The sequence below is a fragment of the Poecile atricapillus genome, chromosome 1 (genome assembly GCF_030490865.1).
Source record: "Poecile atricapillus isolate bPoeAtr1 chromosome 1, bPoeAtr1.hap1, whole genome shotgun sequence".
NCBI lineage: Eukaryota > Metazoa > Chordata > Aves > Passeriformes > Paridae > Poecile > Poecile atricapillus.
This window is the reverse complement of record NC_081249.1, coordinates 141,439,349-141,511,437: the sequence shown is the minus strand read 5'-3', so window position 1 is coordinate 141,511,437 and position 72,089 is coordinate 141,439,349.

Sequence of the window (72,089 nt, the reverse complement as noted above, 5' to 3'; positions counted from 1 at the left end):
ATTTGGAAATCAGGTATCCATCATCAATTTCATTCTCATCAACTAGATCACTTCAGGACACTCTCTGAATATTAAGATAAGTGAAAAGTACACATTAACAGAGTTTTCTAAAATTTCCCAAGTCAGTGAACATTTCACACTCAACCATGATGGGCAACACAGAGTACATGTCTCTGAGAAAATATTTTTAGGAAAGACCATAGCCAAATAAGACTAAAAGAACAGAATTAGCATCCACAGGACTTATCAATACACTAATGTGCAAAATTAAAACTGAACAGCTCCTGAGCCAAAGCTGTCATACGTTCATGTATGTATGAAACTGGCATGCATGATCTTCACTTTCCTTGGATTAAAATATTTTGATACTCAAGAACCACTGAGCACTAATCAGACTGTAGTAAATATTTGCTAGAAAGCAACAACAATGTCTAGCATTTTTGATTTTATTGAGGACAATCCAAAGATCTCTTACAGTTAACTGTTGTACTGCTGAACTAAATGAAGCTCTTAATTCCTTGAAAAGGCCAAAATGCTTCTTCCATATTTTGCAGGGTGCCTGATTGGCTTCACGAAAAGGAGGCTCACATCCTAAAAATATCATTATAGGCATGTTCACTTTTTATTTTTTCAGAAAATACTGGATATGGAGAAGATAGGAGATATTCCACTATGGGAAATCTGGTACTTCTATTATACAATATGGATTTGCCTGTTAGTAGTAACTCAGGGCTAAATCTTTACAGGGACAGTGGCTCTTTGAACTCATATAATTATTTTCATTCCACTTTCTTCTTGATACTCTTTGCTGACTTCTCTCCCAACTACAACTGAAACAGAATATTGAAAGTACCTCTGGAATTCTAAAGGAAAAGAATAATGATTCCTTTTCAATGATAATGACAGAACTTTTTATTCTTGTCTTTAAAGTTTCAGATTTGCCGACTTAGAATTCGCGGTTTTGACAGGTGGTTCAGGCCAGGTGCCAGAATGATTCAAAGCAGTTGACACACAAAGAGGTGCTCCCTCCTGTGTATCTATTTCACTCACAGGAAATAACTGCAAGTTTGTATAGAAGCAGTAACTAGATTAGCTTTGGTGGCTCAAGAGCTCAAAACCCAGTTATCCCAGCCTTGTGCTGTGCTCCACATCAGTGAGCTCTCAAACAACTATCTTGGAAAGAGCAAGTATACTCCTTTGCAAAGGTAAGTGGGTTTAGTAAATACAGTATAACCAGAAAATAATACTTGGCATTATTTAGATTGACTTGGAGACCTACTCATCATGTTTCCTAAGTGCTGTTGTTTGTGTACACCTATGCAGGCCACACATAAATAGCAGAGCTCCAAGAGAAATGGATAAGATGAAGATTTCATGCCTACAGTGTCTGTAAACCAGTGACAGAAAACCAGGAGAGGGGGAAAAAAAGCTTAGACAAGATAAACAGATAAAATAGCAAGAAATAAGAAAATAGTAAATATATTCCAAAAGTTGTAAAAAAGAATCAGGAAACACCAAAGGCCACTTCAGTAAATCGGAAATGTACATTCACATGTAAAGGTGTGAGTCGAGTAAGGTACAGCTGAAAGAACAGATTTGGTAATAGCTCAGGTGGAAGGGGAAAGGGAGAAGTAATACATGACTAACACAAAAATAGGATGCATATTTTGTCTTTGGACTGAGTGAAAGGTAGGAATGGTAATTAGAAATGGCTTGAGACATGCTGGGTAAGCTGAGCAATGGGAAGTAGCAGAAGAGATTAGTTTCTCCAGGGAACACAGAATGTGCACTGGTCTGGCTAGACAGCCTTGTTTCTGCATCTCCTTTGTTTATAGTGCAGCTGCTCCCAGCTGTCAAAGAAAACTCTGATAATCTCTAGGCATACTACTATTATTACTTTCTTTGCACATATTGAGGAAAGTATGAACTGACAACCTACTCCCTGCTTAAGCAGGCAAGAGAAAAGATTTCATATTCAGCTTAAAAGACATTTTTGCTACTGTAGCTAATGTTCAGTCCAGAATTAGTATGTTGATAGGGACTTCAAATGGCATTTTCTCTGAATATAAAGAAAGTACTTGTCCCATTGTATTATCTGAAGGTAAGCAGTGATCCAAGAGAGGCAATAATGTCTACTTTTTTTGTAGTTATATCATGTAGCTTAAAATATAGGCTAAACTTTGAATTTATCCCTTTTGTAGGAAAGAAAAATCATTGATATCTGAGGATGGAGAGCAAATTGATACCAGTGGAAGCTACAGTGTTTTTCACTGTAGCATTCTGTGCTACCATTTCATACTGTAGCTAAAAAGATTAAGGAAAAAGACAAAGATGCTAGTTTCAGGGTGATGTGATTGGGCTTTTTTTGTTTGTTTGTTTTTTAGCTGAGTGTTGAATTCCCTCAGTTAATGATCCTTTGTAAGGGTTATTTTTTCCTTAAATCACCAGTATAATTGACAGGGATTGGCTATTATGATGGCAGACTGTGCTCACTGAATTCCCATTCTACACAATCCAGAGAGGCCCTGCTGGGAACACAAAGATGCTTGGTAGACAAAACAGCCAAAGAGGTCCTCAGCCAAGGGAGAACAGGTAGAGAACTTTAATTTCCATGGCTTTAACTTCTTTTCTTCTACTGACTGCTCAGTTTCAACAGATTTCCTTAAACCCTCAACCTTTTGTTCTTCTCTTCATTATTTCCTGAAGAACTTTTAAGTAGAACTCCCTCGGGATTATAATGTCTGAACTCTTTTTAAAGTAAGAGCTTTTGTTTAAATAAACTTTCCCCTTTTCATTAAAATCACTTTGCTCTTGTAAATTAAAACTAACCTTTGGAATATAATGGTGATTATAACCCGATCTTCTGCTCCACACACTGAACTGTGGCACCTGATCTAGTTCAGAGTGCTATAAAGAATTTTATCCTTTAACTACAGTTTAAACATGATCAGAAGTCCTTTTGAAATGAGGTGAACTAAACAGGCTTATTTGGAAGCACAACTTACTAAACATTTTGAAGTCATTTGCATGAAATATCTGAGATATCATGCTCCAAAGAACTGGAATTAAATGTGAAACTGGTTGTAAAATCAGTGAGATGGCCCTGGAGGCAAATTTTGTCTCTTAATAAATGTTTTTGCCATAAAAATACATTAGTTTCCTATGTCAAGAGATTAACTGTTTTCTAGCTAATATTGTTTCCATGCAAAACCAAATTGCATAGTCTTTGTGAAATGAGAATACTTTTAGTCAGGAAAAACTTTTATGTCATATATAGCCAAATTTATAATAGACAGTCCTCTTTCTAAATATGAAGACAAGATGTAACTCATGCTTTAATACAAAACCTTGCTCCTTACTTTCATTAAGGCACATATCCCAAGTCTTAGAATGCATGGAGAAAGGGAGAAAAAAAATGCCAAGGATTCCGCAGAAATACTTATGACCAGCCCTTACTTATACTGACACAAATAACAGGACGACCTTTCATATTTTAGCTGTGTGTTCAGACTCACCCTGCATATAATCAGGCTCATTTTACCCCTAGCTGAGCTCTAGGGATTTGAATCAGCAGAATAAAAACACTGAAAGTGGAAACTTGGTTTTGTACGCTTAACAGTTTTGGAGCACAAAGAAAGACACTTGTCTAAGGGGAAAGGCTGGGACAGCAGGGTATTTCTTAGTAGAGAGCATCTAAATATCATAGGTCATCAGCTGGTAGTGTAAGTCCAGTCAGTGCAGCTGCTGCCAATTTAGCTAAGTCAAGGATGCTGCCTACAGTCCTGTATTCTTCTCTCCCACCTGCCCTTCCCAAGGGTCTGAAGCAACTGATGGCTGTGGTGCAGGTGCAGAATGGGGAGGTGCAAGTCCTGGATCCCACTGACAAACTGAGCAGCCTTGAGCAAACGGCCTTGGGAGGTCTCCAAAACAGTCTCACTGTGCTTGTCCCTCTAATTAAACACAAATTATAGAAACAAAAACCACCTATGTTTCCAGGGTAGAAAAACTAGGAAAAACATGTCAAAATGAGCTGGGCTACATCTGCAAGTGTCAGTTTTAGGCTTCTACATTTTATGCTGAGGAAAAGACTTATGTGTTCAGCCCTGCATTTTTGGAGAGGAATTTTTAAGTAAGAGGCTAGCAGAGAAGAAAAAAGGCATGGACATAGGGTCAGAAGGTAAAAGGAAAAGCTGCTTAAGGTGAGGTGGCTATTTTAAATTCTGTTAAAAAAGTTAAGCAAGAGCAAAAAACCCACCAAACCAAAATTTCTACCCCGCAAAATGCCAGCCTAAATCCCACCAAACTAGCAAAAAGAAAAGAAACAAACCACCCATCAAAAACCCCACAACACAAAGCATACAAATACCCCCTTTACATGCAAGAAAAAATGCAGCACATGCAAAAAACCCAGCCAAACCACAGAAGACAACCAAACAACAGAGACCAAACGAACATAACCCCAAACCCCCCACCTTACATCTGTCACCCAGTGACCATATTACTCTGTTTTAAGGGTGGGGTGCTAAATCCTGCTGTAGTGGAGTCAAACCTGCTTCTGCTCTCACATTTATAATAGAGGCCAAATGCTACACAGGTACCAGAACTTGTCTGCAGCTGTGAAAATAACTAAAGAGCAGATTGCCTAATTGACTTACTCTACAGCAACCTAAGGCAGAGTCAGGTAACTTCCCCCTGCTACCCTCCCCTAAGTTATTAGAGTTGAGACATACATGTCAAAATTACTGACTGGTTTAAGAATCATGATTTCTGAATGATAGGAATTGATCCTGTTGCTAAATCTGTGGTTGGAGCAAGCATCTTGCTGCAATTCTAACAATTCAAAACACCTCTCCTGGCTAATACCATGTGACCTATTTAAAGTGCCTCTATAATAATTTGCCATTCAAAATGCTCTCCACTTCCTATTTTTTAGTAGCTGCATTTTCAAAGATAGCTTTGTGCAACTAAATAATTCAACATTTTTTAGTATAAGATAGTACTTTTAAGAATACAGATACAGGGGAAGTGGTGGTGTACTTTACACCCTAAAAGTGTGTTTGCAAGACATTCATATTCTTCACTGGGACTTACCAGAAAGTGCAAATACAGACCCATTTATCACACTCTCAAATTGTACATGTTTCTTTAAATGCTGATTTTTATTGCCAAGACTTTAATTCCCCAAATGGAAGCACTAAGCACCAGCCCATTTTGTTTCTGGCAAAACTGGAGGAAAGCTTATTTCAAATTTCTAATTAAAATTCTTTCTTGCTGCGTAAGGAGCCCTGATGGGATTCCTCAGGGTAGCTGGATGGGTTTCTGATTGAATTACAACCGGCCCAATTGCGTGAATATTTCATTTAAATGTTGTGAACTGAAAACAGCAATTAACGACAGCCTGAATAATAAAAAAGCACTACTTTACCTTCAATCCTCTCCTCTCCCACAGTTCATTCAATTTAAATGCTTAGTCACTAGGAAAAAAAACCAAAAACAACAACCCAAAACAAAACAAACAAAACCTTTGAACAAATCCAGAAACAAAAAAGCTAAGCAAGGGTCACTGGGGAAGAGAAGTCCTCAGTCCTCATCCTAAAAATCAGACACACTTTGCCTGGAGTTGATGACTGTGTGTGACACTGTTACAGAACCACCCTCACTGTGCCTCTGACCTGCCATTTATTCAGTGTTTTACACTGTGGTTTCTGCCCAATCTCACTGAAGGTAGTTTCCGTCTATTGTCTCACCTTTATCACTACCAGCAGCAATTTTTTTTTACTAGAGATCCACACTGCCCATAGATTTGCTGGAGAATATCTGCTAATCTGGTTAAAAATTCTGAAACAATCAGATTGGACAAACCCTCCCAGCCTTGGAGGGTTGACCTTTGGAGTGAATTGCCCACATTTACAAATTAACTTTTAGGCCAGGGCAATTAGGAATGATCCAGCTGTGCCTAATTGCCTGGCTGGATTATACATATCTCCTAAAGAATACAGTAATATGAGCTGATACTTAGGATGAAAATAAGAGCATTTGGGGAGAATGATAGTAAAACTAAATGCTGGGATGACATGCAATTTCATCTGATATGTTCTAGAAAGCCACTATTGTATGCACCCTGCTTTCAGAGAATCTGTATCTTCTTGCATTTTGTAACACTGTTGAATCTGAAAATTCAAAAGCTCATGAGACTTGGTCTAAATCTGGCCCAAGATCCACTGTTTCAAAAATATTCTTAGGAGCTGATGACTGATTGGACTTTGACAACCGGAAGAAAATAAGTTGATTAATTATAATTTTTACTGTTATTTATTAGTGATCCACGGTGTTTAAATTGCTGACTTGATTATCATAATTGCAACAGCATAGTGACTAAATCAGAAGTTATTACTAAGACAAACGTGTTCCCATAATAGAGTTTCTATGACTGTATCAATATCCATAGTTCATAATAAAACCCCTCCTTTTCTTCCCATTTTAGGAGCTGCTCAAGTTAAGCTGGCACAGATATACTGGGGAAAAAAAAACCCAAACCAAAACCAATTAAAACCAAAACCATTGAAAAAGACAGGAAAGAAATCCACGACTTAATTAGTCTTCTGGAGCAGCCATGATAATTTCATATGTGAAATGGAGTCAGCACAAAGCACAACACGAGGATCAGTGTGACAAGCCTCAGATGCAATGATATGGCTTTATTCTGGCAGCTGCAAACTATTCTGGCTCTGTCTGTCCCTTGTCAGTGCAGAAGAAGGTCTTTCACTTTGTCTTATTAGTGTGGTATTATCTCAGGGGCTGATTCTTCCACAGAAAAAATGAGCCACTCCATTTCAGAATTCCTCAAATTGCTTTGCAGTTGGAAATACATCAACATTGCATTTACTTGCTTAATGATGTTATTTTTCTAGATTTTGAGGGTTTCTTCTTGGTAGCAAAAATCTGTAGATGATAGCAAATTTTAATAATGTAACTTAATGTCTATATTTATATAGATAATAATAGGTATAATAATATTATATTTCAAATACAATTTGAATAATGTTTTGCATATTACTTATTTGCAGTTTATTGTTCTTTTTCTACAGACTAATCTTGATACTTAAAAGACATTCCCCCCCATCACCCTGTGCAGTTCTTCCTTTGTTTTTGAGGTACTGTTCTCATACTAGGAGCACTTCTCTGTACTCTGCCTGGATTTCACATTCTACTCTTTATTCCAAACAAATCCAAATCTGAAAGCAAAACTCAGCTGAAAGCAATATGGCTCGGATTTCAGGAAAGGTCCTCACAATAAACCATAAGGTCTTATATTTTTGGTGCAAGTTTGTGACTCAGCTTTGGTACTGTTATAGTAAGCCACAGTCTTAGATGATGAAAAAAAATCAATTTGTATGCTGGAAGCTGGCTCAGACCAAAATCTCCACAAGTTAGGTCCATGCATCAGTGAGCTAAATTGCATTTCAAATCAGCTCTAACAGTGAGCTCAAAATTCCACCATCAAAAACATTCACATGGGATTGGGATACTATACCTATGAACAATCAGAACAATCCTGAGGAAATGTTTAACAATGGATCCATTTTTATTTCATGCCATTTGCATTTAAAAAATGTACCTGGAAATCAGGTACAAACTTGAACCAAGTTTGGTTCAAAGCAGACTTTGGGTTCTAGAGAAAAGAGAGGAAATATAGATGGGCAGGCAGGAGGACAAATTTTAAGTTTAATTCTAGAACCAAAAATAGCAAACTAATTTTTTTCTCTATTCTGAAATGTAAAATAATAAAGTCCCAATCTGACTGTGCATTCAGATTTTGTGACTGGTAGGTTAACTGATTTTTTTTTCTTTTTGTGTGTGTGTGTGTGTGTGTGTTGTTTTCAATTTTGAAGAAGGGGTATTTTTATGGTACTAAAAGAATCATTACCTTAAGTGTGATTTTGTCTAAGTATCTTTTCCCTAGACAAGGTGGAGGGGTGGAGCCAAATCTCAGTGTAAACTACATGTTCCAGGAGTTCAAGGAAGGAGGTTGAAACTATGTTTTTCATCAGCAGAGCTGATCTGAGAGAGAGACTGATCTGTTTAAGAGGAAGGGCATCCACTCCAAGACATTTGTCAGAACCGTGTGGGCTTCAGTCATTCAACCTGGCACAATTTAGCTCTAACCAGATACAATATGTAATATATAATATATAATATATAATATATAATATATAATATATAATATATAATATATAATATATAATATATAATATATAATATATAATATATAATATATAATATATAAGCTGTGTTCAGGCAGGTGAGCCTTCATTTCTCCTTAGCACTGGTGAGGCCACAGCCTGAGTGATATCTCTAGTTTTGGGTGCCCTAAAATGAGAAAGACACTGATTCCTTGAAAGAAAGGTACTGGAACCACTGTCATGCAAGGAGAGCCTGAGAGAACTGAGAATGCTTATCCTAGAGAAGTCTCAGTGGGGATCCTATTAAATGTGTATAAATACCTGATGAGAATGTGTTAAGATGACAGACCCAGAATCTTTGTGGTGCCTAGTGGGAGCAGGAGGGGCAATGGGAACAAACTGAAAACAGGAAAGCACTTGTTTAGCTGTGATGGTGGTTAAATACTGAGCAGTGTTTCCAGTACAAGAAAGATGTGGGATGTTGAAGTGGGTCCAGGGCAGGGCCACAAAAATGATCAGAGGGCTGGAGCACCTCTCCTGTGAGGACAGGCTGAGAGACTTAGGGTCTTTCAGCCTGGAGAAGAGAAGGCTCCAGGGAGCCCTGATTGTTGCTTTTCAATGCTAAAAGGGGGCCTACAAGAAAGATGGGAACAGAATTTTTAGTAGGCCTTCTTATGGTAGGACAAGTGGCAAAGATTTTAAATTAGAAGAGGGTAGATTCAGACTAGAAAGAAGGAAGAATTTTTTTGATTTTAAATTTTTTCAAGAAGAAGGCAGTGAGGTATGGTAACAGGCTGCCCAGAGTGGTGGTGGATGCTCCATCCCTGGAAACACTCCAGGTTAGGCTGGACTATCTCTGAGCAACCTGATCTAGTAGATGTCCCTGCTTACTGCAAGGGTTTGGACTGGATGACCTCTGAAGGTTCCTGCCAACCAAACCATTTCAGGATTCTGTGATTCTATAACAGCTTCTCTTGAGAGATTGTGGAGCCTCCATCCTTGGAAATATTCAAAACCCACAGAAATGGTCCTTGGCAGCCTATTTTAACTGGCCCTGATTTTGTCAGGAATGGTTGAGCTAGATGATCTCCAGAAGTTCCTTCCATCCACACTAACTCTGTGCTGCCTGTCAAGGGAAGGCAAGATGTGCATGGGCTTATGCCAACAGCTCATATGGTTATCCTTGGGATGGAAATCCTACTGGGATTACAAATATGGCAGGGATGTAGACAGGGCAGAGAGGGTAGAAAGATGCTTACCTCCCATTCCCAGATATCATCCTGCCATCACTGTCAAACTGAGGTTTTCTAGCTGTAGTAGATGGGCTCATGTACAAAGAGACAAAATTATTTTTTGCCTAGGTGGTGAAAAGCTTGGAAAATGCACTCTCACACATTACAAGAAGCTCTCTGAAGTGCACCACAGGTTTTATTTTTACTGTGGAACTGTTTTACTAAGTCTGAATTCCCAACCCCCACATTATTTTTTGTTCCCTATGGTATTAGATATGACCTTAAGAATGTGCTGAAGAATAGTGTAAGGATAAAGCCTTATTTCTAAAGAGAACTGGTTTAAAGATTTGCCAGTTTTGTTTTTCCTATGAAAAACATTTTCATCAATCTTTACATTTAAGCTTTTTCAAAGAAATTTCATTTTGGAAATGCAGGTGAAACATTTAAAGCATCTTGTTTGACATTTTTGAGAATAGAGCATTTTGATTTTGGTACAAAGCCACATGTCTAAATTGAACGAATTTTAAAAATTTCATGAAATTCATAAGAGGTCAAATTAGGGTGCCAGGTTTTGATTTTAATCAAAGCCAAAATAATTTAGTTTTCCCAAGAACTCAGAGCTTTTATGCATGAATTCCACTTTACAGCAAACCTAAAAGGTCTTCTTTTGTTTGAAAATATAAGAAAATATATTATTTAGAGATCACAAACCTTTTCACTGAACAAAAAGACTGTACTTAATTCCCATTTCTTTCATAACAAAAGATACTGCATTTATGTCATTAGATTGCTGTTTCAAAAACCAGCTGTCACAAATATAAATTATTATAAATCATCATTATTGTAACAATTCACCAGAAGTATCCCATAATTGAGTACATACGGGTATATATTTTTAAAATCTACACTTCTTGCATCCTTCCAGGTGTTGAATAATCTAATTATTTTCTAGCTGAATTTAGAATTCTTGGAATTGCAGAATATAAAGACCCACGATTACTCCTGAATATCTCTCCAATTCTACATGGCTGCAGTCCTTTATCTATTCAGATTAACTATATTCCTGCAAGCTAGGAAAATCTGTTTGCAAAAAAAGCTGCAGGTTAAAAATACAAAAAATTGCAAGATGAGCAACCCCCTCTGTCTTACAAGCAGCAGGAACATATCTTATTAGACTTCAGATTTTAGCATTTTTATTTGTTGAAGTGAGTCAGAGCCAGCTGCAATTCCAGAGCCCAGTTGGAAGTTCTAGTGACAATACTTAATCTCTCCTTTCACTGTATAAATAGAAAACTAGGCAAACTAAATGCAAAACTCACATAGTGATTATCGTAACTTATAAAAATAGATTACACCATGCTTTTGTTCAATTTTTATAAATAAGAGAATAACAGAGGAGTTAATTTAAGGGGGAAAAAAAGGTCACCACACGTTATTTATTTTGCTGCTTCCCTAGCATATAAAAGTAGCTCAGTTAGAAGAAAAAATTATGTCAAATGCTGAACTATCAAGGCTGTAATGTGAACATTTCCAAAGTCTGTAATGTACTATCAGCTAGGTTCATGCAGGGACCCAACTATTTAAGTATCACTTTAAAGACATAAATCCATAGCTGAGATCTTCAACACCGCTGTCCAGCTGTCACTCTGGAGATAACTAAATCACGTGCCACTTTCTGTTTTCCACTAAACAGGCACAATGAGTCCTGGTGCTGATTAAGCTGCTCTTGTATAGTTCCTGGGTGTGCTTCACCTGACACATTTCTCTTCCTGGCATGAAAAAAATGACCCAATTAGACATTTGCGGTTTCATTACTCCACCTGCCTTTGACTCCCCAGAAAACAGGCTGTATGGGTTGTACTCTTATGCATTATCACCATCACTGAAGTATTTGCATGATTTGGTAAACAGAACTACTCACCTTTCTGTCAAAAAAAGGTGTCAAGCAGTAGCCTTCAGATTTTCTCCCACTGTGGTCAGTAACTATGAATGTCAGTGTGCTTCACCTATGTCCCATTCTCAAGACCACTTCTATTCATACCCTCGTCATACTTAGCCCTCCTCAAGGTGTACAATTGCAGAAACATGCAAGATTGTTTCTGCCCCTGAACAGCTCCTAAACTGAGGTGTCAGTGAGAACTATGTTTTGCTGCTGTACCATGTATCTCCTCTCCTGTCCCATGGCCTTTCAACAGCACAGCTGATTTGTGTGTTTTATACACAAAACAATTTTTGACAAGATGGAGACGCTGGATGAGGAAAGTCTCCTGCATCTCAGTCACATGAAGACAGTCCATACAGCATCTACTTCAAACCCCATTGTCTTCAGTCTGCCAGCTGCAAAACACTCCTGAACAGCCTAACACTACAGACAAACCCCAAAACTGCTCCAGGACCACTTTCACCAAAAGGGTGGTCGGGCATTGGAGCAGGTTGCCCAGGGAAGTGGGAGAGACCCATCCCTGGATGTGTTCAAAAGGCATATGGATGTGGCACTTGGCACATGGTTTAGTGGTGAATGCAATGATGCTACATTAATAGTTGGACTCTCAATGATCTTTGACATTCTTTCCAACCTTAATGATTCTATGAGTTTATGATTCCTAGCCACTTGCTGTCGGCAGTGCATCAGCTGACAATATCCAGACAACTCAAGGAAAATATACCCCACTGTTATCTGTTACGATGTAAATCACTAAGCAAGCTTAGCTATATTTCTGTTTTTCCTTATTGTCATTAAATATGCACATCACTATATTCTATTTAAAGTGTCTATCAGGCATATCATAGCTCTAATGCAGTTGACACAATTTATTTTATAAATGAAATTTGGAATTTCCCCAGGTAAGGATTGTGTTTCCTTCTAATTAGTTTTGGAACCATTTGTACAGGTTAAATTGTACTTACATAGATTTCATTGTTTTAAAAAGGAAAGCTATTCAATTTTAACTTGAATAACAGTATTTAATTTCATAGATTCTTGCTTAGAAGTCTAAGAGGTGAAAGGAAGATAAAACCTGTTTATATGCTAGCATCTTTCCCAAAGCTACAGGTTTGATAATGCTTTTAGACAAGAGTTGTGAGTTTATATCCCAAGGGTATGCAAACTACTTTTCAGTGTTTTCTTGACTTTTAGAAGAGGCAGAATAGAGTGGATCACAATGCACAACACTTTTTGATTTATCTTGGGGTTTAGATTATATGGATTCTGTATGAGAAGTTATCATGTACCTTACATGCTGCAAATCAACTGCTGTGTGAAGAGTATTTCAGAGGAAATAGCTCACAACCTGGAGTCTATTCAACAAAGTCCAATCAACTCCCCTCCTGCCCCAGTCCTAATCAAAAGGACCCAAACCTACTGAAAACACACTGACAATCTGAAACAGAGCGACCTGCCCCTCTGACTTCGAATAAATTGCTTTCTTAGTATGCTGTGCTGTGGTTTGCACTTCAAAAAAAGATTGGAGTATTCCCAAATAGCTTTTCAATTATAAAAGAATTCTTGGTCTAGCAGCTGGGAGATTTGGAGGTTGGAGGTTAAGAAAACACATCTATTACAGAAGACCCGAGTATGCAGTAATTAAGTGCCACAACTGAATCATAACTAGATGAAATCTCAACTCAGGTTGCATACGCACAACTGTATTCCTGCTCCTATAACACAATACACACCTTTGTCAAAACTGAGTAATTTTGCTCCATGCCAGAGAAGTTCTCATTAAGAATGCTTGCAGAGAAATTATCTGGGAAACCAAAATGAACGTGTACACTGATCATGGATTTTCCTCTTTTTTCTTTTTTTCATTTGCTTTCCGTTTAAAAGTTGGATATCTTGCCAAGTATGCCCACAAGGACCATCACACATGAAACACTGTTGGAACTGGGAAAGGAGTATGAACTTCTGATTAGGAGTCAGATATCTACTATTGCTCTTTTATTATCATAGAATCATAGAATGACTTGGGTTGGATGGGACTTTAAAGATCACCCAGTTCCAAACTCACTGCCATGGGCAGAGACATCTTTCTCTAGACCATTCAGCCTTCAACAGTTCTAGGGTTGGGGCATCCACAAGTTTTTTAGGCAACCTGTTCCACTGTCTCACCACACTTACAGTGAAGAAATTCTTTCTAACATCCAATCTAAACCCACCTTCTTTCAGTTTAAGGCCATTCTTCCTTGTCCTGTCACTATGGGCCCTTGTAAAAATCCAGCTTTCATTAATTCTCCACCTTCACAATTAATTTTATTTATTACAGTACTTGTCTTGGAGCTGTCCAGAAACAGGACACCTGTTTTTGCTGAACACTTTAACAAATAACAATTGAGGTAATTTCTTTATGGGGAAGCTCAGGAGAGAGCCAAGCTGAATTTCCAAACTTTTCATTTATTTCATACTGGACATTCATGTAAGCAACCATTTAGAAATAAACTTCTTTTTATTCGATTGAATTAACTCAGACTAAGTGTAATATTGAAGTATCTGCCAGTTTGTTATAGCCACAAAAATCTCTAATTAAAGTACAGCATTCATAACCAAGTTTATCCCAAAACCAGCCTTTTTTTATAGCCCTGGAACTCCTACAATATTTAAAGTGATGGACAAGTAATAGGAACTTGTGGTCTACTCTTTTTTTTTTCCAAATAAGGAGCAGAAGTATTAGGCTTTTGTTGCTAACATAGCTCTCAGTTATGTACCATATGGCCAGCTTTAGATAACAAAACACCATGCTAGCAAGAGTTTACAGTACAGCGGGGGTCTCGTAATTTAAAATCCAACACAAAATTCCCCTTTTAGATATGCTCAGAAAAAGAAGAGAACAGAGGAAAGGTACACAGGTTGCAAATGGCAAAGCTTTTATGTTATGTACTACTACAGATTTCCTTTTCACTGGCCCTGTATGTCCCTATGTCCCTCATTTTCTTCCTTTTTGATAGTGGCCACACAGCATGACCCAAACTGAGAGCCTCTCATCTTGCTGCTAAGTCCTGGTAGGAGTGTGCAATGTGTCACAGTCCTCTGCAATTTTTGGCATTCTCAGAGCACATCTTCCCCTCACAGGCAGCAGAGAAATATAGTGCCCCACCTTAAACTTAGTATTGAAATAGAATGTTCTCCTTCTCCACACAGGAGACATGAGTACAAGCCTGCCCAGCCCCAGGTAAAGATGTGAGGCTGGTTCACCAGTGTACTCTGAGTTTCAGGATATTCAGTTGGGATCTCAACACCTTCTGTAGAAGTTCTTTCACTTGCCATAAAGTAGTGAAATAGGGCCTGATAAGCAATGGGATCTTCAAAACAAATCTTGGATCAGTTGTACTGGAGTGAAATACTCTTGACTTGTTGTATCTTGTCAAATCAAACTAGAGACAGACTTAGCCAGAAATAAGATATTTTGGGGCAGGGTACTGTCTCCTGGGTAATGCATCTAACTTTGTATCAAATTAAGGAGAGAAAAAAATTAATTTTTGTCTCTCATCAAAAATACATATGTTTTATGTGCAAGCTGTTAAGTCTAAGTGTGGCACTGTTGTGTATCTCTCTTTTCTTGTTGATGAAAGGGCTATGAAGTTGGGTGGGATTTTTCTTTGAACCCTGAGGTTAGATGCCTGGGCCTGGAAAATGTGGTTCAAGAAAACATGATTAGAAAGGTTCCTGGGGAATTTTCTAGTTCTTGTGAATCCTATCAGTATGCTGCCTTCCTATACGACACCCTGAAAAGTTACCCTGAGCTCTTAATAGGCTTACATTAAAAATGAAGCTCCCACAGTCACTGTAAAATGACATGCCTGCATGACTAAGTAGCATTATTCTAATGATAAAGCTGTGCAAACCAAGTGTTCCTCATAATTTGCATAAATACATAAATAAATAAAACAATCAAAATCTTGATGTTGTTTTCCACATTGCAGAGCACAATCTTGATTTGTAGCTATTTCGTCTGGCTCAAGTTTGGTTGCTTTTGTTATTCAAGATTGCTAGGCGAGCTCAGCAGCAAAAGGATATGGGTAAAAGTTAGTTCTGTAGTTCTTTTTTGACCTGAAGAAAAACAGGACATGACATCTGATGGAGAATATTCATCTTAAAGAAAAGTTTTTTAATGCACAAAATCCTCAGTGAGTGTAAGGCAGCCACAGCCCCTCTGCAGCCAATGCTCATTTGCCATCTGAGACTACAGAGCACTTTTCTCCCATGCTGTACCTCCCCACCTCCTGTCATGAAGACTGCATTGCTACAAGCATCAGTTGAGAACCCAGGAGATTTTGGATGCCTTAGTATGTTTAAAATCCAGTTTAATCTTGGAATGTAGATGGAGGATAAACACAAAGCTTTGTTTGATTCTTTTAAAATCTCTGGGGACTGTGTAATTCCACCAACATTTGAACAATACTAATCTGTAGAAAATAATCGGGGGAGGGGGGGAAACTCACTTTAATTCCTCCACTTCTGAGCATTGTGTTGAGAACAAGGCTTAAAGTCAGAGGCACACATCCAATTTATTTGAATTTCAATTACACTCTGTCTTTCCCATCTCAAATCTGACAAAGCTGAGGGCATGTGAGGAGCAATGTTTCACAGAAAAAAGAGTTTCATACTAAATACTTGTAGCTTCACAAATACATGAGCGACCCTGAGGAACTCTAAATAACTAGAGCTTATTTAGCTCATGGAGAAAGAAAGTCAGCAATTCTGCTCAGATATGGTGTGTATTTTTCCTCAGCCTCCAAAAATGCACCCACTTTAATAAGATCTTTGCTCCTCACTCTAACAGAAAGAATGTTTTTGTTACCTCTTCAATATGCAGCTATTACATACTCTGTATCCCACTCCCCTCTTAAAAGCAATGTTAGTTCTATGTCTCAATGAAATTATAAAATCAATCTGTCTGTCCTAACAAGCAAAGAAAATAATGGAAGCTCTTTGCTTTCAAACTAATTTGCACTAGCAAAGCCAACTATTCCTTTCTCTGATGTCTTAACTAAATGTATGCATCCAATTTCACTCTAGAAAAATGAGGAATGTGGCAGTGGGACATGAGCATATTTTATTTTACATAGGCACATATGACTTAGAAAGTAGAATTTACATGCTACCAGCATTAGTGGCATATGTTCCTGCTAATAATAATTCCAGCCCTTTTCTGGAATATTCAGCCATATTCAACCACAGTTTTATATAGAGAACCCTGCCCAGACACATTGGTTTGGGCTGTGATGAACTGTAGTCTAATTTTGTGGCTAAAAACAATGTTGATACCTTAACCACTTTAACAAATCCATATGTGACAGAACTGAACTGCACATATTGTCTATCACTGGCAGGCTTCCATAATCATCTCCCTTAAAGACAAGATTTCTCAAAATGAGACAGAAGAGAAATTTTGTCAGATGCTTACTACCTTTCAACAGAGTAATGCTGCTTATCTGTACCATGCTGTTTATTCTAACATGAATAAAATTATGTTATACCCAGTGTCTGAACATAAAATGTTTCCCATTGCAAGACTTTATGAATGGTTTTAATCTCATTACTAAATAATTCAACCCCAGCTAGAGAGACATTTAGAGAACCGCCCTAGTGAAAAGTCTTTGTAGTCTTCTGCAGCATTACATCTATTAGATTCCCTTACTTGAAACTGTGATTACAGTTCTGTGGAGTAAGGAGCAGATGCTTCTGTCCCAGCAAGACTCTGCTCAACCTTAAGAACATGCTAGTGTACACTGATTTATAGACAGATCAAAATGTGCTAGGTGAGATCACCTGACAATTAGGTCACAGCATGAAATAAATATAACAAAATTTAAAGGACACTATTTTCTGCCTATAAGAATGCTATATAAATCAGTCATCTCAAATGAAAATGGGAGGAAGAAAGAAAAGAAAAAAATCTCTAACTACATGTGAATTATTAAATTAATTATTATATGAATATATTACTATATATGCCAGAACATTTTGTGAACCAGAGAACCTGTCATAAAACCCTCTTCATTTGGAACCTTTTCCTGGTTTCTCCAGTCACTGCAATTACGGGGAAGAAAACCATGCTTAATATACTAATTAATATATTAGTATAATATAGTAACTAATAATAGGTATCAGTATTAGTATAATATATATTAGCTCATATATTATATTATATACTTCTGTAGTGCACACAACATTGTCGTGTTAGCATTTTTGAGATTATGGCCTTAGGCATGCAGGATCACCACTTCCAACAGCTTTTGTGGAGTGTTCTCTTCTTCAAGACATTTGGTGACAACAGGCTCGTTGTAGTGGAAGCTGGAAGTGGTGCTGGAACCAAGGAGGGCTCCTTTATCCCTTTGCTAGGGGCAGTCAGTATTCACCAGGCATACACCCATTTTCAGAATTTGCTCATTAAGACCACTTCATGCCTGAATTCAGAGACTAAAAGCTAGTACAAACTTATTAGAAGTTCTCCATAAACTGCTGCAACAATTGAATGCTACTTGAGGGCTTATATAGATGTATACTTCTAAAAATAAAGAACAGAGTTAAATGAAGAGCAGAAGAGATATGAATTCGGTTCATTTAGAAACAAAATGTTGAACACAGCTACTAAATGAACCTGCTTAATGCAGCTAAGTAATGCAGATGCCTAGAAAATATATTAGCAGACACCCCTATCACTGACTTCTTTCTGCAAGTTCACAATGTCATCCTCCCTTTGCCAAGCCAGAAGTTGCTGTATAAAACAGCATCTAAATGAAACACTCTATAAGAAATGTCATTAATAGCTTTTAAATATAAAATGCGTGGGAAACATCTGAGTTGATTCTCATGTTGAGAAGTGGGGAGAGAAAGAGACTGGGGTAGGAATCAAAAAGAGCTTTAAGCACTGATGTATTTCTTCAGGGATTCGAGCTGCATTCACTCTAAGAAAATTTACAGCACTTGGAAGCTCTTCCAGTATCCAATATTACTGTCAGAAATAATCTGAAGAAGATTTAATGAAGCTGCTGTGGCAATCAAGGTCTACAGAAAGCAATTCATTCTGGTTGTGAAGACCAAGATAAAAATCCTGTTTAGGAATATATACAAACTTTCATATGGTAAACATAAAATTTATCAATATTTTGAGACAGAGGAGATAATGCCACTAACTTTCATGTGTATTTTTTAGAACAATTAACCATAAAATCTCAAATGCATAATTTTGGAGATGTATTTGCTTAGATTTCCTAAACTTCATGGGTCAAGAAGTTGGAACATTTTATCAAGCTCATATTTTCTGATAGTGTTTTGTATTTCTGGTCCCAGAAGAATCAAGCTTGGCATTTTTTAGGTACAAGTAAGAGAAGTCATTGTGATGGTTGTTGTCACAGAAGACAGAAGCAGGGGACCACATACCTCAAACTAAAATCAGTCCAGATTTGTTTTGCAAATTTGAGCAAGAGGTCTACCTCTTTGCCTGAATGGGCTATTCAGTTTCAACTACATTTTTTGCAAGATTCTGCAAAAAAAAAAAAAAATTAATATCCCCCAAAGAGCCTGGTTTTTGAACTGGTTCCCCAAAACCAAATGTTTTTTAATTCCCTCAGCTTTTTGTTTGATATAGGAGAATAGAAGTGTGACTCAGTAGTTATATCCTAGGCAAATGAAAATAGGATTTTACGTAGGTGTTTTTAAACTACCAAATCAAAGCAAGTAGTCAGCAAAATGCAGCACACAGTAAATGAAAGAGTTTTCTCATTTGCCAATTAATAGGAAGACTGAATAGTGAGAGCACTTTCAAGTTATCTAGCAATATTTGTAACTATTTAAAGCACAAAAGAAAGGCAGGTGAAGCATGCTTGAGACAGAGGTTATAAAAATTAGAGCTGTTCTTCATCCAATTAAGCACATAAACTGGTGCTGCAAATTTCATCTGAAAAAGTTAGCTCACTTAATATAAAGGGATCAAAAGGAATTTAATTCTAAAGCAGTTCTCCACCTGCCCTCCCCACCCCCTCCCCCAACCAAAATGACCTCTCTGCAAAATTAAGCAGCCTTGTCTACATTTCTTAGCTGCAGTTTCAGCTCAGAAGGAATGAGCTTTCTCTCTCACTTCTGACACACCCCTAGCAGGATTCAGAAAAGATCCAGATTAAATCAACTCAAGCAGACACGAAGTGCAAACAAAACACTGCACCCAGTCTTAGTTCCATAAAGAAGTATACTCCAGGATCTGCCCTCCCAAACATCTGCCCTAAATAGTTTTGTCAGAAACAGCTTAATATTGCCCACTGCCCAAAACCAAAAAAAAAAAAAAAAAAAAAATCCTTCAAAAACTTGTTCTGTTTGACCTCCTTGAATAATCTCTTGTACTACCTGCTGCCTCTTGCAAAATTATTTGGCCTATCTTGCATTGGTCACTTAGCGTTTTCTCCTTATGGTATTTTTGATAAAGATTTCCTCCCTCAGTCTTGGAAATGAATTAATAAAAACCGTGACCAAGTTCCATTCCTAATCTATTAAATCCTTCCTTCCTTTTCAGGGACTTATATACAGGCAGCAACTCTATTCTGTCTGGAGTTTAACACTTATACATACTCTCCAGGAGATTTTTTTCCTTACAGTTCTTCAATGCACTACTCAAATATTTTATTTCCAGCATCAGTTTTAATTCAGATTGACAATAACAATCTTTCCTGAGTTCTTTGACCTTTCCCTCCAGGACCTTATCCCAGTTATCCCCAAGGCAATCCAAGGGACAGGCCATTACAGAGCTGGGACAAAGTGCTTCGTTAGAGTTCAGTGCCTGAATCAGCAGTATGCCAGCTTAACGAGCTGACACAAATTATTGTGCCTTTCCGGAAACAAGTGGCCTTCTTGTCTCAGGAGACCAATGTGAAGTGACATATTGAGGCAATACTGGCATTTCCATCACTGCAATTCCCAGGGCTTGAGCCTAAGGACAAGGCTACCACTCATCTAAACACTGTGCAGCATCAGTACATAAAGACATGCAAAATTTTGCCAATTCATAGTAATAAGATATCACTTTGACTCTTTTTGAGCCATGGGTTAAAGTAACTGAAGGAAGCTGTAAAATGAAATCATGTTTGTTACATCAGTTTTTACAAGAGGCTCTGTGTCTTCTTGCACAGGCCTGGAAACATGAATAAAGCCAGGGAAAAAAAAGAGCAGAAACCAAAAAAGGAAATTCAGCCATTTTCCTCATTTCCACTCCTGTTTGCCTTAATCTCATCCTTTCCAGGTACTTTGGCACATATCTTAGTCCAGGTAGAACGATGGTAACAGAGAAAGAGACGTGTTTGTGGGCTAACAGTCCAGTTTTCAGTCAGTTCATGCCAGTGTCAGTGTCTAACGCTTCCTGACCTACAAGATGCTGAGCATCTGCTACTGCATCCTGTGGGTACCCCAGGGAACACAAACTGTTGTAGTATCAGGCCTAATATGTAAAATAAATCTCCTTCAGTGTGAGAGCAGTAGGAGATATCAATGAGCTGCAGGTATTCAGGTTGTATTGAGGGACAAATGGGCAAGAATCAGTCTCCTCACGACAAAATCTCAATTTAAGGCAAAGAAACTTTGCATAAAAGTAGGAAAACCTCAGTTTAATCTACTTTGGGTTTAAGCCAGTGTGCCTCCACTAGTAGACAGAACTCAGGAGAAATGGAAAGAAGGAATAGAAGGAAAATGTGTCAAATTAAGACCTTTATTTTTAACATTACCTTCCAATTAATTGCTTTTAAGGTTATTTTTCCAGTACCCCATTCTTCCCACGTTACTTCACAAAGAGCAACACAAAACACCAGAACACAGAGGTTTTGCCAGACAACTTGCTATGTCTGGGCAGAAGGTATTTGGCATCACAGTGTAACAAAAAGACCACCCCAACTTAAAAAAATCCCTGTAGTCACAAACATCAGTCAGATAAGGTGGAGCACGCTTGCTGCAGAGAAACAGACATTAGTGATAGCTTTGAGTAATGTCTCTGTGCCTTCCAAAAGCACATTCCCTGCTCTACCATGCTCAGACCCTGGGAGTATCTTCAGTATCTTGCCTTCCTCACTTCTGGTCATTTGGTGAAATATGAGCAAGGAGGCTGCTGATCCACTGAGCAATGGACAACTGAACAATTTTTATTAATCATCTTCCTCTTTAGCCATTTCAGCCTTTTCAGCTCTCAATAGGTGCTGCCAGCAGACAAGAAGGCAATTTAAAAAGCTTCAGTCTGTCTTGGATAAATACAGGAAAATAATGCTACATTTTAGTAGTCCAGTCAGAATTCAACTCCCAGCAAAAATGTATTTCACTGCAGTCTGCTGCAGCTCTTTCTGACACTGCAAACCCTACAGAAAATGGCCCCTGTCCTCCTGGTGTACTCCAGCCCTCCAAGGACCCAGTGCTGACAGGTACCTCTGCATGATTTTTGTTCTGTACTGAGTGCAGAATTAGTCTTTGGTATTTGCTAAATAACAATTATTCTGTTCTGTTCTGCTTGGTCCCGGCTGCCTCCAAGGTGGAGGTTCCCCAGCACTTCTCTCAAAGCGTGAGACAGTAGTTCTTCATTTAAAATCATGTTTGACTCAGTCTGTTGAGCATGGTTTTTACTGTACTGTGAGCCTACATAATACCTGGCAGAACAGGGAAACAGAACTGTTTATTCTGTCTGACACATAACAAGAAATTCAAAGTGTGCTAAAGCAGAATGCCTGTTGAAATGTGGGAAACCAGAGCTGTACTTGATTTCAGTTCAGACTTTCCTCATACCTGTGACCCTACAAAGCTGTGATTCAGCTGTGTTCCACTACACAAAGAAAGGATTTACTGACACTGAACAACTGAGTATCCAGTGTCTGCACATCACCTGGTTTTAAATAAGCCAGCTGGGGTATCAGGAGCAGCCTCCCTCTGTTATCTTGGCATTCTACCCAGACACTGTTCACTGAGCTCAACAGGCAGAGATCAGCTCAGCTCCACTCAGGGCTAGCACAGCTCTGCTGCTCTTTCTGGACCAGCACAGGCAGTTCTGCTTGGCCTCTCATGAGCTGCATCAATGCACCCAATGTGGTTCATCCATTGAGTTTGATGCAGAATGGAATTAATCAGGCATAGCTGAAGCGATACGGTTATACTGGTCCAGGATTAGCATCACAGGAGAAAGTGAGGAAAGCTAAAGTTTCATAATGCTGGTCAGAAAGTGTTTCCATTAAATGCTTCATGAAAATCCTCTGATTTTCAGATTTTTTTTGTGAGTATTGTTTCGTTGTTGGGTTTTTTGTCGGTTTTTATTTATATATGCATCTTGAAAGCATTTCAAAGTAATCTAAACACTTTTGACCTTTTTGAAAATGAAGAATTCTCTTTTGTTTACAGTGATTGCTTTAAAACTGAAGCAGTTAAAGGTTAAATGAAATATTTTGCTTCAGCTGATACTTTGCTTTAGATTTTTTTTATTCAAAAACTTCAAACAGGTCTCAGTTTGATACAGGAATATCTGATAAAGGAATATCTGCAATCTCTGGCTTTCTCATCCTATCCTATTCAAACCAGTTCTGCTTGTCAAGAAAGAAATCAGATGCAGAGAGTTTGCTGAATCACTGTGCTGTGTAGAAGGATCCAGAAGGATCAGACAGAGGGTGAACTGCAGCAAGAGTTCTGAGGCTCTGAGGCAATTGCTGGTTCAAGGGAAAATTGCCCAGGCTTAAAGTGTCATAAGGATTGAAAAGTAGGTGGTTGGGTGAAAAACTGCAAGGAAGGAAAGGAGTGAATACATATTGGGGAGGGGGTGGGTGGGTGTTGAAAGTGGGGAGGAATACATGAAAGTTCAGGCTGAAACTCCATGTCATTGCACAAGGTAAGAGCAATTCCAGCCTGTGCACTCGTTCAGAAAGGAAGACATTATACCACAGGACAGTGCTTGACATGCTGCAGGATTACGTCTTCATTTAACTTATTTCCTAGTCAATGATATTCAAAGAGAACATGTCTTACAAGAAAGACTTCATAAATCCAAATATTATGGTTAGAAACTTCCTTCAACCTTCAGTAAATTTAGCACTGGCTAAGAAGTTGCCAAATTGATAGCCCTGAGAAATGAAGCCCTAAATTTGTCAAAGAGGAAGATATGCCAGAGATGGTGTAATTTCAGACCTTCTGCGTTTCTCTGAAGGTCCTGATGGAGGATATTTAAGGCTGAAGAAGGAATTCAAGGTCTCTATCTTTGCAGTATCTGTGAACAAATGATCTCTTCGAAATTCTACTTTCTTCTTCTGCTAGAAGTTGAACTGAATTGTCATCACTGTGGCACTCACAGAGCTGCAATGAAGGTTGTGGGGAATAGGTGACCCTGCTCTGGCATCAAACCACAGAGTTGCTGCCTTCAATCCAGTAATAGATTTTTAAGTCAAATCGCAGAATATGAGACATGCTCCTGCAAACTGTAGATCATCAGTACATTAAATGAATGGAAATCCTTCCTCTACCTTGCCCTATTTTCTGAGCCCTCAAGGAAATTTTTGGTGATACCCATATTCTGCAGCATTGAAGAGATTATATCTCTCTTTTTAAGGTGGAAGTAGCATATACAATGAGATCAGCAGAGCTCTCACAAGCCCTCTGGCCAGCCAAGGGTCACTGAAGGGCACAGGCAGAAGAGATGTGTGTCCTCTCTGCCCTTGAGAAGTACACAACAATTCCTTGCATGAACAGCTAATGCTACTCAGAACTGATAGCAGCCTTTTGGACAGTTCTCTTCTGTTTTTCCCTCAGTGTTTCTCAACTTGGTAGTGTCTTGATTATAAAATATTTACTAATTTCAAGTTCTTGATCATCTAGATACCATTCTTCTTTTATTTACATTTAGGAACACCTTTCAACTTGCTTACTCCCAATTGTAGCCTGACCAATGGCAAAAGTTGCAGAAGTCGGTGCCTGATTTTTACTGGGCCTCATACAAATCTCTGCCTACAATGCCTTCTAGATACTTCCACTCTGAGAAGCCTGCCCTGGAAATGCATCCTAAAACCAGGCTCTTTACATCTAATGAAATTCTGCATTAATCTTGCTGTGCCTTGTTTCCCCAGATAAACAGAGGAGCACTATCTCCCTTCTACAGATAGAATTTATGAAAATAAATATCCCATTTTTTAAAACTATTTTGATTCTGTAGGGATCAGAGAATGCAAAATGAACCTAGCTTAAGTTGAACCTAGCCTTGATTTCCTATCTCTTCCCTTCTCACTTTCTTACAACATTTTATTCTTTACTTATGGTGGCAACACTGACATAAAAATCCATCACAGTGTGCTACTGGGGTCCAAACACCTGTAAGAAGTAGGAGTTTGAGCAGTAAATATCTTGCTAATACAGCTTTAGGAAAGCACTTTCTCTCCCCTGCAAACAGGTAATGACAGGCATTGGCTGTGATGCAGACAGCAAAGTTTGTGGAGAGCAGCTGCAAACAAAACAGCTTTTAGATTCCACTTCCTTCATCTTTCACTTATATCACACACATATATATATATATAAAACTTGTATTTTCTAGGAGTACCTTAAAAGAAAACATGTGACAGATGAAAATAAAGCTATGAGTTACCTGAAATTTGACTTCCAGAGCTCTTCTATGATCTATGAGGGCAAAGAATCTCACACCAATGTTTCAGCTGCAACTGGCCATCTTGAACTTGATAACAAGGCTTCATGAAAGCTCAGGTCCTCCTCCCTTCAAGACTTTCAGATTCTGTTTCTGAGATCCATAAATTTCATTCACAAGCCATCATTGGTTTAGAACTTCTCCCCCTTATAGTTCACCTGGTAGGAAAAAGGGGATCTTACAGCAGAACCATTAGTAGAACCACCGATGACCAAAGTTATTTGCTGCACCCTTTATTTCTCATCCCTACTGTAAACCTTTTATGCATGTGTGCCACCACAGCTTCGAATCACACAGTATGAAGTGGACATATCTCTTTGATCATTTATTATATTTGGGAAGAATTTCCACTTCTTTGCCAAATGCCATCATTAAGAACTTTTTTCAGATTATCCTGCAGTTCTGTGAGGCTTTTATCTTCTAAGTGTTTTTTTTGCCACAATAAGCTAAGTTCTCCCATTGGAGCACAGAACCTGTCTTTCCTATCGGAACAAAACAATGTGATACTGTGAAATGATTCTGTCATTGAATGACTGCACAGTCACAGGGGAATTATAAGCAGTCATTAAGATGCTAAACCAAGAGAAAGATATCAAAAAGAATTCACACTAGTATGGATTTTTTACACAGTATTTGAAATAGATCTTACTGCTTAATCCCAGTTAAGCATACCACTATATTGCCAGGGAGTATATTTTTTTCTACTTTTGGACTTTCTACTGTTTCTGCAATTTGGTTAGATTCTCTTCTGTTAAGCCATGCTGGCTAAGGTCAGTGCTTTTATAAGAGATCTTGGCAGGGAATGTGGAAGTCAAAAGTCAACGAGGTACAAATGATGACAGCATATCTGATCACAGCATTCTTTCTCTGTTTCTTATTTCTGAACCAACGACACCCAAGAACATTATTCATTTAAACACTTTACTAAGGTCTTATGTCATTGAAGACCCCATGATGTACCTCAAGATTTGAAGACTTGCAATTTTCCACACAGAGCTGTTATAATCATATAGGCTGAGAATTCTAAGCAGTAACTATACAGGAAGTTTAAATCATGTTTTTTACCTAAATTTTTGTAATACTGCTATACTCCTGTATAATCTGGCTGTATTTTCCAACTGCTGTATTTTGGTGACTACAGAAGCAATCTCTCTAGGGCTGTTGCTGAAGAACTCTATTCGTAATATTTAGCTAACTCTACTTGCCTTCCAAACCATGATTCTCAAGTGCCTCACTATCTTTCGTGCATCTTCCCCTTCATATTACTGCAATGATTAGGGAGCTATCATTATGCAGATATATAAATGAGGACCTGAGGTACAGAAAATAGTGGCTCATCCGTAGTCGCACAGACAGAGAGAGCTTGAATCAATATGTTTTATTTCCTAGAAAAACACCTCAACAATTCTTCACTGATTCAGTAATAGTCCACTAAGGATTTACTGACAAAGCTTGGAGCTAAAGTACTTGCATGCTGTTTCCAGTGGTAGGGAACTTGGAGGTCTCTGCTGCAGTGACTTCTGTGTGTAACAACCCAGCATGTCACGTGTGCTGAAGAATTTTCATTTCTTCCCCAAATGGTTCAGGTTTCCTAGAGTTGAGCATTAGGGTGATTCAACAGACACTTTCCAAGTCTGAGCAGCCACAACTAGACTCAGGACACAGCTGAGCCCAGGCTGTGCAGTGGAGTGGAGCAGACTAGATTTGTTAGGCCAGGAGCATCGTGCTTTCCCTGTGCCATGCCGCCTTTAAGTCCCTTGTCTTGAACATGCCACTGTCTCCATCACAGTGAAACAGAAATGAAATTAATGCATTCATCCTAAACGGATTTACATAATTTGTTTTAGACATAGTATGTCATCTCCAGATGAAGGGAATAATGTAGAGGATACATTGTCTATTCTTCTTTCCTGACAAAAGAGCCAAACCAGAAATACAAAAGGAAGAGTAGACAGAGCAAACTGGAGCATACAAGTGAAAGAGACTTATCTAATAGTCTCTTCATTATTCTGAAAGCAAGCATCTAGTGCAGGCTTCTGGCACAAGCTGGATACCTGCTGAGAGTGGGCATGTTGAATTATTCATGATTTTTGGTTATAAATAATGCACTGCCTGCATATATCTAATTTAAATAGACCCATAAAGCCCAGTGGATTAGTGACTGCATGCTGCCTAAAAGTAACAGATCAACTAGCCAAAGTCTCTTGGCTATTACCTGCTCTCAGCAAGGCTCTTCTGGAGGATAACATTTTAAAGAACTTTTTTCTGATCTTTTTGTTGATGCAGGGATAATATTCTGTATGTAAGAGCTTAAGAAACTCAAATAGGAGTGCTGCACTCTACCAGGACACCATCTGTTTGGTAGTGCTCTTGCATAATTTTGCTGTTTGGCCATCTCATAATGATGGTACTGCTCTAACAGTTAAGGAGACTTTGCATCTCATACCGCAGACAGAGTAAAAGGGTTGTCAGTCCTAACAAGAAAGGACAACTGTACCTTGTGACAGTGGTTCTTAAGCCTCATTTAAGCAATGAAAAGAAAGAATGCACTCAAACTTTACATACTACATTGCTGAGGAGTGCAGTGTGAGGTGCAGTGCCAGCTGCAGGTTGAGCTTTGAGTGGTGGCAGCCTGAGGCAAGGGGTCATGAACTGGTGCTGACCCTTTAAACAACAATGGGGACCTGTGGCCCAGCCAGATAGAAGGGAAGTTTCCCTAACAGTGTTTCCTAAAAACATACAGAACATATCCCTCACTTCTCCATACTTGAATTTTGTCCACCAGTACCCACCTCCTGAGTCTTCACTGTGACTGGCAGGTGTAATGGGACTGCACTGGCCTGAGAACCCTCCTGTTCTCTAGATGAGTCTCATAGCAGGCTAGGATCAAAGGAAGTTAGGGCGATTTCAATTCTGTGGTATCCCACAAGGAATGAAAGGAGGATTTGTACTTCAGAGATAACAAAGACTTTGTAGGCTGACTGCCAGTTTTACCAGCCTCTCTGGGAGGGGTTTTTAAATTCTGCCTGATGAAAAATGTCCTGTCTTACATGAGCTCCTTTTGTGATATCCTCAGAAGCGCTGTCTATCTGAGCTTATGGATGCCCAATGCAAGCTCGGTTCTGGGATGGACAATCACAAGTTTTAATACTCCATATTGCCCCTTGCCCTTCCCTCAGATCCACTCCCCCATTTCTAAAATCCCAGCACTCAGATGCAGTACATTTTCACAGAGCACCCGTTTTCACCCCTGCTTCTAAAAGGATGCAGCAAGTGCACATCTCATACATCTCTTCAACTAGTGGACCAGGTCTATATAAACACAGATCTTGCTCTTGGTTTGTAAATAGTGAGTGCTGAAGGTCTCACCTTGGTGTTTTTCCTGTCATAAGAGGAATATTTTGATGAAATCAAAGCTCTGGTTTTCATAAAATCAAATATGTTCAGACAAAAATCCTCAATATTCCCTCCCTCCACAAATTATTTTTTTTCTTATTAGCTTGAAAGATGAAGGGGAAGGGGAGAAAGGGAGAGGAAACACCATTTTAGCTTATTTTGTCACAATTTTTCTTTTACCAAATGATTTCAGCAGAAAATAGGACATTACAAGGAGTCATGATGTCTCATTAAGCATTACTGACATGGTGATTAGATAGAAACTTGAATATTCTCTCTTAATCCATAGTGTTAAGTGCTGTTTAGTGGTTGTCATTTATTTTTTTTTCTTCATTTTTACATTTATGCATTCCCTGTTTATAAGATTAGAAATTAGAATTGTTAGCTAAGAGATAAAAAAAATATCCTGACCTGCATTAGGAAAAACATTGTCAGCAGGTTGAGAAAAGTGATGTTCTCTCTGCCCAGTGCTAGTGAGGCCTCATCTGGAGGGTTGGTTCTCAGTTCTGGGTGCCCCAGCTCCCAGACATGGACTTTCTGGGGCAAGTCCAGGAAAGGGCCACTAAGACAGCAAAGGGACTGCAGCACCTCACATGAGGAAAGGCTGAGAGAGTTGTGACTCTTCAGCCTGAAGAGAAGTTTTGGCAGAGGAAGGTACATAAATGTCCAAAAAAGAGGTCTTAAAAATGGAATCATAGTTGTCTCAGAGGTGCCACAAGACGGACCTACAGGCAATGGGTGCAGAATTATGCACATGGAATTCCATATGAACACAGAACAAGTTTTTTGCTGCAAAGGTGGTCAGACACTAAAACATTGCCTGTAAAGTCTCCATCCTCAGAGATGTTTGTAATCTTACTTCACACTGTCATGAACAACCTGCTTCAGCGGACTCTTCTTGAGGGAGGGAGGTTGGACTAGGCAGTCCCATGAGATTTGTACCAGTCTCAACTATCCTTTGATTCTGTGAAAAGAGAGAATAGTTAATAAATACTTGAGGTGAGTAAAGGTGTTCCTTACCCATCTAACACTGAATTAGTGATTTAGAAGTTTAAAGGAAAACCTCAGCTTTCAATTTAAAACAAAGCCAGAAAACAAAAGATTCTTTGTAAGTTAACCTATAAAACGAAGGCTAAGTCAATAGCCAGGTTGTTTATTTCCCATTTTCCACAGCACTGTAGTTAATATCTCTTGCAGGTTCTAGAGGCTGCTGCTGGGGACAGAGGATGATCTCTGGTCAGAAAGGCTACATGGAGACTTGTGGCTAAAAGGACAGGATCCACCAACTCTCCTGCATCAGTATCAGCTGAGCAGGATTCCTGCCTCTGCAGCTTGACATTTAGACCTGATTTCAGCTATGCTGCAGGTCATACAGCCTTTACCTGAAGAGGCTTGGAGACCTGATAGGAAGTTCAGCATTCGTCTTTGAAAGAGCTTTTTCATTTGCCAAGGAGCAGCAAAGCCTCTTCCTGTTCCTGTAGCAAATTGGAGACATGGGACAGTCAGTGTGCACACAACCAGTGTCCATTAGTCCTACACACTCACAGCAATCTGCTCTTAGAGACATTGGGGCTTCAAGAACATCAGGGATCTACTTTTCCCTTTTTTTTTTTTTTTCTTTTAAGAAAACGGATGAGGTAAACTTATCAGCAGTCAGTGGATTAATTTCTTATTGAATCACTATTAACTATGTCTGCTGCTTTTCTTTAGAGTCCAAGAGTTCTCAGCTGCTCTTCATCTGACTGGTCACACAGCACACCATGACTTGGTGCTTAGGAGATGGACAGGAGAAAAATCTTGGTTTCTGAGCCTCCCCAAAGTCTAAGGTCATAATTATGCTGCACAATTCTACTCCATTACTGTTCTCAAATAAGGATCCATAAAACCCCCAAACAGTAAAAGTAAAGCCATATATCTTAATGGAAGGAGAAAAAAAAAAAAAAAAAAATAATCAGTGCTGGCTTTAGGAAATAAACTATCCCACAGGAAGTTCAGAAACTGCCCTCCCCAAACAGAATAATCAAAGCCTCACAATGAGAAGCAAAAAACCCACCTCCACAACAACTACTAATGGTGTGATGGTGGAAAGGAATGCTGAAAGTCAAGGGTGAATTGAATTATTATTGTCAGGCTAGCCCTTCCTACTCCAGCATTAACTGCTTTTAAACTTACACAACAGACGAGGTACTGTAGGATAGCACAATGTACCATAGCCAATGCACCAAAGAAAATTACACAAATGGAAAATGATGTGGTAAATGAATAATTAAGCAGTAAAGCTTTACTTCTGTTCTGGGAAGGGTTTGAAGGGGAAAAAGCACACAATTTATTGTTTGCATCATAGTTGGACATTTGTTTGATAGCTGTTGCCTATGATGCTTCAAATCTGATCCAGTGGAAAACTAAAGAAAATCATCATATCACATAGTTGTTATCTCATTTGACAGGTAGTTATTTTTCTCTTGATAGCTTTATATATAGAGTTCTTCTTATCTTCCCCATCTACCTTCTCACAGTCAAAATCTAAACCACTCAGAATGTTAGCAGAATTTGCAGGTTGCTGCTTGGTCCTTCTCAGAAATCTCAACACAGATTTCAGGCTTTGAGTTACTACTAAACTTCATTTCATGCTTTCTGATTCCCATCTACTAATAGGAATTTCAACATTTGCACATGTCCACTTAACCCACTGTATTTAAAATAAAAATGAATCTTGTAGAGTTTAGAAGTAAAGTCTGCACTTGGTATTTATGGATTCACTCCAGACACAATGATCAACAAGATCTCCAAAAGTTTATGCTGATAAGGCATATCAGCATATGGCTTGCCAGATATGTGCTTTTTTTTTTTTTTTCCATGTAAAGAGACACCACCATCCATCCCAGCACAGTGATTACACCATGATTTCTTTCTTCAGGAAAGAAATGTAAGTATTGAATATAGGTATTAGAGTTTATCTGCACGTTAGACTGGAGCACCAACCAGTTCACTCAGTCTCATTCACGTCACGTGCATGTTTTAGCCCATTTCCTCTGGAACACACCACTTTCTCTTCTTGATGAAGTCATGCGCACCCTTACTCAATCTGATCAAGAACTAGGAGGTATCAGGAAAGAAAGCCATGCACAGTTTGGAAGATATTTCCCAGAAGAGATATACCACATGTACTTCCTATGTCTAACATCCAGTCCACAGGAGAGCAGGTGGCACACTGAGAACAGAGCTGACAGAAAATTTGAGTGGGAAGGAAAAGCTTGCCTGAGGCAAGATATCATCATACCATCCTGCTGAAAACATTGTGTCGTCTCTGAAGCATTCCTCTCTGTATCCTGAGGGCAGCCAGTTCACAGATGACACCATTTTGGGATATCTCCTTTTTAAAATGGAAAGTCTCCTCTACCGCTAGTATGTAGAAAACTTGGAAGAAAAGGGTTTCTGATGGGCTCCTTCACAGCCCTCCTAAACTCCAATAGTTTTTGGTATAAATGGACACACAGATTCCCAGATGAACAAGTTTCTCTGGATACACTTTATATAATTTGTAATATTTCATCATCTCAGTACCATAAAGCTGGCTTTACTTTAGCTCATTTATTCAAAACCAAACCAAAAAACTAAACAAACCAAAACCTATTAAACAAAAAAAACCACAAACTCTTGTCTTTGAAATCTTTCTGATTTTTTCAGTGGAAATCTATTTTGTTAATCTCAATTGTTAGCATACAGAACATACATTCTCATTTTCCCAGAGGATTTCAGCATACTATGGTGAACTCATCCAGCTTTCAGGGTATGAAATGTTTCTCTCACATAATGCTCTTCTCTTTCAGTTTTTCAGAAATATCTGAGCTCTTACAAACCAGAGATTACCATCTTCATCAACAAGTCACTTGTGGATGACCATTAGATAACAGAAATCAGTCTCCAGAAGAAGCTACAGGTGTCTAACTTACCACCTCCCTCCACCCTCAGCAAAATCTCAGCACAACACAAACAATCCTTCAAAAGAAATCTTGCTTAAAGAAGATATTGATCTTTTCCTCCTTTTCCTTTAGCCTCCAGTTTTCTCCCCTTATTAGAAATGGAGTTAGTTTACCCTATTCCTCACCCAGACTGCAAACATTAATAATACAGAATAAGATTCGCACTTGCCTGAAGCAATTTTATTTTCCACTAGCTGCCCACTAAATAGCAGTTGGAAGCTATTCCAGCAAATGGAGTGCTCCATGGCCTAGGGGGACGACACGCCACATTCTCCTTCACAGTCATTGCTTTACTTCCCCTGCAGATTATCTAAATTATCCACAATACAGCCTTCTTCATTATAGCTATAGGAATGAAGCAGGGCTGTATGAAATTTTAACATTTCTACAATGCATCACTAATCCCATCATCAGCTCAATATATTCATTAATATTTGGAATATTCTGAAGAAGAAGTTGGATCATTTTGCTGGTCCATTATAATGCTATTTTTGAGAAGAAAAAATATCCAATGTCTCCACAAACAAATTAACACAGAATTAAGGATATTTTTGCTGAATGAGATCTCTTCAGCAAAATTAAAAATTAAACACAAAACCCATTTTCAAATGTTTTCAACTGTGACAACTTATCTCTTCCTAGTGTTAAAGCAAAAGTCAACCTTTTGTGATTAAAATGTGTCTTTTCCTTCAAGATGTCTATTTGTTGTGGATGCAGTGTGAAGCCAGTACAAATTTATCTGAAGCATGAAACTCCAAAAATCTATTTTCTTCAATTTGTAACAATACCTAGGTACACATCTGAAAGAAGCCTGCACAAGAGGGATGGACTGCATCTGAACTGCAGGGAGACCGAGCTGCAATACTTGAAACAAAAACCATGAGTGAGTTTTGAAACTAAAGAGTGGGAAAAAAACCGAATGAATGCAAAGAACACTCTTTTCAGAATAGTGTTTCTTATTATGCAAATGCAAAAAATTCTTTACTTTACGCGAATCATAAGACAAAGGATGAAAATCAAGTGAGAAACAGAAAGCAATTTCCACTAGGTATAATTAGAGGGCAACTACAAAGACACGACCTCCTTAGATCTGTGTATCAGATATGGATAACAGCACAGGCTCTGCAGCTGGAAGTCTTGTATTTAATCAAATTATTAAAGTATTAGAAGAAATCAAGAGCAGAAAAAGTTATATAACCAAAAGGTTTGAATTGCTGTTTTGTTTTGTTTTTTCTACAAACTCTTACCATAGGTTTTTAGAACCAATTAGCAGCAGTGGAATAAGTGGGAAATGTCTAGGAATGAGGAGGCATTGAGTGAGTGGCCGAAAGACGGAAGGTGGAGGAGGTATGATATGGATAATTGGTCAGTATTGCAGTGGAGGGAAGTAATTAGTGGAAACTCTTGAGTTTGTGCTATTCATTTTATTAAATCTTAACCTTGAAAGCAGTGTTAGTGGTACGGCAAGGAAGTTTGCCAGAGATAGAAAGAGCATTCAAAGGAGTAAGGATGAGAAAGGACTGTGAAACCTGAAGGACCTCACAAAAGCATTCACCTGGCAGGTAGAAATAAGCATAAAACAAGGAAAATGACTCCTAGTTTTATACATGGCCATTACCAGAGAAAGAATTGGAGGTCCCAGTAGTTGGTTCCACAAAGTAAAAAGGGAGCACTCAATAATAGCAGTGAAAACAATAAGGAAACATTTGGAATTAGCAAAAGAAGGATAAACCGAACAGGTCACTATGCCACCCTTTAAATCTACAATTCATCTTACTGGACATAAACATATAAGAATGGTGTGTGTATGGCTGAAACCCTTAGCTTGAAAATCATCTCTTATTAGAAAACCAAAAAATCTTCAGAAGGGGGAACAGGGATAAAAAAAATGTCAAAACAGTAACAAAAAAAGAGTGGCTTCCCTACGAGGGACAACGGGTAGGGAAAATATTTCAGGTGGTGGCAGGGATTTAGGCAGAATATGGTGAGTGTGCAAAACTATAAATGACATGGAAAGGCTGGACAGAGATAGGTGGTCTTTTCAAGGAAGTCCAATAAATGAAACTACAGGGAACAATGTTCAATGTAGCAACGAGGGCACAGGGTAGCATAAACCTGTAATATCTTGCTGGAGAAAGTTGTGAATACAAAAGCATTCATGCGGGTTCAAGGAAAAAAAGGGGAAAATATTTAGGGGATAGGTACATTTGGCTTTACCAGACAGACAAACTACAACAGAGCTGGAAAATCCCCAGTACTGAATAAAGCAGGTTTAGAGAGATTGCACACTTGTGTGTTAAGCCTTGTACCTGCTTGCCCATTTTTACTCTTCCTCAGGTATTTGTATATGGCCACTGTTCATTTTTGTTGTCTTAGTGATTAGCTGCTTCACTTCAGAAAACTGATTTTGAACACCCTGACCCCAATATAAACCCCTCCTCTCCCTCTGCCCTGTAATACTTTTCCTAGAGGAAGTTCAATCCCCATTTCCTAACCCATGCACTTCAATATCTATGCTTTCAATCTAGACTTGCCCTGAAACAAACAAGTTTCCATATTTCCAGTGTCTTTCCCTTTAAAAATACATCTGCTTTACTTTAAATATAACTCCCCCTTCCAAGACAAAGCAAAACTCTTTCAGTATTTTTACCTTTATATTATATATATACACTCAACATGGGCTTTTTTTGCCTCACTAAAGTATCGTGAGCTATGCTATCCATCATTATAATTCCACTGAGGTGGGCAGTTAAATTAGTATAAAATTATTGAAAAGAAGAAGGGAGTTTAGCCCATGCTATAGATGAATTACTTCATCCACCACAGTGAATTTATAATGCTACCTGCAGTTTAATAGTGAAGAGGAGAACAACTACACAGGTTTTAAAGAGGGAAATAGAGGAAGCAGAACAGCTGCCTAAGCTGAAATTTAGCTGCAAACACCACAAATAAAGACCCTTGTTCTTGGGAAAACAGCATTATGTTCTTCTGTTCAGGACATTGACATGGTCAGGGTAGCTCTGTCAATTCTGTTAGATGACATTTTCTTTTACACATTAAAAAAAGAAAAAAATTATATATAAATAATTTTACCCAAATTTAATCTAGAAATATAAATTATTATTTTTTTAAAAGCTTTCCTTGTTGTTTAAAAAAGTGATAAAAGTGCAAGAGGAGGAGAGAAAAGTAAAAAGACTTCTAGGGACAAAAAGAATAACGTAACCTTTGAAAATTTGCTAAAGCTTAAGATTTGTCTACTCAGACACTGCTTTCTACCTCCATTTAATTAGATTTTCATTTTCTTTTACATCCTTTTCCTCTACAGATTCTGAGAAGTAATTATTTCAATATAAATTGATTTGAAGGAACAGTCCCATGTCTGAATTAAGCAGCTTATGGAAGTTTGTCTTGTTCCTGGTTAAACATTCCTGCTATGCAGCTGGGTAAGCTGCTTGCAGTAATAAAATCCAGATGAAATAATGGAACTGTGCTTGTGAGCCCAGCCTTGGTCTGGCTAAGGGGAACTTCTCAAATGTCTCTTATCAATGTCAGGGATTTAGAGAAAGCCTTCCCAAACAATCAAGCAGAGACAGAAACAAAGTATAAGCTCAATTTCTTCCCTCCAGTGTACCTTTCATCAAAACAATATCAAATTTTACATGTTTATAAGGAGTATGTAGCATAAACAGTTCTGCCTATTTTGTAATAGACAGTTAACTTCACCAACGTGAGGTCTTCACGTTTCACATACAAAATGCCAGTGTAAAGACACCTTCAAATTGGCAGTTTTTGCTTTCAGCTATAAGTTCAGAGAACTTTAGCAAACTAGAAATAAAAATACTTTACAGAATAATTTAAATTAAAAAAAAAAAATTAAACCCACACCAAAAATCCCATAAGACAAAACAGTGGATATTTTTGAAGTGTTTGTTACAAACTTACCTTTTCCTTTGACTTTTCTTCTATTTTACCTTTTTACTTACAGGCAGGAAAGTAGACTAGGAAAAAAAAAGCAAAAGAGCATAGTTGTTAATATATAATAATATTAGTTATTAAAGTAATTATAGGTAGGGGCTGGTAAACAGTGGGGGGAAAAAAATCCAAACCCAAAAAACAATGCCTGTCGCACTTGTGAATTCTTACATTCTCCTTTAGTGATTCCTGCAAGTCAGTTTGCACAAGCCCTGCAGCAGCAGGCTCCTGTTAGCCTCTCTCTTCTACCAAGTGCAAATGGCTGCTCAGATTAGAAAATTCACAGCACATGGGCCACCCAACACTTCCATGAGCAACCTGTTCCAGCGTCTCACTGTCCTCACAGAAAAGAATTTCTTCTTTGCTGAAGGATGGAGAGGGACTTTTTACAAGGACATTTAGTGATAGGACATTAAATATACATAATGTGCAGTCATGGAGACAGGATATTTTATTATTGAGGGAGGAATAAAATCTTTGCTCCATGGAGAGTAAAATTAGAAAACACCATTCCACCAACAAAACGCAGGAGTGTTTTTCTGTAGCCCTGGTGGACATTCCACTAAGATGCCTACCAGACTTCAGCAAGAATCTTCATTTTCTGGATATCCCATGCCCTTAAATTGAAAGAACTAATGAGATTCCAATGGTATCTCACAAACTCAGCTCATCTAATCATGATTTTTGGGATTCAGATATTTTCACTTTTGCTCTTTCCTGAAAATTAGCACTCTACAGTCTGACAGCCTATGTCCACTTAACAGTGCAGTTCTTCCAGGGCCTTTTTAGAAGAGACTGCACAATCCTCAAAATCCTGGACTTGGGGGCTTACTTCTCACTGGTTAGAAATGATGTGACAGCTTGGAGAATACTCTCAGTGAGGCTTCTAAAATAATCATGCTTCACACAAGAACACCACACACAATAAATCAGCTGTGGAAAGACACAGTCAAACGGAAGCATCTTTCAAAATCTTTACCTCTTTTAGTCACTCTATTCATTCTTTCAGGTCCTCCCTCATTTTCCTTTCCAAGCCTCCTCATTCCTCATAAATGCCTATTATTAAAGTTACTGATATGTAAAGTTTCAGCCTACTTAGTTACCTTTTCTCCTACCCCTAGCACAAGCCAGTTGATACCTTTGTTTGGTTGCAGCCCACCTAAAATCTTAGCTATTCCACATAGGCTGCAGCTAGCTTGCTAGCCAAGGGCAGGGAAGCAGACTGCATTTCAAGCTAGCACCACGCCATCCAGCAGGGAGAAATGTCCAGACAGAATCCAGGATACAGTGTCATTTATAAATCAAATCAGCATTCACAAATGGAGTTTGCAGGCTCATAATATGGCCATCCAGTGTTTCAGCCTAATTTCTTAACCAGCCATCTGAGACATACAAACTGACCATTAAACAATTCCAAAAATAGGGCAGGATAAATCCCATATCTGTCACATTAAAGCACTGTGCAAAGAAAGGCATTTATGACACACAAGAGGTTATTTCCTTGATCTTTTGAAAGCCTCACCTATTCTCACTACTTTATACCTTCTTCTGAGCTGCATTTGAAAATGGACAGTTCTAAGCACAAAAAACTGATTATTTAAACACTGTTCCTACTGTTGCCTGTACTTGACTTTCCTCAGGGAAGGTCTGGCAGGGTTCCAAAACAACTGCCAGGAAAGCCACAATCACACTACAAAAAGACTTTCAGATAGATTCCTCCTGAGCCAAATTTCTCTTCAATTTCAGCTGTACCTTCACCTTCCTCTGGAATTGTGGACTTCTGCCACTGACTTGGAAAAATCTTCTGCTCAAAAGACCTTGAATAATCAGGTCATCACAACTGCTCTCTAAAGACTTTATTTATTTTTAAATTATAATGTATTTGGGTTAGATAGCAACAGCTAGATGAAAAATCCCAGAATCCCTAAATGGTTTGGGTTGGGAGGGACCTTTAAAACCTCAGCTAGTCCAAACCTCCTGCAAAAGGCAGGAACACCATCAGGTAAAGATCAGTGACATCCATTTATCAATACTTGGTGTTGGGATCACCACACTACAACAGTCACAGTCTGCCATGGTTGAGCTCTGAGACCTGCAGCTTCTGGACAGAAGTTCTCAATGTCAGAGAGGTGGAGTGGTGCACACAGTGTTTGCAGCCACACCGTGCTAGCATACAGAGTTACGCCCTGGGTGATGGAGGTAAAGATATGATTGAAATTACATATTTTTTCCAGAACAGCGGGAGTCAAATTTAAGATTAGATATCTTAAATTATACAAGAACTGGAAAGTATCTTAGATATTAACCATGAAACATCACATTTCTGTGTCTTGCTCCTAGATTGAACCAAAACCTTTCTAGTTCAGTATAAGTTAAGAAGAGGGTTCACACTGGTAACTCCTTTTCACATGCTTTCTTTGATCCTGCTTTGGGTGTTCACTAAAAACAGGACAAGGATAGGCCTTATCAGCACAAGTGAAGAAATATGATGATGATATTAAGAACTTGACCCTCAGTGCCACCTTCCTTGACATCAGCCAAACAGCAAGGCAATTAAACACCAGCACAGAAGTTTTGTTCTGTTCTCTTTCAGCTTCTGAAGATCCCCACATCTTTCTCACTCTGCATCCTGGATTTTTGTTGACTCCCATATATTGGGTGTTTTGGAAATACTGGGCTCTGACTGGATCTGCAGGCCCTGGAAGGTCTTTGCAACACTTTTAGATGTTGTATGTCAGACCTGTATTTGGAGTTGTAGTGCCTACAGTTTGTGTACAACAGGATCTCAGCAGCCGGATGGGAATCAAGGTGTATTCCTACACTACAGACATCAGCCAAAATGTTTTATTTGAAACATTTTATATCCAATAAAAATTTCAACAAAATGCTGCTATGGAGGATTTGTATTCCTAAACTCCCCTTCCAAGCTGTTAAAATAAAAAGCAAGAAACAACAGTCTGCCCACCTTTTGATTCTCATGCTGCCACATAAATCGTAAAAATGTTTAAGTGCTGCATCTTCTGAGCACTTCTCTATGGCACAAAATATCCCATTCTGTGGATAAAGTAGTTCAGATACAGAATAAAGAACTTATTTTCCCAAAGTGGTAATATTTCTTCAGAAAATCAAGACAAAAAAATTCATACACATCTAGTCTATTCTGCTATCAGAGATAAAAAATAATCTTGGGGTAGAAAATTTGTCTGTATCTTTAAAAATGAAATGGACTAACAAAGCTAGAATAAGCTGGTAGTTGTATTTCATAACATTCAGTAATGTCTAATGAACATAAAAATATCATTAAGGGGTAAAAGTGCCTTTGAATGATATGTTCCTAGATTGATCCATCCAAATTTGAAAAAAGCAATGATGGATTAATGCTTTTAGTGTGAACCTATCATCTGTAGGATTTGACTTATAAATGGTAGCATCCAGAATGAGGAATCTGCACTACAGTCTTCAGAGATGATGTACAAGAAGGAAATACAACCAGAAAGATGAAACATGATTTACTCTGGTTAGGTATTTTAACAAATTACTTTCAGACCTAAAATGCTTGGTTAAAACACTGAAACTGCATCTCAGAGCTCCCTCTGGTAACCCTCAAGACTTATCAAAAGAATGTGCTATTATTTAGTACTGCATTACCTGAAATAAAGGTAGACTTATAATAAATAAAGGTAGACTTAAAAAATATACTATCTGACCACTTGAAGTAGCTTTGTGAAATATATTGAGACTTTTTATCTTGGTTTCCCAAGATACAAGTGTAGTTGATTGCCAAAATCAGCAATAAAATCATTGATTGATAAGAAATAGACAATAATAATTTTGTTTATACCCCACAGATGCAAGACTCGCATGCATTTCTCTTTTTTTATCTAACTAATGGTACTTTATTTTAAACTATAGTGGTAATTTTTCATGAGTGGCAAATATTTTAACATCTTGCAACAATTTTAAGAAGTTCCCATTCCCTTCTTCACCCGTGTTACTTCATGTATGGCAATTAATTAGCATTTGTAAAAGTGAGTGGGATGACCTTCTACGGAGAAGGCAAGAAGTAGCTTTGGGGAGGAGGAGAGCAGATAATGAATGTGCAGGGTTGAAACATTAGTTAAATGTCTTGCTAAGAGGCTCTCTGCTATTTGTTTCCACTTTCTTACCAAAATTTTCACCCCCTTACTTGTGATGGATTCTGCTCTTACCCTTATGAGGCTGGGTTTTATGAGGGGAGAATAATTACACATGTATATGTAATGTGTGTCTCTTCTAGTTTCACATCTCCATCACTGGCTCACCAGCCAAGACAAAATAATTTTTAAAAAGCACTTCTAAATTAAAGAGAACTATGAGTCAGAATGTACCAGCATATATATATATATATGTGTGTGTGTGTGTATTTACTTAATTTTCTTAATTTTTGATGCTGAGAAATAAATGTCAATTCTGTAAGTTTCCAGAAATGTAGATACTGGTACATATGTTATATCTCCACATCACAGCATAGACCCATTTCTCTCATAAACATTCCCAGGTGAATTCAGAGTTAGTTGAAGGGGCTAGCACAACAGAGAAAACACTCTCAGCTTGTTGGTCAAACTAATGAATTCAGGACTGTGAGCTCAAATTTATGCAGATTTTCAAGATGGACTTAATGCTGAGAAACATCAATTCAGCCAAACGTGAGCAAATGAACGATTTGAATCATGTGAATGTTCCCACTGGGATCAATAAGCTGGCCTGTGTTATTGGCACAAAGCAATAACAGAATAAATACCCCTGCTGAAAAATGAAAGGTGATACAGTAAGAAACCCCAGATAACTAATGCAATCCAGAATTAAGGTACAGAAATGAAGAATAAGAAAGAAGAAAAAATGAAAGCAATAAACAATCTTCAACATTTTACAGACATTCAACAGTGCTTGTGAATGATGAAAGAAGAGGAATATATGAAGATTTTTGTCAGGTCAGGGCAGACATGGTTGTTCTACTCTGTTTTTGGAGATAAACCCAGAACGGGCTACTGCCAAAATCAACACCCAATTCTTAGCTGCCCTGATCAATTTTCAACTCTAATTGAGGATCAGGGCCATCATTTTGAACAAAATACCTTGCCAGTCCTTCTTAGAATGTTCAATTCTCAATTTGGTTTTTCTTTCATATTCTGAAGTACTTTTAAGTAAAATTGCTCTTACTATAATTTTCAGAGCATCAGTCTCTCTGGGAACAGAGAGTGTTTCTTTTTGATCTTTACATTTAGGGCTAAAAAAGATATTTTTATTCCTGGCACTTTCTGGGAGAAGGTTTAAAAACTTTGTCTCTTTCCGTAGTTATACCTCACTTGTCCTCTAGTGCTCGCAGGAGCTACACACGCTTTGGGTGGGATAAGTGCTGACACTTATCCACCAGAAGCACGGCTGCAGGTTTGGCTCCTGAGCACACCGGCAGGTGGAACAAATGTAGGAACTGACAATGCCATCTTATGGTGGACATATAAACTGCAAATGCAGCCTGTAAAAGAGACACAAAAATGGCTGTTGCCCTAGCTGGGTAAAAGAAATGTGTAGAATGCTTAAGGATGCGGCTTAAAGTGTGGAGATGAAAAGTTTTTAGTTCTTTATGGGCTTAAACCCAGCTGGATTAATTTAAATGCCAAAGCTGAAGACTTGGCTTGCGATGACAAGTGAGTATAGGAAAGGAGAAAGAAAAGGGGGAGAGAAATCCTCTCACATCCTCTTCTCACTGACTTTCTTTCAGTTTCTCTTCCCACCTGTTATGGTCCCTTAGCCCATAAACAGCCCTCACTCAACACAGGTGACGTGCCCAAAGCATTTCTGTGCACAATAGCAGTATTTTTCCCTGGGGTATCCCTGGGGTATCCAGAGGTTAGGACTGTGTCTGTGAGATGCCCAGAGGTGCAGAAGATGACTGAGATAGTGGGGCACAAACACCAAACATGGTAATGTGAGCTCCTACTGGAGAGGAACTGTGAGTGCTTCCTGCAAGTTTCTATGGGAACCACAGGGATTTTTGCTATTGGGCTGTCATTACATTGGAGCTCTGACTCTAATAACTGCTTCCTGGAAGAGGAGGAATACTGAGGCAAATAAAAGCATATCATTACTAGTCAAAATTAATAGAAAAATCTTGGTTTTCAAGATGCAGAGTACAGTTGAGGTTCCTCTGCTCAGTGTGAAGGCAGCTCAGGGACATGTGTGTGGAGAAGAGAAGATGGGGTTAACCCTGGTGCAGATGAGGTTTCCGTGCCATGCCATCTTCATCGTTTCTGTGCTTGGGGATGAGAAGCTGGATTCCAGCAAGTCCAGATTATTTGTGACAGCTGCCAACAGGGAGCCATCCTGACACGTGGTGGGCTGTGGTTTCACTGTTGGGGTATTCCTAGTTTTCCTTCTGCTCCTTTATGTCTGATTGTTTTGTTCCTTAAAATGCGGTAGAAGTTCCTACAGTAAAACAACATCATTAACATTTCAGACAAAGCTTGTCTTGTGACAGCAAAAGTATTGTGAATTTAACCTGTCCTCGTGAATAATTGTTCAGTGAACACTTAAGCCTTCAGTTGCGAAAGTGCGTGAATATGCATTTTGGAACCATTTATCTATTTTCTAACTTTTTTTTTTTCCTCTTCCTTTTGATTTTTTACTTTTCTGTTGAGAAATTTAACTCAGGCCAGTGCCCTGACAGAGAAAGAAAGGTTGCCTGGGAGGAACTGCACACATGCTGAATATTTATATATAATGACAATGACATTTGACTTCAGGTTTTCTTTGACAAAAACAGTTTCATTCAGCTGTGACCCATATCTCTTTGTCCTGACAAGCTGAGGAAAACATAAAACGTTGGACAAAAATTGAATGAAGCTTGAATTCTTAATTTTGTTCCCAAAAAACACTGACTTAAATTTGATACATCTTAGTGGATGAACATGTTTTAGAGTGAATTTTAAAATTTTATAAATGTTATTCTTGCTTCTATTTTTCCATAGCACAATTTGTCAAGTGCTGTCCAAATACATCCAAAAATTTAATCCTTTTTTTCCCCAAGTACCTTGTTTTTCAAGGAGAATGACAATAAACTAATAAATAGACTGAGAATGAGAAGGGTGTGATACAGAGGAAAAGTGGCTGACATGACTGCTCTCTTTTTGGTAAGTCTATATGCAATAATAGTGCCTTCCTCTAGTAAAATTTGTCCTACTTTTCTAAAATATTCTAGCATATCTCCAAATCCTACAGCTCTGCCAGAGTCACAGTCCATTAGGATCTGGCTGGATTGTTTATGTGATTATGAGAGCACTGCCAGGAGAATGGGGTAAATACGGAAAATAATATTGATGTCTTGACACATCAGGATCTGCAGCATCAAAACTTAATGAGTCCCTCTTGAGGCTGCACCCAAAATAACCTCTTCAGAATTAAATGGAAAGCTATGGTTCTGAACACATGAAAAAGCCCACTATGATCTCTAAGCCTGGGAATATTTAGTGTTGGTTAGCTCTACTGTAAAGCCCTTTAGTTTTCTCTGTGAGTTCATAGCTCAATTCCTTTGTGTAACTATTTAAATTCTGACAATATTGATGCTGAATACTGATGCATTCAAGAAGCCACAGGTGTCAAAATTAAAGTAGCTTGTTCAACTTTCACTCACCATTTTATGTAAAACTATTGCTTTCAAGTTATAACATACTAAATCTTGTATTAGAATAGAGTACTTGGAACAGAAACATTTAAATACAATCATTTACCTAGAACAGTAAACATAAAAATTACAATTTATTAGTAAAAGATAAAATTACGTAAATCATTTGATGATAAATCTGCATTAAATATCTGAGCAAGAATGTCTTTCAGCATCCCGCTCATAGAAGAGTTTCTGTTTTTCACATCAAAGAGTTATTAGCTTAAAAATCCAAATCAAAACCTCACCCCTAGCTCAGGAATTTGAATCCAGCCTTGCCTTGCTCCTGAGCAATACATACTGTGCACCAAGCTGCACAGCTGTACTACATTTTTCTTGCCCTCCTTTGGTGATGAATCTAAGCAGTCTGCGTGTTAGCTGCAAAGTCACAAGGGTCACATAAATATCTGCAAGATAGGCAGACAATGATGCTTCTGGAATTTTTGAAAAACAAGGGGAAATAACAGAAAATAAAACAACCCATCTGGAATCTAAATCAAGGGTTGTTTACCTTTTAGCACACACAAACAAACCTTCCAAGGAGCACATTCTATCATCCTTGCTCTTTGCGTAATACCTCTGGGCCCTTTTATAACGTGTAACTATCAGATGCCAAAAATCCCAACTCACACAGATTATTATTGCAATGCTTGGAAAGTTATTCCAATGAATCAGACACATACAAAAATGAAGAGAGCTATCTCTGTTCATTCAAAGGCTGTCCCACAGTTGCTTAAGGTTATAGTCTGATTCACTTGGCTTCTCTAGGTTTTTCACAGCTAGCAGAGACCTTGGATGCTCTGAGACTCCTGTATGCCAATCAAAACAAATTCTTAATAAACAAAGAAATCTTGCCTTTGAAATCCAGAGAGAATCATGCTGGCGAGGAGCAGCTATGCAATATTTTCCTTTCTGTCAAACCAGCAGTAGCCTTCTTAAAAGAATTCAGGAAATGTAAAAAAATATCCTTTTCTCATGCTCCAAACCAGACTTTTTCCCCCATTGTCTTCACAGGATGAGCTGCTGGAGAATACCTGTGTGTTTGATTTTAGCAATGAGGAGTCAAGCAACTTTATGCATCCTGACTATTTCAGCATCTGCCTCAGCAGAAGTTGTAGCACGGCTTCAGAGAGAAATTGTTCCATTTTTCACTTTTTTTGAGGTCTGAGGATGCTCCACTTCCACTCGTAGTATAGCTTTAGAAATCTTGAGTAATAAAGATAGTAAATAAGGACAAGAATAGGTTTATTTTTCTTTTGGAGAGTTTAGTTTTACTACTAAGGCTCAACTTTTTAAAACACCAGTAAAACTGGTGATTTAGGCTCCTGGAGTGTGAGGGTACTCAAAGTGTTTTCAAAAATTACTGGTAGATGGTGAACCCTGCAAGCCCAAATGCAGCAGCCCTGAAGGAGTGAGTGGGATGATTAGTTTATCTCACCTTCTAGTTCCCTGTGCTTGCCTATTGCAGTAATGTGTGAGATTGCTGTCAATCCTCTCCACTGCAAAGTCTTTCTTTATAAAATTAAGATTTATATAAAAGATACTGATTTCAAATTTCCAATAACACAAGCCATAAGTCTGAGTTGCCCAAAGAGCTATTGTGATTCTCATGGTTGTAGGGATGGCTCAGCTAAGAAAGGCAGCATGCTCAATTTACATCTGTCCTTTGGCTGAGATCAATACCAAAGCCTGTGTGTTAATTACAAGGGATTCCATGTGTCCTGAAAAAAGATGTGAACAGTGTCAAGGGGCTGGTGTTTATGGAAAAGCACGGAGGGAAGGGGAGAGAGCATAGCATTATTCTTGGAGTCCAAGATGATGAGCATCCTTTGAATAGGACTGAAAAAAAAAATGTTAAAGGACAATTGTAGACTATAGCAAAGGTGCCTGTAGAAAAAAATGCATTTGCAGGAAAGGCTTGAAAAGTCAAGAGGCTCAGACAGAGTACAAACATATTTTCTCCTTCTCATCTCTCATTTTTCTCTCCTAAAATGTGACCTGTCTTCAAGGATATTTCTGGAAAGCAGTTATAAGGATTGGAGGGTAAGACAGGGGAGAAGTACAGGGAGCAGAGAGTTAAGTCCTCCACATGTTGGCCATGGATTTGTGAATACCTGTTTGATCATGGAGAAAGGAATTGCCTAACGTCCACATACCTCTACAGCACTTTGCTTTAAAGGGGATTTTTTCTGATTCATCAAGTGACTCCTCTGAAACAACTGGCCTAAAAATGTCCCTCATCCTCTGCTTTTATCTTGCCTGTTTAATCACTGTTTTAAAGAATAAATAATATTTTTTTTAAAAAGCGCAAAACCCAAGAAGATAAAAAGGAACCTTCAGCTTATTTTTTGCAGAGCATTTCGGATTCCACACATGACTACAAAGGCATTTCTGAAGCAGAAATGAAAACATACCAGTTTTTATAGTTACTTCTTTCTCTAGCTTTGCCCACTGCTTACCCTTTCCATCAGTACTGCCTTGGGGGTTCCCAACAAACTCCAAAGGCATCTGTGAGGACTCTGCTGAGCTGCGAATCCTCCACTACAGCTGCAGAGGAAAACAACTCTTGGATTTGGTGTGATGTTGACCAGAAAACTGAAAGTAAAGGTATTTTGTCTGTATAAGCACATTAACAATTAGTCACTAAGGAAAGTAGTGACAAATTTAGACAATGCTGCCCTGTGAAGTAACTAGTAGAGTTTGTTCTGGAAATGTTGGTTCTACATGATAGCATGTGCTAACACGCTGGGACAGCCTCAAACACCTCTCCCATCTCTGCCCATGGTGCTCAGAGGGTAATGGAAGAGCCACAGCAGGGAATGCAGGTGTGCTGACTCAGCAAGCACTCACCAGGAGTCCTTCCACTGCAAAAACATATTCCAGGATTTGACAGTGATCAACTGTGTTTAAATGGGAGCCCTGCACTCACTCTGCTGCTATTGCTCAACCCTGGAGCCAGGATCTGAGTGTGGTGCCATATGACTATTTTACTGCTGAGAATAAAGAAATACTTCTGGCACCTGCAACATGCCTGCAGGTAGTCCTTGTTCAGTAAGAGAACCAACTAAATCCTTATGTGTGACTTCTCTGTGGCTCATTTATTTCACTTAACTTCTGCCTTAGCATGCAATACAAAGTTTAAACAACCACATTTCAGCATCTAGATATATAAATGCTCAGCCCAGTGGATTCTCACAGGCACAGAATTGTGAATTGTGCTCATCCATGGCACTACAAGAGATGAACATACACACTTGACCCTTAGCTGTCTCTTGTAAATTTGTAATATAGGCACTGGAGTCAAAACAAATCATTCATTTCCTACACAGATCCTCTCTCTCTCATGTGAAATTTCCATTTAAGTAGCTGGTGATCAGTGCTGCCTCCAGCACACCTGCTTATTTAAATAGGTGTGCACCAGTTTTCTGTAGCTTTATTTTGGAGCCAAAGGGCGTGATAATTTAATGTACATGGGTGAAACCTGTCTGGAAAGTGTAAATAAACAGATCTAAGAGTTTGACCACCGATAATTGCAATTTCCCCTTAGAGCAAGCAATCAGTAGAGTCCTCCAAACTGCTGTTCTCCTTTGCTGTCATCTCATGTTTAACCTCCTGTCCCTATTCAAGGACAAAAAGGGACATGATCTGACAGTGAGACTCATACTTTTCAAATCTAGGAAGTGGCCACGGGGGAGATGAATAATGTTGGTGTTATAGCTCTGAATTCTGCCTTTTTGGTAGACAAAATTTAGCATCCACTGTATGTGTGTGCATGGGAACACCCTAAGGTTCCATTTCAGAAGAAAAACCTAACTTAAAGTGTTTCTTTTGTGCTTGACCTCCAGTGTGCCAACTCACTGCTCTTCTCTTGTATGCTACAGAAAAAGGGAGGACTGGGCCCAGAGGGAGATAGCCCAAATGAGGACAAGGGAAGTGGAAAACAGCATGAGAGTAGATGAATTTGGACAGCAATCAAACCAGCCTTGTCACCACTCCTTCCCCCCTATGTATTTTAATTGCATGGTTCCCAATAATCTCCTCAACTTTGGGAGGAAATCTGCTTGTCTGTGAGTATTTGATCTGGCATTGACTCTGTCGATATCTGCAACCCCATTACCATGGGGGGATCCTGGGGTTCTTTAGGAAGAGAAGAGGAGATGAAATGGGATGTAATATGCTGGAGCCTGACAAAAAGTACTGAATAGAATTGGCCAATAGCCAAATGCTTTCATTCCTAGCAGAAAGGCATTAAATGAGACTGGCTGCATTGAATTGAGTATCCTTCTGATTAAAAAAATGGGTAAATAAAGCTCTGTGTATGAGCATTTGCATTATATATTTACATATACATTTTGCTATTCTTAAATACTTTCCTCATTTCCAGCCTATTGTAAATTGCTTTAATGATTACGGTAAAGTTGGGAACACACAAAGAATGAAAGAGGAGAATGTTCATGTCAGGGTTGTGTTTCTTTGCTTATTCTATGTCATCTGGGGCCAAATCCAACACCTGTGTGCACAGTAGGAATGAACCTGACCCACTGATGTTTCAGGTCACGGATAAAAACTCTTTTAAAAAAACAGAAAAAAAAGTCAGGGTGCAAAAATGGTCTTAATCTTTTCTTTAATCTTAATGTGGGTATTTTGCAGCCATTCATTCATTCATTCATTGATCATTCTTCTAGATGGCTCTCATAAATAAAAGTTTAGTTAACGAGGTGATCGAAACGAAACAGCAGTGCTGTCTTGCATAAAGGTTGTCTAACATTCTCTACTGTCACCCTCCCTCTTCAGCTGCCTACAATGTAAGGACATGTCACCTATTTGGCCTTGTGATTTCTGTGTTTCATCTCTTTCTAAGTTGATTTATGCATGCATCAAAACCAAAAATTGCTCTGTGGCAGCTCACTTGCCTCAGACACATATGCTGTGGAATCAAGCAGTAACTTGTTACTGAAACTGTTCTATGTACCTCAGGAAAGCCAAAGAAAACTTTTGGTGTTTCAGTGGCAAACTGCCAGGCATAGAATATCTGAACATCGAGATTAGTCTGCCATTTTAGAATGAAGTTTCCACTCTGACTACTATATATTTCTTTGCTGAAAATGCTGGTCATCCAGGGACATGTTATCACTTACTGAGTAACATGATAACCTTTGAATGCATAAACAGTTAAGGAAATTCCCTGGGAAACAAGAGTTGTTGAAATAGCTTGATCTCTAATGTATGTCCCTTTCTCTAGAATTCTAAAATCTACATGTATTCTACTGAAATATCCCTAGATGTTTTTATGCTGTGGATCTTCCAGTCCAGTTATCTCTTCTTAGTTTTGTTGTTTGTCGTTTTGTGTATTTTATTTGGTGCAATTTGTGTCCTTTTTACCATCACCATTTTCTGTGTATCTAAGTTGGGATTCTTTGTCTATATTCTCTGCTGACACAATTCTTGTGGGCTCATTTCCATCTCTGCAAAATTCATGTAAAGAGGGCATAAAAGGCTGTCAAATTAGAATTATGCCATTCACACTGATTTTTCCACTTAGTTAGAAGTGACTGTCTGTGCTGCAGAGCAGTGAATAATCAAATCCTAGGATTCTCAAGTCAGTGTGCTCAGTGTGACCCATGACTGCATTGTGCTTCATAGTGCTCCACTGTTTTTTGGCATTAGATTCATGTCTGCAGAACTCCTAATACCCTAATCCCACAGTATTCTCCAGGGCTGATTTAACCCCCATTGGCTACAGGAGACAAGCATCAATACTGATCTGCAGAGAAATTTATCACATGTAAGTTCATCAGATGTTACCAATTCAGACTGTGTACTGCGTGTGCATGTGATTTAAGTTTAAATCCTACTTACTCCACTATGAAGGTTAGTATTTAGAAAACTGGTAGTATTTTAGTTTTATCCAATGGTCTACTGCTATAAAAAGCTTGAGTTTAAAACTAGCAGGTTTTTAGAGATAAAATAATGCTAATAGCAGAGGTTTGCTGAGATCAGAAGTGAATTCTCTGACTGCACCTAACTGGGCACAGTGTCTGGCTTCAGAGAGCTGAGCGAAATGGAGGTCATGAGGCATGAGACTGATGAAAAGTAGTGGCTTAGTTCTGTGGGACAAATCAGACTCGTTCAACTGATTCCAGAACAACTAAAATTCTATTTTAACGTCTTTCATTCTCTTATCAAAGAATTGAGACTGAGGTTACTTTTAGATGACTGATGGTGGGGTGTAACAGTTTTCATTCCCTGATAATTCATACGTCTGTAAATTAGTTTCAGTCTAGGATTTACTCTCAGAAGAGCTAAATATTCCCTGAATTGAGAACTCTCATCTTGGGTAGGAGATATTTCCTGCCATATCTGACACTTGGGAAATCAAAGTTCCCAGTTATGGCTTGCCAGTATTTGCTGAGGAAGCAAAGGGCAGCATCCCTTTGGGGACAGACCTGCCTTTCCACAGTATGTTTGTGTGGTATATCTATGCTCCTAAACGATATCCTGTGGCAGACCATCCTACAGAACGTGTTATTTCATGAGGTGCAGTTCTATGGTGTGATCTGTCACCTGTGTCACCAGCAGCAGCAGTAGTGGCATCAAGCAGGGCTAGCTGGGCAGTGTAAAGGAGAGCATGAACATGTCTGGGAATTTAGAGACCCACTGGAACAGTTAATGCTGGTGTGTGAGGTGGGCAGCCCACAGAAGTGTGCATTGTTGGGGTGCAAGGGGTTAGTGACGGCCCTGTTACTATGGTGTGCTCATGCTGATGTGGAACCTTTCCATCCTGACAGGCCAGGACACTTCAACAGCAGGGACACAGGCCTGGATGTTGGCTGGGATACTCACTGACATTTATACTTTCTTGTTTATTTTTTCATTTTCCTATAGCTACACTTCAGTAAAATATACTATGGAATGGGAGCTTACCAAGAGTAACATTATTAGAGCAATAAAAGGGAACAACAGTTACAACTTCACCAATGTCCATTTTACTCCCATTATGAGACATTTCCTTTGAAAACCCAAATTTTTACATTATATTTTACCTAGACTATTTCCGAGTGTTTTTATTTTCTCATAAAATAACCATTTCACATTCTCCATTGCTCAATTACATGGAGTTATTATAAAAGATAATATTTTGGCTTTTTTTCTGTAAATCCTTCATAACTGAGTAGACCTACATTTGTAGATGGTAGGTTATCCTACCTTCCTCTTAGTGTAAGGGATTGGAAATGTTTGCCTCGGCATTTGTGATATCACTAGCATTCCCTCAAAAGTTGGAAATTTGTTTTGGTCAAGTTTGACTACATGAGTGAGTTGGTGTTTAAAATATTTAGAAAGCAGGTACTTCCATCTTAGCCAGGTTCAATAATTCATTTTGTACTTTTACTGAAATGTCTACACAAAACCTTTCATCTCTAGCTTTCCAATGAACACTCAAAGATGATCATGTCCTTTATGGCAAGGAATTGATCCTGAAATACTGTAGCCATGCAGCAAATAAGTGTTGATCTTCTCCACAGATACAGAGTGAAATTACAGAGTTATTAAATACTTTTGGGTTTATTTATGCATTTTCTATTCTACTTAATACAAACACCAGATTATGTCAGGAGTTACTAGCTGAAATAGTTAAATTGCTGTTATCCTACCAATTATATACCTCTTGGGTTTTGAAACTGTAAAACTAAAACTAAACATGATAAATATAGTATAGACTAAAACTTGTCAAGTTTCATCTTACAAGAAATTTAAGAAATAATAAAAATACTAGGGATAGTAAAATAACCCAGAACAACTTTTGTTTTCCATCTTTGAAAAGTGGCATCCTGAAATGGCTATAGAATCTAGAAGCAGATAAATAACAGCACAGGGAGAGGCACAGGCATAGAACACAGGAAAAAAAATTGTTTGTGCCAATGTGCTCACAAAGCCACAAAAAGATAGACTCAAGCAAACCAACTACAGAATTACTGGATTTTTGTTACACTGTTAAATCCATCCATGGTCCTCAGATTATTTTTCGGAATATGAAGCAGCTCTTACCACATCCCACTAACCAGAGTACCTGAATTTTGCATCGTTTGCATTTTTAATTGTATTAAATGAATTTCTTCAGGTGTGGAGTATTGTTCTTTGTAGTGGTTCACATTCTGTAGTCATCAAGAAAGATGATTTGACAATTAAAATTCTTTAGCCATAATGAACAAAAAAGGGGCTATTCTAAAGGTAACAGAGGAAAGCTTTAGAAATTTCCAGTTTCTCTAACCATATAGAATGTCACCAAGACTTTTTAAACTCCAGCACCAGTAATTGCCTGTGCCCTTTTCAAACAAAACTGCTTACTTTTGATTTCAGCATTTACTGTGTCTTTCTCACACAGCTGTGCACCATGCTAATACTGCTGCTTTATCAGCTTCTCGCCAGCCTGTTCACCTCACCAGAGAAGCATTGTTCTTTGCAGAATATCCCCTGATGCTTTGCCAAAGCCTAAATTTGAACAGCTTGAGTGAAGAGATTTCTAATGCTTCCCCTAAGAGGTTGATAACACTGTAATTAGTCTTTCTGTTTAGCAAATAATTCTAGCTTTTCCCCTTTCTTTGTTTCATAGATACTTTCCTATATTCACAAGCAATACTTTTAATTTCTTTAATATTGTCCTTTCAGTATTTTCAGGCAGATTTTCTACTTCTGCTTCCTCAGTTTGTAGTTATTTTATGCACACTTAATTCTTTTAACCTTTTCCTCATGAGCTGCCTTTTGGTATGCCTTTAGAGTAACTAAAAACATTAACATGGTCCGTGTGCAATGCTGATCATGGTGACTTTATTAAGATTACATAAAGGGCATTGCACCGAGGACAGATTTCTCTAAATAATTAAATGTTACTGGAAAAACAGCTCCTTTCAAGAAAATCTTCTGCAACCTCACCAGGCAATTCTTTGTTTCCTTAGAATTCTCCAAGGATAGTTAGAAGAGGAAAATCACATTGAATTAGGGATTAAAAGCCCTGTAGTGTCCTCATGAATTTAGAAGAAAACAAAAAAAGGAAGCAGTAAGATGACATTTTTGACACTTATGGTATTTATGTAGACATTTCTTGAAGTATACAAGTGTTGAGTTACACAAATGAAGGAATAAAGCAAAGTTTTTGATTTAAAAGTTAATATATGAGGCTGGGAAAAAAAATAAAAACCAATTAAGCCACTTTAGGGCACCTATTATTATATGACTTCAAAAGTTTTTTGTTATAGAAATTTTTCATTTAAAATACTACCCAGGCAGTTCAAATGTCTACTGGAGCATCATTGTGCCTATTTCAAGATCTAATTAATTTTTTGTCAATTTTCAGAAAATATTGAACAGAATTATTTTAATCTTGTGGAAATCTTAGTACAGCCTTAACCATAAAGTTATTGCTCACATTTCCATCCGTAAAACACCCCAAAGTTTCCATATGATTTAATTACATAGGTGAAATATTTAAATTTCTTTTTCCCTTGGTGCAGAGTTCATGGATGTGTGAGTTCCTAAATAATGAAGGTGTTGTCAGATCTTTGCTTTGTTAAACAGACACCTGTACAAGATATTCTAATTTACCAGTCACCAGTACCCAATGATTAAAAGTACCCAAAACAAAAAAAGGCAGGCTTCATCTTCCAGACTGTCAGTTTTAAACTCCAAACAGATACAAAGGGACAATTCTCAAACCATCGTCTGCTTCTGGTTAATGACTGTCCATGATTTACTATAAAAAGAGTCCCTTTGTCCATCCTAGCTGGACTCAAAATTGCATTTTGTGTCTTAAGAATAAATTCCAACCATTAAAAAAAATATGGCTGTAGATGATGGCATTGAACAACAGTGTCCAAAACCCATTTATTTGTGAGTCTGCGCTTCATGATTCCGAGTTTTAGGAGATGGGTGGAAGTGCTGCAAGGGACCCTGCTTTTCCTGAAGAGGGTAAGAAGAGTGAAATAAGGAGATTGTTCTACCATGACCCATTGACAGAGATGGATGAGCTTGCTTTTATAGGGTTCCATTACTCTTGCCCTGCATAAGGGCCTGGAATCCAGCTGCACACCTGTTACAAGAAGAGCTGGAGGCTCAAGGAAGCAGCGAATGCTGCTGCTTTCAGATGCAGCAAGGGCATCAGCAAATGGAGAGGCACCTCATCAGCTCCTGTCTATACACTGCAGATGTTTTGCTTTGCAACATGTTGTTTCTCTTTACAAAGCTCCTTATTGTCAATTCCAAGCTTCCTAGGAATAGATAAAACAAGAAAGATTCTCTAAGACAGTTTCGGGTTTTTTTTTTAGTTTCAAAGAAAGTAAGTGAGGAAAAATCTTGCAATCCTCAATGGAAAAGGAATGAACATCACCATCCTGATCACAGTGTCATGGATCAATTTCCAATCTTGTCCCTCTGACAATTTTCATGCTTTAGGAAGCTCTGCTTCTCTTTTGCTGCTTAAGAATTACACTTACAGCTACTTCTCCTGCTTGCCATCTTCCTTTTTCTCTCTCTTCTTGGCCAAGCATATTAAATAACCTTCTTATTCTGTGATAGGATGACACCTGGCCAAGTTGCTTCACTTTTCACCGCATATGACTCTTGCTGAAGCTTTTAGTATTTACACTTGTCTCCCTCTAAAAAGAAGTGTAATTGTTATAGTGAAATTAAGGCACTTAAAATCCATTAGCTTTACACAGATCTAAGACAGCCTGTGGATCAAACCTTGTCCCAATGGCAGCCATATGGATTTGAATGTGCTGTGTGACCTCTCTAACCAGGCACAGCTACACCAGCTCAGTTTCTGAGCAATCACAGCATGTTGATAGTAAACAGCCAAATAAACAAAGCAATATAATATAAAATTAAAATTTGCCCCTAAAGTAAGGATAGCTGTAGAAACTGAAGATTCTAAATGCTATTTCACATGGATGGTTACTCTTCTAATGAATCATTCCAGTGGATTTTCTATGTTGGCTACTTTCTGTTGAAAATAAATACAACATGCAAGATGAAAAAAGTAACCCTATTAACACTGCTTTTGAGACCTTTCTGAATATTCTTATTTTTTCATTATCACTGTATAAAACTAATAACACACATTATTATCAGCTTTTGTTACTTGACTGAACAAAATCTATTACTTCAATCAAAGCTAGCTTCTATAAAACAGCAGAAGGCTTACTTTGGAAAAGTCCACTCTAGCAGCGTGTTACAATGGCAATAGAAAGTCTTCATCACGAGATGAATCACTTCTAACAAAGCACTGGGAGATTTATTCCATTCTGCCATTATTCATATAGGACCTCTAAGCCAAGAGGTAAATGACATGCTGTATCACTTAAAATATCACTTCCTTTATTCTCAATTAATCTTGTCTCTTTTTTGGCAAAATCTCATTGATTATTGGAATTGTCTTCTTAAATACTATAAATATTGTTTATTCTTACTCTTAAGTAAAGAATGTTGGATTTTTGTCAGAAAGAGAGAAATTAAAATCTCTATGCCCAAAATGATGCCTGCAAATATCATGTGGCATTTTCAAGAAATAAAGAATTTGCATAGAAATAAAAAACAAAAGGAAAGCCCTGAGCAGATTCAGGTGCTTTCCTTCTACTGAATTAACTGGTGTGTTTTCAAAAGCTTTGCAGATTCAAAAACGTATTCTTTGAATATTTAAAAATTATTCTGGTGCAAATATGAGTAAATACAATGAGTGGTAAATTCTTTGACTCAGGGGCTTGAAACTTTAGGATTCAACTTTAGGGGCTGAAAGGGAAGAAAAATCAGTGTGCTTTACCAAACTCAGAAACCAAGCTCACCAGTGTGCTGCTTTGGGCTGGCTTAGAGCTGTTTTTCCTCACAGTGGTTGGTACAGGGCTATGGTTTAGATTTGTGCTGGAAACAGTGTCGATTATAAAGGAATGTTTTAATTGATGCTGAGCAGTGCTTACACACATTCAAGGCCTTTTGTGCTTCTCACACAGCCCTGCTGCATGGGGGCTGGCTGGGCATTGATCAGGTGGTGTGGAGTGATTCTGTATATTTGCATCACTTGTCTTTCTTGGCTTTTATTATCTCCGCTGGGGTTTTTTTACCTTTACTTAAAATATTATTGTTGGTGGTGTTGCTGCTGCTACTACTGCTGCTGCTGCTCCTGCTGATAATAGTAGTAGTAATAATAATAATAATAATAATAATAATAATAATAATAATAATAATAATAATAATAATAATAATAATAATATACTGCTTTTGTGTCAACCTATGCATTTTCTCACTCTTAAATTTTCAATTCTCTCTCCCATGCCACTGGAGAGAGTGAGCAGCTCAGCTGCTATTAATTCACAGCAACCACAAAGGGCAAAAAGGCTTTGTTTGGTATTTTTGTCTGCCATTGGGCAACTCAGAAGCGAGAGCTGGGCTGGAGCACATCCCAGACCAACAGGAATGCACAGGGCCAACACTGAAATGGAGAAATTGCGGTCATTCTTGCCAGGTGGATTACACAGCCTATCTTAGGGCCAGGGAAGGATTCTAGATGCCTGTGCTCCCCTCCGAGGACAACAATCTCCTGTGCAGGGACAGTGCAGTCAGCTTCTTCTGACTGCAGCAGCCAGTGCTCAGCCACCACCATCCCTCAGAGTCCTGCAACTCCAGGATAAGCGCAGCTAACACTGAGCTATGGGCCAAAGAAATTTATCTGTTAGCTCATGAAATGGACATTACTGTTCTATGTGCCTAATTCATACTGATTATGTGGGAGCCTCTATGCATAGGTAGTATTGGAATTTTTATTAAAGCTTGAAACAATAGACTTTTCCCTTGCAGTACTGCAGAGATTACTAGACTATTTTGCAAGAGTCAAAGCAAGTTTGGGAATTGGAGAATGATTATTCTGTGTGAGTATAGAGAAAGATAGGAGAAAGAGGAAGGGAAATAACTCTTGAGAAAAAATATACAAAACAACACCCCCCCGCCAAAAAAAACCTCCAAAACTCCACACCAAAGCAAAAACCCTCTTAAACTGCCTATTTTATTGAAAATAAAAATATTTACTTCTAGAACAGCATTCTTCTTCAGTGTGCCCCACCATAGAGTTATACAACTGTTGCAGACAAATTTGATCTCTGATGACCAGTTTTTGATTAATTTAATGAATATCCACTCATAAAATTCTTAAGTTTGGAATGAATCTCATGCCCAGGTATGCATTGTTGTGGTGGAACACATTGAATCACTTACAGCTTGTTATTGCACCTGTTTGGGAAATAAAGTTCATACCAACCTTGCAAGAACCCACAGCTTGCAGCGACAAAGCCTTTTTACAAGTAATCTTGCCTTGACTTAGCTATTAATTACAATTCATATACTATTGTCATTAATTAGTTCATCTGTTAATCATTCAGCTCAACATATAGCATAAGCAAAATTAGTAGTATATGAAATTAAGACCAAACATCTCATCTAATAAGTATTTAATGTAAAAAGGCTGTGCTTTTCCAAACTGACAGTCATAACTGGATCTTTGTATTCTCAAAACAACCATTAAAAGGGTACAATTTAAAAATATTTCAAACTGTTATTGTAAAGCAGGACCCTAACTTCTATTTTCTACCTTGAAGCCTTTTGGTTTTCCATGGTATTTTGGAATCTAAACATCCAAGTCTCATTTTAAAATAGGATTTGGATACTTTTGGGTATTTTACTTGTCTAATAGCTTGTAGTCTATGACATTTATGGTATTGTCAGGTTGGCAAGTCTTCTGAGCCCTCTATATCACAGAATCCTTAGGTTGGAAGGGATGCCTGGAGATATCCAGTCCAACCCTCCTGCCAAGGCAGGGCCATCTAAAGCAGGTAAGATGGAAACTTGTCCAGGTGGGTGTTTAATGCCTCCAGAGAGGGACACTCCATCACCTCCTTGGGGAGCCTGTCCCAGTTCTCTTGCCACCCTCAAAGTAAAGAAGTTCTTCCTCATACTTCATATTGCAGATTTCTTCTTCTCCAATTTCTCTTTCATATCACAAACTTTGAGGGATGCCTGGAAATATTTTTCATCTTCCTTTAGGTCTTCTCAAAACTCTTGAAGTGGAAGGGATTCAGAATGCATTTTTATGAACATTTAAATTTTCCTTGTGTGCCAAGTAAGAAATGTGTAAAACAAAGGACTGCTATCAATAAGCAGATACATTATACACTGTGCCCATGTCATGAATCAGAGTTTTAAGACAAATAATCAGCCACATGACAAAACCAGAATCAACTGACTCCAATGGTTCCTGATATACTACCAGCCAGGAGCCAGAGGGCATTATATTTCTTTGGTAGACAACATTTCACTTCCAGTAAATATTCATTGACTGTTAATTTCCTGAGTAGCTGGGGTACTATTATAAATTTTGCCACTTCACGTTAGTCAGCAAAAAGCAATGAAAGCCAGCACTTAATATCACACATACACAGCCTAAGTCAGCACCACTGTTACAGGAGACCAAAGACACACAGAATAAGAATTTTGCTGAATTCTTAAGGAAAATTAAGAACAAGAAAAAAAGGAAATAAAACTTTCTGTGCACTTGCTTGTCCTATTATTTTATTGTGCCTTGTTCTCTACATCTCTTCTCCATCTGGCCTGCAGGAATAAAACTCTGATTTCAACAGAAGCAAGACACTAACTACTTTTGAGAATTTAGCCTGAAATATTTTGGATTAGGCACAGACATTTAAATTAAAAAAACCCCAAACACAGTTTCTAATGTCTAGACCATCTAGATGACTGAGTCCTCTAGATAGTAACATAATTTTAAATTTTAAATATGCTGTTAGAGTTAATGACAAGAAGAAACAAATCAAGACAAAAGTAACAAAATTTTAAAAAAAGGAATAATTTTGTGCAGATGCTGCTGACATTACTGCTTTAGAAGTCCTCCACTTCGTTGTGCATGCCCTTTCTAATTCGTCATTTCCCTTATGTGCTCTAGGCACTTATTTCTAACAAGGCGGACTGCAGAATACATTATGAGCTGTGTGTTAAGAATCATGAATATCATGTTTTAGTAAGATTTCTCCCTCTGACTTCTTGAGTGAAACATGTAAATCACTTCACTCTGTATACTCAGGTTGTCCATTTATTCAGTATGTCCATTTATTTTAGCTATACCTGGACCAGAACCTCATCAACTGTGAGCATCAGTTTGAGAGCTTGGTACTCATTTGACAAATACTTAAGCGCTGCAGCTGTGATTCTGTTCTAATCCTTATGGCAGAAATTTTCTTCTACATCTTTTTATTTCTAAAAATCTTGAAGAGGGTGAAATATGTGGACCATGAATTTAATAGTGATGACAGAGAGGACCATAATAAGACAATGTTCTGGGAATTATTTGGTTTATAGTTGGTCATTTTGCTGCTTAAGAAGTCCAAACAGCAAGTTGCCAAAGCACATTCATCAGAGCATTTGGCAGTCACCAGCTGTTCCAGTTTGGTGTGCTCTGCAATTTATTGTTTGGGATCATTTGGCGTCCACAGGGACACCACGACCCAGGTCAGAGTGTGATGGATCAGATCGGAGCCATGATCAATTCTAGTCAATTCTAGTCTACTCTTCCACTTTCTATTCAGCATAATATTACACTTTCAGAATTTTCCATTCAGTGACCTCAGTAATTGGTAGGCACTAATTAAGTAATTTCTCACAAGGGTACAATATTACTGTCACAACTTTTTAAAGAAGATAAAACTCATACTGACAGTCACTGAAGTTCAACCATAGGGCAAGGTGAAACTTTTAGGCCAAATATTTTTTCTGTCCAACATAAATAGATTTGGGTCAATGGACGTGTTTAATTAATTAATGTCAACTTTGTGAAGTAGTTTGAAATCAGTGAAATGGAGATGAATTTTTTTTTTAAAGCCTAATAATTAAAATTCAAGGCGATGGTAAAATTATTTTAATTTTTTTTTATTTTGAAATGAAATTCATTTTCATTTTTAAAAACTATATAAACATATATTTAAAGTTGAATTAAATTCAATTGTGTTTTTTTCAAAACAGCATTTGTACTAACAGACCAAGGAAGTCTCTTTTTTCTAGCTTGGACTGTTTCTTGTGCCAGAAACACAGGAAATACTGTGGAGCTTACAAAGACTGGAAAAATAATAATAATAATAATAATACTACCACCAGTACTCCTACTCCTACTCCTACTAATACTATTACCTTTTAAAAAGGCAAAGACAACAAAATGCCCACAAAAAATGTTATGTTTCTTTCATAGGTGGGAAAATGTATAAACCAAGTATTTAAACAAGGTCTTTGAATTTTAGTTAGAAGATCAATAAAAGAGTGATAGCCTTCAGCCATCAACACTGAAGTTCCTGGAGAGAAAATTCTGCAGACTTCAGTCTCTATCTGGTGAGCAAAGCCCTGATCTTCTCTCATCTGTTTTTTGATTCATGCTTGTCTTGGAAGTCAGACTTATTGCCAGAGCCTCCTTTGGTTAACATGAGAGAGCATCATCCTAAAGAACCATCTTCCAATATTACCTAAGTAATAAAAAAAAAATAATCCAGTTACACTTCTAGTGAAAAAATGAAGCAGCCTAAACCTGTGGAATACCAAATTCTCAATGCACTTTTATAAGCAGGAGATTCTCTCTCGTTTCACCGAATAAGTCAGTGCTGACCATCAAGTCAGAAGGATGAGGGAGGATCAGCTTGTATCAACTATAAAATTTATATCTCTTGTTAGTACTCTCAGTGAGAATGGGAGACATGGGCTATATTGACTCTTGATGAAAACATACATCATGACTTGCTTTATGGCAGAATGGAAAATAATTATTTCTCTTTTTTTTTTTTTTTTTTTTTGGTAGTATGGAGCTCCTGCTTTGGTTTTATTGAGTTTAGGACCCATTTTGTTAATCTAGAATTTATAGATTATAAGAATTACCAAGACCCGTCAAAAAACTATTTTCTGTTCCGTTAGGAGGAACACATACACTTATACATTTTATTTTTTTTAATCATCATAGATTTAGCCCAATCTTTTAGATCGTTATAGGAACCTGAAAGTTAGGCTGCAAGGAATCCTGTAGCCTAAGAAATAATCAAACACTTGGAAGGAAATCTCAGGGATGACCAGAGCTTTATTGTCCACACTGCCATGAGACTATCACATGAGATTTCACTGGCAAAAAGAACAGATTTAAATTTAAAACAGAAAGAACACAAAGTTAATTTTAAAAAGGTCTGGGATGGTTGTATTAATTCCTAATTTGAGAGAGGCTCTTTACTTTGTCCGAAAGAACATCCCTATTTCTGAAATAGGTACCTTTCTTATGTGAGGATTCCTACTGCATTCTTGTTTGTGTCTATTCTCCCCATTGTGAAGTCAAGAAAATAAATAACAGTTGTTGTATAATAGAAGCTGAATTAAATGATTTGCCACGTGGTGTCTGATAATTAACTAAATAAGATTCCCTCAAACAAGCAAATCTAACTTGCTTTTATGACTACATTAAAATGTGAATCTTAAGCAAAACAAGAACATAAATCTCACTAGAAGATGTTATAATAAAATCAAACAGGGCTCTGAGTAGAGTGAAGGCTTTATTGAAAGCCATAAAACTTCTTCAGATGGCAGTGGAAAAAATTATGATAATAAAATCAGCTCCAGTTTAATGGCTTGGTAAATGAAGATAACATTAAGTGGAGTCCTGCAGGGTGCTTACAGTCCACCCCATTATTATCTCCTCCCTACAATCAGAATGCTTCCTCTAAATGCCTCACTAGGAGCTGTTTACCTGGGGGGCCACTCTTCTCTCCCCACTGGCAGATGTTTTGCTGGCCAGTGCCTCCTTTCAGAGCCGTGCAGCTCTGGAGAACCAAACCCTGGTGCAGCCCTTACCCAGGGGTGTAGCACTCACTCCAGGGAGATGCCTCGGGGGAGCACAGGCTTAGTCTCTGCAAAATGAACAGTAGGATGGTCCTTTGCAAGTGTAGAAAAGGCCCAACAACAGCAATAATACCTAAGCCAGAATTAAATTCTGCGCTCTAAAGTGTCTTTTTTCCCTTAGAGGGAAAAAATAATAAATCAGCATGTAAACATCTGCAGATCTCTTATCTTGAAGAGAGGGAAAACCCCTGATTAAAAATAAAATGAATGAAAATAATATGGTGTCTTTTCTGATATACAGTTTGTAGTAGTGCCCCAACTTCTAGTCTTTTAGTTCTGAGACTTCTTTCAGGGAGAAAGTCCAACAAGAAAATCCAATTTTGGTCAGAATGAAAATGCATCATTAGGCTCCTACAATTATGCAAATTGTAAATTAGGAATTTAGAGTGTCTAAAACCAATGCAGTTACAGAAGAGCACACTGAAACCAGTCCCAGATTTCCTTTCTCTTTATTTTATGGAAATCTCACTCCTACATGCACTATGTTTACAAACACCTTTCATTCTAAAATATAAGGGAGTCACTAGAATGTGGAATGAGTTTTATCTTTTCAGGAAAGAGCTTTTCCAATTTCAATTCAAACTGTCCATTTAAAATTCCCAATTAAACAGCAGCTTTAAGCTCTCATGGAATTTTTGTTTGAACAGAACCATGTATTTCCCATATACAGTGAAATTCAGCAGGACAGATGCTTGTAAAAGACTTTTACAAAATGAGAGAATGGCACATGAAAAGAAGGTGAAAATTTCTAAGCCTAGACCTAGCTGCTCAGGACACAAAAAGAGAACAAAAGTAGAACATACCAGAAGAGTATGATTATAGAATCAAAGAATCAAAGAATGGTTTGGTTTGGAAGGGACCTTTAAAGGCCTTTTAGTCCACCCCACCTGCCGAGGGCGGGGACACCTTTCACTAGTGCAGGTGCACAGAGCCCCATCCAACCTGGCCTTGTGGGATGGGGCATCCATCACCTCTCTGGGCAACCTGTACCAGTGTCTCACCACCCTCAGTAAAGAATTTCTTCAAAATATCTGATCTAAACCTGTCCACTTCCACTTTAAAATCATTACTCCTTGTTCTGTCACTACAGGCCCTTGTAGGAGGGATTTTCCTTTCCTGTTATTTATGGAGTCTGCAAAGAATTGAAAACCAATTTGAACACTACTGTTCTCAGATCATCTGTGAGCCTGTATTAGTAGACTGGGAAACTGGAGATTTCCTATAGCTCTCCTTTATTTAAATGAGTTGATAGGAGATGTGAAACACATAGGCATGAGCATTGTTAAAAAAAATAACATAGAGGAATATAGTCTAAAATGAACTAGATGGAGCAAGTCAACCCGTAAAAAAATCTTTAACATCTTTGTGTGGGCAAAGCTGTGGGTCATGTTCATTTGAGGCACTGATGCATTAAATGAAGTGTTGCCCTTATGTGCTATCAGCACCATCCCTCTATATTGTGTGAATTCCACATGAAGCTGGAAAATAGCTTTATGCCCACTATTTTCTCATCTCTGTGCTTACACTGTTTTCTCACAGAGAAATTAATGATGTTGTTGTTTGTTCAGCAGCCCAGAATGAGAGCTAATCTGACAGCTTCTGTCACAACTACAGTTTGTAATGGAATTATTAAAGAGAGGGACAAGTCTAAAGGCTAAGCTTCAAATATTATGGGTTGAGAGAAAGAGAGGGAGAAATACAGATCACTGTGCATTGAAGCAATGTGAGAAATGGGGAGCTAAAAAATTCCATGAAACAAGAGGAAAGAGCAGAATTGGGTTCTGATTTTGCAAGGGTTTATGTGAAATACAGGGAAATGGACAGCCTGGCTATCTTTCCCTTTTCTCACCATGCACACTTGTCCATATGCTGCTCTGCACACATATCATATTGATTATATTATATTATAAATATATTATTATATACATTGCATTTTCCAGGATTTGTTGCTAGCTCTTCAGCCTTGGCAGCCCCACAGGGCTGGAAATAGGGTTAGATATGTCTGAATGGGGAATCAGCTGGGGTGACTGGAATGACAGATTGGTTGTTTGAGTAGGCTGTAGTGCAAGTTTGTAGTGCCGTGGATTGCTGGCAGGTTACACAGGCTCAGGCTGGATGATTAAAAATGAGTGTATTACCGATGCCTACATACTTTGTATATGTGGGTGGGGATGTAGTGGTGGCTGTGTGTGTGTCTGTCCCCTGCCTCTTCTCGAATTTCTTCTCTAGCTGGAAAACAAATTAGAACCAGAATTTTTGGTAGAGCATCAGGTATGTTTAGACAGCACTGTCAGCAACATCTTTCAGAGTTCTTTGAACCTGCATTGCACCTTTGAACCTGTTTCTGAATTGCAGCAGCAGAACAATGCAAGACAATCTTTAAACTTCATTTAGAGAAGACAGCATCTCAAGCTGCCAGGGAAGCACCTACAGAAGTAAAATTTAAGTTTGGTTTTACTTTGAATGTTCACAGAGTTTGAATACACCATAACTAAGCAGTAAACTGTGAATCAGTCAATTTCCACAATGGAATGGAATTATAGCAGTAGGAGATCTGGAGACGGGCAGCACCTTATGACAAGTGAAACAAATTTGAGATATGTTACTAAAAGACAAGCAGTTTTCAATTTGCTCCAATTTATTTTAAAAAGCCCTAATTCATCAGAAAGATTGAACAAGATGAAAGTCAGAGTGTCTCACGGATATAGCTGTCATTCCTATTGTAAATCAGAAAGAGGACATTTGAACTCAGATTTTTGTGTTTTAAGGTGAACTAAGGCATCGTTGTGATTTACGCAAGTGTCATGGGGTTACTTTACCTTTAAGAAAGTTAAAGTTGCTGGGGACTGCTGGGAGTCTTTTCTCCTGACCAATTATCGGTCATTGCTGAGAATTGACAGCAGTTTTAGCCATTAAAAAGGGGGATCAACTTGTGAACTCTACTTTAAAGTGTAAAACCAGAGTTTTTTTGGTGCTCTTTGTTTTCTGGCTGTGAAAGGTAGCAGAGCTCCGGCCTCTCGGGCTCTGCCCGGCCACGTGGCCGGGCGGAGGCCGGGCCGGGCCTGCCGTTCTCCCGGCCGGGAGATGGGGCCTGCGGGAGCTTGCTCCGAGCCAAGCTAGGCCAGGCCGGTTCCTGGCTTAGCTGCAGGTTTTGCCGTGATGGAATTTACCAGAAAACTGTCGAGTAAAGAAGGAGAAGAGCTCTAAGCCTGCTGCAAGCAGAGACGGTGACCATGCTCTCCAGAGCAGCTATGAGGAACTTTCCATCGCAGACAGCTCCAGCTCCTGTTCAGCAGAGATCACCGAACCATCTACAAAAGCTTGGGCAAGATTTTAACTCTTTCTTATCCAGATGAGACTTGTGGATTAATCTTTTCATCCAGAGAGAGAAAAGGAGAGTGATCAACATGAAAAGAGACTTTATAAACTACTAGTGGCAAGAAAGAAAAGAAACTTCAAGAAAGGTAGAGAATTAAGAAGATGCTTTAATTAAGCTGAAATATCTTTCTGTTAAAACTATGGGGATGGACAATAAAGTCCTGAAAAGAACTCCTTTAATTCATGATGGAGTATGGGGAGGAATAGAGTGTTCAAAGTGTAAATTTGAGTAAAAAGTAGAGTAATTGTGGTATAGTGAAGTGCTGGGAGATTTGAAGCCTTGAGAGGCAATGAGAAAACTGTTTTCTAGTGAAGCTCACAGAAACAGATGAAGAATACTTTTTGCCTTTGACCAACTTATCCTTAAAAATACTATCCCTAAACATCATGACCCATAACACATTTCAGAGTGATGTGGAATGGGAGGAGTGGGCTTTGGTAACAGCAGCTCTGGGCAGCTGATATCAAGGAAACAGAAAACTATAACAAAAATAGCTTTCTTGTGAGAAACTCCATAAATTAACAGAAAGGAACTTCTGTTTCTTTACAGAAACTGATGAAAAGACTGTAGAAAGAATTGAGATTGTTTAAACCATCAAAATTATAAAGTTTTTGCCTCTGTTGTCATGTGAACAAAAGAATGGTGGGCAGTGAGAAACGAAAAGGTTTTTCTAAAAGTTTATTCTGGTGTTCTTATTCTTGTAGTTTGTCAATAAACTTTCTTTATTCCTTTTAAGTTTTATGCCTAGTTTGCTCTTGTTTTAATCCATATCTCACAGCAAGAAATAAATAATTCTTTTTTCCCCTTTTTGTTAATTACTGGTTCAAAACCACGACAGCAAGTTTTCTGGTTGATTTATTCTTTCCTGCTGAAGTCGGTGAATAGGGCAAATAAGAATGTAAAAGCAATGATTTCAACTAGCATATAGGTACCTAAATAGCCTTATCAAATAGCCTTTGTTTCCCTCTTAATCAATATGGAAAAAGGAAAAAAACCAGTTTTGGGAATATTAGAATATTTTGTTTTGAATTTTCTGGAATCTGGGATTTGTTTTTTGGATGCCTTTTTCCCCTGTCTGCCTAAACTGTTTATTCCATGTGACCTTTTCCAAGGGGTATGTCAAATTTTATGCTCTGGAAAGATTCCAGGCTTGTTAGTTAGCATGTCTGAATGAATAACTGGTTTACACAATAGTACTTCATTTTGGCTTCTTGTCCCATAATAAGACAGCTAAGTGTCTTTCATAAAAAGTAAAATGGAATCTACTGAAAACTAAGAGCAGCAAATTATCATGCAGTGTATTTTCAGCCTGTAGCCCTGTCTTCCGCTTAGGATCATGTATTTAAATATCTGACTGAGACAATGTTACATTTCTGTCTGTTAAACTCCAAAATTGGTGTTCCACAGAATGGATGTAAAAGCCTCAGAGAGCACTGGCAGCTCAGAGTAACTATAAAGAAAATCTGAGTGCAGGTGAGGCAGGGAAGGGAAGGCACTTGTTAAATCCTGTACAGCATCTATCTAATTTATTATATTTCATATATATTTACATATTATGAAATAAGAATTAAATCAATGGAAGAGAATGAACAAGAGTGACATACTATGGACATGCAAAGTTTATTTGCTGTTTAATGTACCAATATTTATTATAAACTGGCCACCACAGAAGCTGAAAAGATCCAGATTCATCCCAAGTAATCTTTCTTCCATGCATAACACTGCAAATTAAGCAAGAATATTTTCAGTGGGAACCGACTGTCTGAAACACCAGGAATTGGCCTCTGCTAGAGCCAGGAATTGAAGTAAGATTGAACTGTGGCTCTATCTGATGTGACTACACAAAATCAGCAGTGAGAGCACTCATCAGGTAACTGATGGCAGCACTGACAGGCAGGATGGTGTGAAAGTCCTTGGCAAGGTATGGGCAGGAAGGAGACTGGCATGGAGGGAGCCTTTAGGCCATAGAAACTTAGAAGGAATTAATTGAGGAAAGAGAGGTTTTTCAAATAGACAAGCCCTCCTCCAAATATATGCTGCACCACCAGGGAACTGTTTCTGATTTCTACTGGAACCAGTATACAGTTGTGACTGGAAACACAGAAATTGTTAACCAGAGTATCTTTAATCAACTACTTGATTCATATTGTTGGATTTTTAACATTTCTCTTGTTCTACCATCACTATGGACATATCAGATAATGACATTTTATTCTAACTCTCATCACCATCTTTAAAGATAATCAAAAATGAAAATGTACATCTTTTGTAGCTGCCAGAAAAGAATATGATAGAAAGTCTGAAAGCTGGCTTTTACTGAAATATCCTTGTCTGAAATGTTAATGAATTAAAACAAACTTTTCAATGCTGCACAAGTTTTGATGATGGCCTTCAATAAAGGCGTTTCAACTCCAGATTGGGATTTGGAGTCTGAGAGACAGAGAGAGCCAGCACAATTCTCAGAATTATTTCTTACATAATTCAGAATTCTCACATCACTAGAGAATGCTCTAATCAATCCATTCTGGGCTGTCCTGGAAAATGCCATTTCTGCTTATGATTAATTCAAGTTATGATTAAATCAAATTAATTCTTTTGTGTGAATGTACAGTATGAAAAAGCTCAAGATTTCTATTTCACAGGAAGAGGGACAAAACTTTTCACAGACCTCGTCTATCAATACTTTAGCTAAGTAGAATGTTTGAGGGCCTCAGGGTAAGGGCAAAGGGACAGAGGCCACTGTCTCTTGTTTCTAGTTTGGCTAGAAACACATTTTGTGCCAAAAAATCTGAAGTACAGAGAGACCATTCCTTCATATTGGGAGTATGAGACTATTTAACAAGGGAAGAAAATAGTCCTTTACATATCAACACCAAAATCTGATACCCAGGACTTCTTTGGGCACAACATAATTCTAGTTGGAAAAAAAAAAAACCAACAAAACAAACAAACAAAAAAACCAAATTCAAACATTTTATCTGGATAATTTAGAATACTGTGTTTTTATAATTTTAATATAATAATTTCAAGAGTGCATTTTGATAAATGTGTTCTTCTACAAAAAGTTTTTCTGTTAGAATATTTACCACCAGGTTTTTTGTATGACACCAGGCAGTCAGTATAACTACAAAATTGCCCTGCATCCTCTGCGTCTTGGACTTTGCCCTTTTTCTGGGCAGATTTCATGACTAAGGTCAGCATATGAAAATCACAGTTGGAGAAATGTTTTCCAGTTCCCTTTATTTTTTTTAAGAGCAGGATTCAGTTTCTGTTGCTAGAAGAGAAAATAGATCTTGAAACAAAGAGCCCACTTATTTCTTGATTATTGCCAATATATTTTTGAAGTGAAAGTCTTGCATATAATGCCAATTTTGTACATAGAACTGATGAGCTTGTATTACTATCTCATCAGAAACAGGTACTTGAAGTGATGAAAATTTAAGTATAACCTCTAATTGCATTTTATATTTTATATTTGAGCAAGTAGGGTTCTGGTATGCACTTAGAGGACAGAGGATGCTGACATGATTAGTAAAATTTTTTTATGTCCAGGAGGACTCCTGAAGAGGATGATGAAGACTAGAGTTTAGATAGACACATGATCTGCAGGCTTTTTCATTCTTGTGTGTTTACATTGTAAACAACATAAACAGTAAATTGTTATGTGCTTCATTGTGCCCTCACAGTGCTTGTGGCAAGCCTGTGACTGGCAGAACAAGAGCCTGTGCACATTACTGGTAGTCACTCTTTAGCAGAAAACTTGAAAGCTATTCTGTTTGAGATTATGGTGTAGGAATAGAATAAAACACAATATCAGAACATCTTCTTGTGTAAAACAATGAGTATTAAACTCATTATTGAACAGTGCTTTAAACAACTAAGATGAAAATTGCTCTCTGGGAAATACTTAGAAAATTTAGTATCTCAAATCACCTTAAGAACAGATTAGTAATTATGGATTCTAGAGTTCATTTCCATTTAGTAGGCTCCTATTGTGTTTATAACATTAATCCAACTATTTCCCTGTGATTACTTTTCATCACTAGGCCCAACAGAATATGGGCAATTAGGACACCTCTGCTAGTGCACCAATTAAAACACCTCCATTCTGGCTTTGTTCAGCACCAACACCCCATCCCACACTGTGTGTTGGCAGCTTCCTAGAACACACTCAGGGACTTAAAAGAGAGCTCTCAGGAGTACTGGGACTTCTGAACCTTATTAGATGTGGTATAGAAACCTTGTAGTAATCTCTACTTTCTTGGACTGCAGTAGACAAAGTAGTGGGGAAAACATAGGGAGTTCTGCCCAGTTAGGAACATGATTCAGCATGATATTTTGGTGATAAAAATGAGTGGAACACAGAGAGCAGAGCAGAACTTGACAACAATTTATGTTGCAAGCACCAATACAGGGCTGAGTCCCACTCATCCTTGAGGATGGCCACTAAAATTACTCAATACCTTGATCATCCTGAGCTGAAGCACAACCTAAGCCCTGTGAGTGCTCCAAGGGTCTAAAGAGACCCCTTGGTCTGTTGGAGCAATTTCACTTCACTGAGATTTCCAGACAGGTGAGGCCCCACAGGTTTAGTTAAACTCAAAGACGCAGTCAACAGGTCTTTACACAAATGAATGCACATCTGTCTTTTAGTTAAAAACGATGCCCAGAGAAAAAGAATCTATGCAAGGAAGTTACAAATGAAAAATCTGCATGCTCAGATTCCTACTTAATATTTTTCCTCCCATTAAGCTGCCAAAGATTGTTCCTAGGCATTTACAGAGTCCTTGAAGCAATTTTGAGTGTTCATTCCTATCTCAGGGCCACAGTTCTTCTTCAAAAAGCTCCATTTCACTATTCAGATTTGAAACATTACGCTAAAATTATTTTCTGAATTCAAGATTGAAGATAAGATTTTGACATATAAATTGGATACTGTATGGTACATCTTAATATTTTTCACTATTGTAAAATACAGTTGGAACAAACTTTTTTGATCTAGAAGTTTTCTGTGCCATACAGAAAGTCTGATCACAGAAGTTTTCTGTGTCTTTCATTACAACAACAAACAGGATAGAATTGTAACTGACATGTGTTTGACACTAAAGGATTATAAAACATCTGCATTTTATGTTGTATTTTTTCAATTTAGTAGTTAATATAAAAACACTAACGCCTGAAAATTCATTGGAATGTTATCTGTTTTCTGAAAGCTACCTAGTAGGCTTGCTAAAAATTATAAAAATGAAATGGACTTTTTCCAGAGGTGCCAAGAGTCCAGTGAAAAGAGTCATGCTCTTTTTTGCTTATATCACTTCAGAATGTGTGATATTGCCGTATTAAGTTCTACCTGAAGCCTCAAGACACACAATACACGGTGGGGAAGTGACCTGTGACATATTGAACTCAGAATATTCTTCAATGGATATTTTAAGATCATTTTCTCCTCCAGGTAACTATAAACATTATAAGTCAAGGAGCCATTAAGAAAACCCCAGGGCAGACACAAAAGTCAGGATTGTGGAAACACAGCAGTGTTCATATTCCTCACTTCCCTTCAAAAGAATGATTTGAAGACAGAAAACAGGTTTATGGTGAATGACTTATGGAGTTCAGATTTACTTATCTTTAAAAACAACAAAAAAAGATGACCTCGAGTAGATCAATAAGAAATTCTGGCCAAAGATTATAACTCATTGTAAAATCCTTAATCATGCAGAGAAATACTTCATGGCTAAAATTTGGGTATTGGCAATGAAACTAGAATAAAGATTGGCTGGAAAGAAAGTCTCACTCTGCTTTAATGGCAACTGTGCACTGACACGGTTCAGTTCAGGTTGTGCCTATTTCCCATACCTGAATTTGATTGCATTTCCCAGAGAAATTCACTAGCTCCAAGCAGAAGTTTCAGATTTTTAATTCAGGAAGCAAACAGCATGATTTTATGGCTGAAAGTCAAGCTATTCATATAATGGTGCTACCTCGCCTCAAAAATTAGACTCATTTCTTGAGAAGTTGTTGAGATGGGTGATGTTTGTATCCCATTCCATAGGTAAAATTTCATTAACTTGATTAAATAAAAACTAAACTAATCTTTAAAAAAACCTTTGCTTAGTGCCCGTGGTGTAACACAAAGCAAATTTGGAATTGTATTAGTTTTAACTTTTTTTGTTTCCTAAACTGACATTCCCCTGTACTCCAGTAGCCCTGATACAAATCTCAAAACCTTGTCTAATCATAAACTTCATCACTGCTTTCTGTAAAAGTGAGGTTGGGTTTTGAAAGGTTGTTTTTAAGCTGAGAAAGAAACAACTCCAGAGGTTTTTAAGACAGTAAGTTGTTTTGTCCTCAGAATAAGTTCGGTTAAGGATCCAATATGAACAGTTAAAGGCATGTAGGTGATTGGTTTATCAAGTAGAGAAAGGATAATAAACTGAAATGAATCTCATTTGCTATTTTAATATGCTTCAAATTACATCAAGATAACTGACTTTATTTGTTCAGACCTAGTTATTTTGAGATGAAAGCTACCTGAAGTGGTTAGACAGACTCCTTATCTTCTGTTTGCAAATTTTTAGTGAACCTGGGCCATGCTTTTGCATAAATCTGAAGCTGAGTTATAAATAACCCTTGCTGAATTTAT